This window comes from Mercenaria mercenaria, chromosome 14 (genome assembly GCF_021730395.1).
Source record: "Mercenaria mercenaria strain notata chromosome 14, MADL_Memer_1, whole genome shotgun sequence".
Classification (NCBI taxonomy): domain Eukaryota; kingdom Metazoa; phylum Mollusca; class Bivalvia; order Venerida; family Veneridae; genus Mercenaria; species Mercenaria mercenaria.
In genome coordinates, this window is record NC_069374.1 from 3,285,172 (window position 1) to 3,357,260 (window position 72,089).

The following is a 72,089-nucleotide window of genomic DNA, read 5'->3' on the forward strand; positions in this document are numbered from 1 at the left end:
TAAGTAGACTGGTAGTGACAATATGTTTATTTTATATAGCGCATGTACTACAGGAAGGCGGCAAAGCTAAATAACACGATTTTTAAAACTCTCGCCTTTTTACATTGTCAGTTTGTCGCTCGGGACAAAGCGAAATGGCGACAACCCGCAAAATGTAAAATCTCGTCTTGTTGCACCAATCTCCACATAAACAACTAATGTATTAGTCGTGAATATATATCTTACTATAGTATATAGCATGAATCATCTCTTGAAAATCTGATCCTTTCCTTTTGTTGTTATTCACGCTTTTCAAAACGCACACAAACGATTTTGTGCAGTTGCCAAAATACAATCTTTACTTTAAAATCTTAATGACATTGTGGGTAAACGAACACTGTGACTCTATAAATAGAAAATGATAACATCTGTCACATAAGGCCATACCAAATTTGTTAGTAGTTCTTCGGAAAATGTTAAAAAAAATGGGAGCGAGCGAGCGAATTTTTTTCTTCTCAATTTTGATTTTTTCAGAGGCGGGTAGCTTTTACATGGAGCGAGCGGGTATTTTTTTTTTGCAGTTATGATTATACATGAAGTTAACATTTCTTTAAGAATAACACAGAACTTAAACATTTACAGTGTGACTAAGACAGTAGATAGCTTTTCTGTATGTTTTAAAGACTACATGAATTGTTTTGCAAATAAATTCTTGCTAAAACTCACTGAATCACTTTGTTTTTATTTTGTATTTATAATTACTGAGGGATGAGTGTCTTATTTCTAGTTTTGATTGTTCTACATTAATCTGAAGGCGTGCCCATTTAACGGCAGAGGATGAGGAATATTTAAGACAAAACAGGCACCCAAGTGGAATAACATATCTTCTGAAACCCAGTTAGATGGCTTCGACACATGAGCAACTTTGTGCCCCTAGTGAAACTCCAAACGGTAGAGGTGAGGGGAAAGTAATAAATCACTTGACCAATGAGACCAAACGGAGTTGGGCACACAAATGCTTCGACATTGCTCGAATCCATTGGAATAATTTCTTAACAGATAAGCTTAGCTTAAGTTTTTGTGGTAGAGGTTCATTTCAGTCAAAAATGATAACAGACGGACAAAAAATGATCCCAATATGGCCACTCTTTAAAAGTGTTATTTGTTGTGCTTTGATTGACCAAGAAATTTTGAGTTGGGAAGGTCTGTTTTTTCAGATTCTTTCCTTCAATCAATTCACAACCAATCAATATACAAACAGGGAAAATTTGGGTTACAGTACGACAGAAATTATTTTCTATATCTACACAACTTATTTGAAAAGCTAAACATTTTTTAAAAATGAATATATGAATTTTGATAGAATATCTGACTGCCGTACTAAAGAAGTTACGTTCAAAACGATTTTGGCCCGAGACAATTAATGTGATGGATCAGTCAGGATCTGTGAACAAACTTTTTTTTCAAGAAAGCACTGGCTTTGGCTCTAGATCTAAAATATTTAACTAAACACACTGATAACAAATGGTTTGAAAACTTTATCTGAACAATATTTCTATGTTCAATCCAAATATTTTCAATTTGAATCCCGTGGCCGTGCACGTCTTACAAGTCGGGCTTTGTTCTTTTCACTGTATAATTTGAACAATCGTAGAACGTGCCTACTTCATCACCTACCGGCACATCGAAGGCCATGTGTGGCACTAGCACAGACACTTTCAGATTTAAAACAAATGATGAACAACACCATAATTCCTTCCTGACTTTTTGAGTTTGTGTCATCAGCTACATGTATTACGAACGCATGGATTCCGATCAATACCACTTTGACGCATTAAAACAGCGATAAAACCTGTTTACCGTTATCATTCCGGAACGCGTAATCTGAAAAAAATAAAAAAATATTTTATGTACGTGCGGGCGGGTGAATTTTTTTTCTTTTTCCCGGGAATGAAATCATGATGCGGTAGTTCCGACGAACGACAAATCAATTTGGTATGGCCTAACAAAACGAACGGGTAACGTAAGCATATCATATTACGCGAACTGTATAAATTATTCATATTGAATACGAGAGCGAAGATTGTTCGTCCTTCGGTTATGAAAAAAAAAGAGTTATGTTTGAACGGTAATTTAATTACATTATGTTCCTTATTGCGCACATAACGGATATGTTATCAATAATCCACCGTATTCAGAATAAACAACTTGAATTTAAAGTGCTAGACGTTGCGAGTGGTGATATACAAATGTGAATGAACTGTGTTTCTATAGTTCCTTTTAGACGTTTCTGTTCAAATTCACTTGCAGAGGGACTTTGATCATGTCTCCGCCGCTAAAAGAAGGTAACTTCTTCTTTTCTAACAATATGACACAAACTATTATTTATGTAGCCAATTTGTATGTTTTTCTTCGTTTATAATCATAACATATTCGTCAAAAACATTTGTATTTAATTTTTAATGTAAAAAAGTTTTCATCGTTGCTCTTTTTCGTAATTAGCCGCACCTAGCTGTAAAATTGCAATGTTATATGTATCTATAATCTCGAATATTGTAAGCCATTCTTACAAAAACTGCACAATTGTTTGAATTGTTATTTCTTATTAAAACCATGTTCAAAAATTATCAGAAGTTATCTCCGGTAACAGTTTAAGCGGTAACTCGGCTGAGCCTCGTTACCACCAAAAACAGTTACCCTCGAACCGGATATTCCCACTGCACCTACCATCAGTGAAAGAATCTTTTATTCAAATACAAATATGATACCACAGACAACGTAAGCGAACTTTGTTAGATGTCGAGATATTGTTGAATAGTGGCTAATGTAATAAAACAATGGAAGGTCTAAAATCCACTTGTAGCAATTAGAGGCACTAAATATCGTAACCAGAATCTGTCCTGAGCTGTAGCCTTTTGGCTCACTCCAAGACATGGGCGATGACCCCCGTCTAGCACTCCTCATGCCAGATAACTTCCGTGCTGGTAATGACAACCAAACGATTCGTGCGTTAAAAATGTCCTGTTTATGTACAGCTCAATAAAAATCGAAAGCCTTAATAGTTTGTCTCTTTTCCTTACAGTATATTTCTTGATTTATTAAGTTATCTAACGAAAAACGCAAAATGTTACACGTCAAAATATGGAACTTAACCGGAACTTCATTGTTGTTCTTCATTCAAGAATGGGTGTACAGAAGAAAGGTGTTTCAACGTTACTAATTCACGGAAAGAGGTTGTACGTCTGCGGAATAATTTCGGAATGATATTGAGTGTATCAATTTAGGTAAAACACGATTTTGCTATAAATTATTTCTATACTAACATGTCCTCAATCTAAAACAGTAGATAAAATATAGTAGCGCTCTTTCTTGGTTGCAATAAAATCATTGACGTCATCGCACGTTAACGTGACGTCATTTTAGCGTAAGCGTGTTTTAACAGAAACAAGCATATTAGAATGAAACGCCATGACGTCATTTCTATTTACAGCCCTAACTTCCTTGCGCTTTGTTTAATTACACTACTGCAAGAACGAGTACTCCAAAGAAAGCACTTGAAGGCTTTGTTTATTCTATGAATTATAAATGTCGTATACAAGAAAAATAATCTACCACTGGTTGTAGTATTTCCAGCTCTCGGATAACTGTTTTGGAAGTAACTCTACAGAGCCTAATTACCACCAAACCAGTTACACTCAAACTGGATATACCCATCAGTGACAGCTTATTTAAGAAAATAATAAGTTTCCAGGTGTGGTTTATCGTAGATTCTAACACGATCCGATTCATTTTCCTATTAAACTAAGAAGGCTGAAAACAGTGAATTATTATACAACAATTCACTGTTCTGACGTCACAATTATTACGTCATAGCGTCAAACGGCATGGCGGCGCGCTGGAAAAGAAACCGATTGAAAACAGGCAAATATTTTATGAATGCCGTCAAGGATGTACTTTAAAGTCCTTGGTAACATGTTAGAATCGAAATAATATATCTCATTTAGTGATTTGCTCTTGAGTAAAATCATTGTTTGTTGTTCAGATGCGTATTATTATATCACTCGGGCTGCGCCCTCGTGATATAATTCCTTCACATCTGAACTCCAAACAATGAGTTATTCAGCGACAAGTCACTAAATGAGATATATTATTTCTTAGATAACCCGTGGTTTGAGTTCTTATGCGTAAGAATATATCACGAAGGTCGTAGGTCTGAGTTATATATTGTTTCGCATAAGAACGAAAAACTAAGGTTAGGTTATTCTACGATAAATCACTCTTTGGAACTAACTTTTTATTTCGATTCTAACACGACATAATAGTATAAACAGTATTAGAAAAATAGTAACTACTTTTTACGACCGTGGTACGCACCTTGATTGGATGACGTCATTGCACGCGAGTTGTTTATTGCAGAATAACCCGAGATAGATTTTGCTCTACAAGTATGTAGGTGTTTTTGCTGGTCGTGTTAGAATTTAATTTAGTTTCCCTCCAGAGCTCCTTGATGGATATAGTCTCTAGATGATCAGTATTGTTCAAGTTATTCCGATTTGTTAAAAACATTAACGCCAGGAACGTGTGGTCCCTTACCTTATGTATATACACTGCGGGGAATCACATGATCAAAATAATCTCTAAACCACAATAAATTTATGAATAATGTCGGAATATATTGAAGAATCTTTTGCTGTAAATCTAAGATACAGCCTATCATACACCAACATACATGTATCATAAAACTACATAGATTTCAATCACAATCACCTTCACCTTCACCCAATCCTGAGGTCGGGGTTCGATCCCTGGCAGCTACTCGGGAATTTTCAGAAACGCTTTTCAGTGTTTCCCACCCAACTAGAGGTGTACTGGTCAGGAACCCAGGCAATCCTTGCGTGTATCAGTGCTATACACTGGGCACGTTAAAGAACCAGGTTGTCTATTCGAAACGAGCTAGGCTAAGTTAGCCGGATAAGCCTGTATCTGATTTCTGATCTCTCTGTCGTGGGGGCTTTGTCTCACTCTGTCCCTCTGGTCAGATCGCTCCGTGTCTGTACTAGTAGAGGATGAATTATGCGCCCTGTGTGGCTGCATTTGAACTATGTAAAGCGCCTTTGGCGCTATATAAATCTGGTATAATTTAATGTACAACGCCGGTGAATATACTATGTGTAAAATTAGGCGTTTAATCAAATAAAGCAGTTTCAGTTTCAGTTTCAGTTTCTGGTTATCTGGAACACTTCAAGAAACTGATGCTACTTATTTTCCTTAGTGTTTGTAATTACAGGATATCTATCATTATTGGCAACTCAACAACAATTTTCATTAGTTATATGATAGGCTATGTTTAAATTTCATATCTTATCATGACAGGAAATTTATTCATGTTCTTCAAAATATAACTTTGGTTTAAAATTATTTTGATCATGTGATTCCCCACAGTGATATAGTGGAGTATTTAAACACCTTCCTGTCAGAAATGGGTGGGCGGATTTTTAGATTATTTCATAGAAATGTTCTTTGGGACGAAACTTTTTCAAGTTATTCAGATTCGTTGAAAACGTGGTCATCACATATATGTATTTTTAGAAAAGTTAACAATTTTCTTGAAAGAAACATATTTGGCGATTTTAAAAGTAATTCTACAAAAATGTTCTTTTGATTTACTTTTACGAACAACTATTTCTGATCTGTAGCAAAATAATAAATAAACAAATAAATATTAAAAGAGCACCACATCCAAAAATATAGAAACCTTCAAGCTAGATCTCCTAATCCGCTACTACTCCGTTTTCAAAATAATCTATGGGTGAAACTTTACCAAACTTTCTGAAATTATTCTGTTAGATAAAAGCCAGCCACCAGGGAGCGTAGTCACTTTTCTCAAAATGTATATAGTGGAAACTTGGGTAAAACTCTTATTGTCAGAAGCTTTTTGCGCAATTTTAACTTTCCAACTCTGATGGTGGTCACCAAAAGATGTGGTCGTTTTGTCCTATATGTATATTGCGGAAAGTTAAAAGATATTCTTGTCAAAAACTGCTGACAAGATTTTAAAATAATTCTTCAAATACGTCCCTTAGATGAACCTCTACTAGACTCTAATTCAGGATTTTACTAGATTCTTATTAGTAGAATCTTAAAAAATAATGGCCGCTAGCGGTAGAGTACACTTTCCCTATATGTATGAAAAGCCTTTTCGTCAGAAAGTGTTGGCCCAATTTCTAAATCTTTTGATAAGAATTTTTTTCGGTGACCCACCACCTGAATTGTTGAAACTATTCTGATTCGACAAAAATATGACCGCTAGTTCCGCTGTTGGTAAATAGCTTTGGATTTGAAAAAAAAGCATAATGTCAGAAACAAATGATCGATTTCAAAATAATTAACACAAATTTTCTTTTGGTGACTCTTTACAAATTAAAATGATTAGGATTAGACAAATGCCTAAAACATGGCCAACAAAAACATGCACATTTTCCCCATTAGTATATTGTGCAACATAAAATATGTCAATGAAAGTGTCTGTTTTTTTTTTAAATATTTTTACACGTACATTTCTTGCTTGATCTATTTAAGTACCAAAATTGTTCCAGTTATTCCAAATCCTCAAAACCATACAAGTTAAAGCTAAGATAGAAAAATCTTCGTACCCGTTCTTCTCCGTTACCATTGATCCTATTTTAAATAATTTCAAGAAATATTCTTTGAGTGACTCTCTACTACCTTTGTTTTGTCAACAAATTTGCTATCGGGATCGGATCTAGTTTTTCCCTTTGTGTCTCTATGTAAAACTTTAAAAAATCTTCTCCGCTAAAGCTAGATCTTTATGCTAGATATCAAAGTAATATTTGGCAGAAATATTTCTTGCTTCACTTGTTTGAGATGTGAAACTCTGGTGAACGGTTTAGCGCCGCCATTGTCTACATGTTTATTAAAGGACTTGTGCACTTCCTTTTACGGTTTGTTTCAAATTTACAATACTTACTCCTCTCCATCACATCACCCACATCATATGAGACTCTAGTTTCGAACAATTATGACAGTTGACACTTATCACATAGAATGTCAGGTTAAAGCTTTGAAGTACATTCTCTCTCTCTCTCTCTCTCTCTCTCTATGCTTTTACACAAACTTAAATCATCAAATGCATCATAAACATGTAGTTATAAGAACTTTAATTTACGACTAATTCTGATTTTCGTTTTAAATATGAACTATGTACATTACGCAAAACGAAATACGACAGTTACATGATCCGCCTTTGATTGTTATTCGCGTATTTGGAGTGCAGGAAAAGAATGCACAGATATCATAGAGTTTATTAGATAATCATTCGTTTTTTACCTTGGCTTTGTATTCATATTATATTTCGTAAACGGTCGAAAACATAAACATACTGGTGACATATGACAGTATGCATAACGATCTATATCAGTTATTCATTTCGAACCTCTGTATCACACAGTAGCTCACCCAGGGTATCATATTTATGCAAACAAATGGCAAATATCCATATTAGGGAAAAAATAAACCCGCAAGGCATAGTTAAATATAACTTCAAAGTTAGGATTTTATTCATTCGTTTGTCTACGTAGTGAATAAAACTTCAGGAACAAATATTATGTACATTTTGATGCAAAAAAGTGGAATCAATTACGCTGATTATAAGAAAGTTTTTTTCCCAAGTATTTTAGTGTAAATTGTCGATGGTAGCTCAACAGCTAATCTTTTAAGTAAAACGTATATAAAACCGTACATCGCGAGGGGTTACGATTATATTGGAGTCAGAGCCAATCTGACTAAAGTACATCTCCTATTACGCTACGCATAGGATCTGAGAACGACCTATTCATAGCCTCGTTCTGACGACCCTTTCGCTAGCCAATCAGAGCTTAACTTACAAAATTTTGCAAACCTACCTGTAGCCTTGACTTTTGATATTTACAATTCTTATGTCGTAATGTGTCAGATAGCCGGTTAGCTCAGTCGGTAGGCCACTTGCTTTGTAAGCGAGGGGTCCCGGGTTCGAGCCCTGGAATGACTGCACATTTTTCTTACTCTTTGACATTCGAACAAGTCGTCTGATTGGTTAAAATAAAAATAGCAATACTGGAAATCCAAAATATACAGAAGACGTATGTGAATGGGTCGTTCTCAGATCTTCGTTTAGAAGATCAAGTACTTAAGTCAGATTGGAGTCAGAGCACAACAGCTATAATTCTTGTCTTTTTGTACTTTCGTTCACTGAAGATAATAACTTTGCCACAATAACAGATAAAGAAAACAGCTCGTGAAGAGCACAAGAAGCATAACTCTTCGATAAGAAATTCAAAGCAATGAATTGCTAACAATTTGATTAGGCAAAATGAAGCAGTTAAAAGTGCAATTAACTCAACCGTATCTATAAGTTTTTAAACCGATCCCCTTTTTAGCTCACCTGTCACGTAGTGACAATGTGAGCTTTTGTGATCGCCCTTCGTCCGTCGTCCTTCCGTCCGTCCGTCGTCCGTCCACAATTTCTTGTGAACATGATAGAGACCACAGTTTGTGATCAATTTTAATCAAATTTGTACACAAGTCGTATTGGCATAATATCTCGGTTCCTTTTCAAAACTGGCCATATCCCATCCTAGGTCCAGAGATATGGCTCCTTAAAGGGCCAAAATTTATCATTTTTGGCTTGTGAACACCATAGAGACTACAATTTGCAATCAACTTTAATCAAACTTGCATACATGTTATATTGGCATAATATCTCGGTTTCTGCCGAAAACTGGCCAGACCCCGTCATTGGTTCCAAAGTTATGGCCCCTTGAAGGACCAAAAAAAATGCTATTTATAGCTTGTGAACACGATAGAGACCACATTTTGTAATCAACTTCAATCAAACTTGCACACAAGTTGTATTGGCATAATATCTCGTTCCTTTCGAAAACTGGCCAGATCTCATTATCGGTTCCAGAGTTATAGCCCCTTAAAGGGCCAAAATTTGCTATTTCGGCGTGCCGTATTAAACACGATTTTATGACCTCGTATGACCTTATGCCGTCTGAATAATGTACCAATCGGATTGCTTGGTAAGGTATTCTCGGTATTTTCAGCCATAATGAGAGATTTTGTAAGAGTGGCGCTGATTGGAGGAAAGGCTGAAAATGCTTCGCTCTGAGTCATGTGTGACACTGAGTGAAATGACAACGCGTTCGTCATCTATAACCTCTATAAGTACAGCACCATCGGGTTGTATGCGCACCACTTGAACAGGTGTGCGTAACCAAATATTTCATCTTCTCATCCGGACATATTTCTGTTTTGTTAAGTTTCCTTTCCTTAAGTTTTGTTTTTACAAAAAGGTTATTTGTTTTATACAGTCATTAACTCTTACCCTGCATTACAGCAACAATTTCTAACCAGTGCAAATCATTACTAACCTGCAACAACGTGTCCGATACTGTTAAATGTTAGACTCTAAGTTTTAAATTAATCTTTCCGGTGAAAAACAGTACTGTACATATTCTGAATGATAGACAAATGTGATAATAAACTGAAGTAGGGTAAGGGTTCATGTTGCTTCCAACAATTCCAGAAAAAAAGTATAGAACGTATTTCAATATTGTTTGCTTACTGTTACCATCTTTTAAGCACCAAAGGCTCAAAGTGATCTTTTGTGATTGTTTGGTGTCCATCGTGTGTCCCTCTACAATTTCTAAACACAGTCTTCTTCAGGACTACTGTCCTTATTTATACAAAACTTCACAGAGGCCCCTTTCAACATTGCCAAAAGATTTAAAATACAGGTTTCTGCCCATATAATACTTGTGCTTCAGTTACATCACGCCGACCATCTTTTTATAAAGATATTTCTTGTTTTGGTTTTAGAACACGATAGAGGCCACATTTTGCAATCAACTTCAATCAAACTTGCACACAACTTGTAATGTCATAATATCTTGATTCCTTTTGAAAACTGGCCAGATCCTTTCATGGGTTCCAGATTTATGGCTCCTTAAAGGTCCAAATTTGCTATTTTGGCTTTTACAGCCAAATAGAGACTTCATTTATGGTTTGATTTGATACAAACTTGCAAAATATCTTCAACAACCATAAATATTGGATTCCATGACGAATCTGTCAGATCCAATCATAGGTTACGGAGTTATTTTATATCTGATTACCTTCCCTGATTTTAATCAAATTGATTTATATCTGTAAGTACTTATAAGATTCATCCGAAATTTCATTATTGTCATTAGATGGACTGAGACAATTAGAGTAGATAACTGTGGACTGATTTTATGTCAAAATACCTCCCTTTATTTCAAATTAAAATGGGTATGTATCTGTAACTAATGAAGATACTGATTTGAAATTTTATTTATGCCATAAGATGGACTTGGGCAATCAGTGAAGATACATATTTACTGAATTCATGAACAATTACCTCCCTTTAGTTTTATGTAAATGAATATAGTATACCTTACCAGCTTCTAATGAGATTGGTTTGAAAGGTTATTTATGTCTTCCATGGTAAGAAATAGTCATGTTAGATAACTCTTGATTGAATGTTTATAGATATACTTTTCTAATATATTGTTGTTAAAGCTTGTACTCTGTATTGTCTACATGCATATACCAATACATGATTATCTCACTTAATTTTAATAAAAATGGATTTATCTCTGTAAGTATTTATAGAACTCATTTGAAATTTCATTATTGTCACAAGTTGGACTGAGACAATCAGGGTAGATAACTATGGACTGTTTTTGTGTCAGATTACCTCCCTTTGTCTCAAATTAAAATGGGTGTATCTCAGTAACTAATGAAGATACTGATTTGAAATGCCATTTATGCCATCAGATGGACTCGGACAATTAAAGTAGATAACGTTTTACTGAATTTATGACACATTACGTCCCTTTATGTTATGTAAATGAATATACCTCACCAGCATCTAATGAGATTGGTTTTAAATGCTATTTAAGTCTTTCGAGGTAAGGAATAGTCATGCAAGTTCAAAAATGCAGCATTTGAGCCTAAGACCCTCGAACTTGGTATCGAGATTGGTCCTGAATAGTATGTGACCCATAGGTCAAAAGAGACTGTTAAAAGAAAATATCCTGATGATATTTAATGTGTATGCCTATGTGATCTATGTCAAAACTTTATGTTATCATTAAGGGCAATGGTAATCAGGTGAGCGATATAGGGCCATCATGGCCCTGTTGTTTATACTAAACTGTGTACATTTTGCATAGGTAATACTTTTTATGCAATGTTAATGAAGCAAAAGAGACTGAACATTGTGCAACGTTGGTGACTATATCTAGAATAATTACAGATGTATCACTCCGTTGCATTTGTTCATTTTTTTTTTATCCAAATAACAACTTTGCACATTCCTTAAAATTGCACTCTATGCAGCAATTTTCAGATGTGATGAGTTAAAAATTGAACAGATGCCTGATATACCTGATATACTGACCTTTACCGAGTGCCCTTAGGTATTATTTTTTACCAGTACAAACTTTCTACACAAGCATTTTAGTGGGTTATGAATACTCAAGCGTGCTGCCTTTTCAGTCTGCTGTAAATTTTTAATAACAATATGTTTATCCCATAAATGCAAGTTAATTTTGCAGTGGATTTGATAACGTAATATACTGTTGGATGACATACATTTGAACATGTTATCAACTCCAAACCACATTTGACTTTTTTCCCACGCACGCGCGCACACACTTTTCCTTTAAACACCAATACACTCAGGCAAAAGAAATTACATTTTGTTTTAAAACTCTTTTTTTAATATTGTGTTTAGGCTCCCCGAAAAATCCGCTTTCCTTCTCCGTCTGTCTGTTTGTATGTAAATCATTCAGCAACTCTTAAGGGTTTTTTTTCCGAAACGTATCGATAAAGTGTGAACTTGTGCATATTCCAAGAACATAGGAGTATACGAATACCGTTCACTGTTAAAACGTTATGGCCCTTGACAGTTTACTCAATACTGAAGTTTGTTATTCTAGTGAATTCTGTAAAAGTTTTCATGTGCCCTCGCTGAAACTAGCAGAAAAGCATTATTATTAAATCAATTTGTTCATATTGTCAGGATATAGATATAATATGTTAGAAAATAAGGTAGTCCCATTTTCAAATTATATTTGCCGCCAAATATATGGTGTGCCCACACAATGAAAGCATTATTTAAGTAGCTTCTTCAACACTCTTCAAAATGAAATAGCCTATTGTTAAATATATATCTTAGCAATATTTATTCACAATGTCAACATAATTTAGTCTATTCATTTAAATATAATTCGTTTTCTCCTTTTATCGTAACTGTTTTCTCTCTTTGACAGTTTGAAGAAATGCAGTTTGGAAGGAATGTAACTCTGGCTTGACTATGTATCCGACTCCCCTTTATACTGATACTTTGCATAGTTTTGTTTGTTCTAGTATTGGGAAATATAGGTTCACCTAATATTTGTCCGTCAAAGAAATCAATGTCACGCATATCTACACTTCTTGAACCTCGTAATGTATGAAACAGCTGGTTTACATGTGAAGCTGGGTTTGCTTCGTTGATGGAACATTATTAACAAGTAATAAATAAAGTGGAAATGGTTCAAACTTTTAACAAAGTTGTGGACGCCGACCCTGGGGTGAATAGGATAACTATTCATATACTTCGGACTATGGGACTTTCATAATTTCATTTGCATCAATTGCAAAAGTCGCCAGATGACCTAAATTATTTCGGTGTTAATCTTTACCGTACAAACACACAAAGCAGGAAAGAAATCTTTTACATACTAATACTGTGTCAGCCTGTGGTAAGTAGTTATTCTTAAAAAATATGAAATTGCGATTTAATGATTCAGTTATGCGCAACAGTTTTATAAGTTTGACAAGGAGAAGTTTGTTTATATTTGTTTGAGTGAATCATTAGCAACGGCAAATAGTGGTTGATTAACCCGACTGAATGGAAGTTTGTTAAATAGGTACGAAATGGAAACTCGATAATTTGATTTTTTTTAAAAACTTATCACAAAGGCAATCGATTGTCAAAAAACATTTGATATTATAAATACGCACTTATGTCATGATCATTGTAGTGCGACGGAAAACAAGATTTTTTTGGCAGATTTGCATTGAAAACTTTATTTTGGTTAATTATAATAATTTTACCTTTTACAATACAATTTATATATATATATGATAGCACTTAAATACACTTTAGATATAACCAGACTTATTATTTTGTTTAAGAATGACTAATTGTTGTTTTGTTTTTTCATGATTGTATTTTTTCTTTTAAATTTTCTCTAATATATGTTAGGTTAAGAGTCACATTGACTAGGTAAAGGTCATTTGGCGACTTTTTCAAACTTTTGATGGTAGCGAAATATCCCAGATGCCCCTTCTGGCATTGTTCAAGGCTTGTGCGGTCACCTTGGTATAACCACCGACCTTCCGTAAATTCGCTAGACGGCTTCCTAATTTAAAGAACACAACAGGTAAGGTTTCGAACCCAACCGGTTCCACCGGTAAGGGCAAGTGATTTAAAGTCAGCGACATTAACCACCTGGCCACGAAGGCCCTGGTAAAACTTTACAGTATTGTAAATGTGTGTAGCTAGTGATATGTAACATAATTCATACATTTTCTACAATCATCATTAAGCAAATAGTCTAAGCTTGAAGAGTATGGTGTTTTTTTTCAACAAAGCAAGAATAGTTCGTATGTAAAGGAAAAGTGTACTTGTTTGAATATCGTTTATAGTTTCAGATGTACACTTTAGCTCTTATATCTGAAATAACTGTTTAATGCAGGAGCATATGTCTCTTTTATAGCGCACTGAAAACATGAGAAGGCAAAGATTGTCGAAACAAAAGTTTGACAATTGTCTGAAGCTTGGACTTGCACTACAAATAACTAAAGATGGACTGGAAGACTATGTAAATGAAGGAACAGCTCAGTTCCACGACCACATCGTACAGAAGTTACAAACAAATTCGCCATGTAACGAATGTCGAACTGAAAATGTATTAGAATGTCCAACGTCTGGTGTCTGTAACCGAAAACATTGCTCATTCCATAACTCTGTTGGGAAACAACCGCGTAAATGTCCGAACAGTACATGCACCAAAGTGAGAGATCATATACAGGAATCACATCGATTCGGGCATCCCTCATGGCAGAATACCGATGCAACACAATGGGTATCCGATTCATTTCAAATTGCAAAGTGTTTCGTATCACCCGAAGAGTGTTGTTATTCAGGCATTAAATCGATAAAGGAACTGGGTTTTGACGGTATCCTAAGTATCATAATAAACAACAACTACTTCCAGAATAAAGTTACTGCAAACCTTTCGGAAGAGATTAATGCTTTTTCCAAGGTAAATGTCAGTTTTATTCTTTGTAACTTTTGAATAAAGTCTTATGTGCATATGATAAAACATTAATCATGTGACTACACAAACCATTAAATCCGTCCATATATCAGTTACTGCCCGTCCGCATAGCTCAGGCGGGGCGTATGTTCTATGTGACGATTTGATAAGAGACATTGTGTCTGAAATCAATCGTCATCCACCTCTGATAATTCATGTGGGGAAGTTGGCAATTACTTTTGGAGAACAGATTTGTACTGGTACAGAATACAGGAACACTGGTAAGTTAACTGTCCGCTGTTATATGACAGAAATACGGTTGAAAAACTGCGTTAAACCGAAAACAAACAACAAAGAAACAAGCAAACAAATATATCAGTAACTACATTTACGTTTAGGTCAATTAAAGTAAAATACACTGACTTACTTTATAATTAAATCACTTATTAAAATTATGCCTTTAATATGGAACGCAAATACTTATAAAAATAAATAGTAATTTAATTGTTTACCTATTACGAATAACAGTACTAGTTTTTAAATCAACTCTTCAAAACAAGACAAACGATCAAACGATTTGTCAGGTTTCTTACGTTCGAGGACACGAATACACAATAAATAAATGACGATGCCATATCGTCTTATACACGTCTTCACGAAAATTTTCTAAAAGTCTTTGCCACGATACACGTTGATAAGAAGACACGACAAATCATCAGTTTTTCGTACCTTCGTGCCCTCGTCGTGTCGTCGCGAACACAAGATTACACGAGATTGCATGTATCAGCTATCAAATAGAATATTGTATGTTGTAATATGACAACAAATTTGAACTTTCAGGTTCTTGTTTCTTTAAAAGATACATTTTATAATCTTTGTTGGAAAGGCTCATACGTATCTTAAAGAATGTTCCATTTAAGGCCAGGGACGTCGGAAGGATGTATCACCAACATGGAAGTCTTTTTATAGCGGATACAGATCTTGCTGTTGACTTACATGTGTTACAAGCTGTGCTGACAGATTCAAAATGTTTGTTATATGACAGAAAAGCTCAAAATGCAGTACTTGAGCTAAAACAGGTATTTTGTTTTGTCATAATATGGTATTTTAGAGTACATTTCCGCTTTTCAAAAAGGAGGAAGACCCTATGTTCCCTTCCGGGTATTATTTTATCACAAGACTAGACAAATTGTGTAAAAATGCACTCCCTCTGTCCGTCCATTTTTGTAAGGTTTTAGAGAAAAGCACCACGAAATCTCACACTTGAGTAGTCGTCGCACCATCAAATAAAAACCGTTACGACTAATTATACATGGTAAAGCATCAACCATGCACAGTACTTTACGTCTTTTGTAGTGTATTCTCTCTTAATTAATTTATTAACGTTAAAGATTTTTCTCTGTTGCAAGTTGTTAACTCAAAACACTACTTAACTCTCAAAGGCCGATATCATAACATACCTGCTGCGGCGGGATAAGAATTACCACCTGACGCCAAAGAACATTATCTAACCTTATCATAATCACACTCGCATACAGTCAGTTGAAATCATGCAGGGAAACATTATTAACTTGGGTGTAAAATAAAATATACTTACAAAATATTCGAAGTTTGAACAAATATTTTTATACATTTTGTCCGTAGCTTATATCCGAATAGAACAAAATTTTCACTTCAAAATATTCCCAGTTTTAACACACCTACTGCGTTTAATAGATATTTGAACAATAAATTCCAATAAATAGAAATGCATCATTAACACTGAATATTCACATCAGCATTACGCAAATATACACCCGTTCTGTGTGAATATCAGTGGTTTAATTTGATGTATTATCTATTTCTAAACATGTACAAAAATGTTGTGAGACAGTTAAGTTGTAATATTTACCTCCATCTTTGAATAATTGTTAAATTTACAAACATGCGTTTATTTACATATATTTTTTGGTATTTTATGAAACATGCTTAGTTGTGTTATTTTTTATCCATTTGTACCGTATGTAAGTGTACCAATATTTCAGCCTTTTAAAACTTAATATTTTCCGCCAATTCATTTGTCTGATAATGGAATCAAAGTCATCATCCGACGGAACTGATATTTCAGAATCAGAATGATAATAAATAAATATAATTTGCTTTTGTCAGGATTATCAAAAATCAACAAGTACTTATCGCAATCATCATGATCTCGGTGCCGCGACTATACTCGTCAATCGCCGTCGTGGGGAGTCCAGATAACGCGCGTATAGTCGCAAATCGACGCTACAGTGGTAGAAAAATATAACGCCTATAGTCGCAGTTTGGTCCCAGGGAGTTAAATACACGTCTGTACTTAAATGATGCGAAATGTAAGAGAATGACTTCAGGTTTCAGAATTGACATACCCGATTTTGAATCCTTTCGCTTTATAAAGTACATTAAACGAAATGTTTTACAAATTCATCTGACGTGCTAATTATGAAAGTTTTAGTTAAGCTCTATGAAATATACCATACACAATATTTCATAAATTCAAGTACTTTTTGATTATCAACAGTTCTGTTATTTTGTTGACCAATTATCTTTTTTTCAGTTGGAAGCAGGTACATTGACGATAAGTACTGGTAGGCTTATTGCAGTCATAAATGATGCTCTTGCAGTCGATGAAAGAAAAGCTCCAAAACGCCAGTGCAGCAAAGGTATGGGAACACAAGAACAAAATGTACACAAAGTAAAGTTAAGACTGCTATTGGAGATACCTGACCTTTTTACGTTTCAAGCAAAGAAGCTAAAATGTTCCCAGATTGGAACATTGTTGTCGGAAAAACGAAGCTTGATTGATGACCTTAAAGAAGCAGTTAAACAGTTTCAGATGTCTTTAGATAAAGAAAGGTGTACAACATCAACACATTTGCCGGAAAAATCACTGTCTCTCGGAAAGCGGGATCGAAACACTCATGAAGATGCGCACAGAAGTGAGTCTTCCAAAAGGCCGAGACGGTCATCGGAGATGAATAGACAAATGTTTGAGGAAGATAAAACAGGTTTGTAAAGATATTAACAGTTTTTATTTCAGCTGTCTTATATTGCAGATGCATTAAAATCTTGATAAATATACTCTTGCAACACCTTTATTTGTTCCTAGTGATATTCGTTTGTTAACATGTGATTTGCCGTGGGTCTACTTTAATTCAAGAAGGTTAATTGAACGTCGAAACAGCATAGCTCTTTCAGATAATGCTACGTCGATTCCAATTAGCCACATAAGCAAAACCCAATCTATATACAAGTGGCTTATCAGTTTAACAAGAACAAAACGAAGAAACAATAATAACAATTGGAAGAATTGATATGAAATGTTTTCGATTGCCAAACTTGCATAGATACATCTCAAAATGAAACTGATCGATTTCAGATTTCAAAAGAAATTTGATTGATTTCTATCAAGAACGGCACAGTACACTTCCACTATCACCGCTTATACGAAAAAACAAGGCGCCATTGTTGGATTTTTATGTACCGCCTAAGATCTACAAATTAGATTTAGAAAAAGAGCTGTATGGTGGAAAAGAGTATTCCGTTTCCAGGGAGATAGAAAATATAGAAGATATTTTTGATTCCAAATCACTACATCCAAAAAAGAATATTTGTCTAGTGTCTCCCCCGGGTACTGGAAAAACGTCTTTCGTGAAAAAATTAGCATTGACTTGGTGTCAAGCTCACCATCCTGTCAAAGATAAGGCGGCATACTTCAATACACAAGATCTAGAAACCATGAAGCGTTTTCAGTTTTTGTTTGTAATATTCCTCAGAGATGTACAACTTGAATGTGAAGAAGACGCGATGATACAAATATGTTTGATAAGTCAGCTTGAATTGGAGTACAAATATGACAATGAGTTCCTTCAAAATGTTTTGCACGAGGAAACATGTCTTATTATTATGGATGGCTTAGATGAATGGAAACATCCAAAATTGTCTAATAGCTTTTGCCGACAAACTCGATCCAACATCCCACACAGAAAGGTCCGGTCTAAGTGTACGCATCTGTCAACGTCAAGACCATGGACCCTAAATAAGGTGCTGTGTGAAAATATAGTTATTGATCAACACTTAGAAATGTCAGGACTTGGGAAAAGCTCTTCCAATAAACTAATTCAAAATGTCATAGCATACTTAAGCAGACATGCAGTCTACAAAGAAATGACCACGAAGAACTTTCTTAAAATGCTGGATTCGAAAGGACTTCAGAAATTTGAGTCAAACCCAATTATCCTGATGCAGTTATTATGTCTTTGGTTTGAGGGGACCGACCCAGGAGAATCACAGAGCGAGATATACAGCAATATACTTGAACTGCTGTTCAAACGAGCAGAACAAAATGAGACAAACCAAGGACAGAAAGGCAAGCATAAAAAGAAACTCCCAACCTGCTTTTTGAACGCCCCGACATGCAAACGAAATGCCAAAACGTTACACTTGCTTGGAAAACTTGCATTTACCACTTTATTTCCTAGAAGTAAAGAACCCTCCTTTGTCTTCGGACGTTCCCTTGTGAAAGAACACTTAGAAGAAAAAGAAGTACAACAGTGCCTACGAGTGGGGATACTTTGTCAAAACGACGAACTTGGTAAACTTGCAGACGAAAGAGTGAACGTCTCCTTTCTACATAAAACCTTCCAAGAGTTTTTTGCTGCATTGTACCTCACATCAAAGAGAATCCTTCATAAAGACATCGAAACAAGAATCTTCGAAAACCACGCCTCCTTGGAAACCATCCTTCAACTCGAGACAGTTTTGATCTTTATCAGCGGATTTTCTCCCAGCTGTATGGAAACGCTTGTTGAAAGAACAAAGAACATACTCGCGAGAAACACCATTATTCACCAGTACAGAACAAATGTCTATGGACTCTTTCTTGAGAAACGCAATTATATTTACGACTTTTGTCACATGATAGTGAAATCTGCGAAGGAGAGTATCTGTAACAAGCAAGATGGCCTTGACAACTTCTATTTGGAAGATGTCATCATCGATAAAGAGTGTGAGGATGAAATGTACACGACTGCTCTTAGTCAGGTTATAGAAACGAATAAAAACAACATCAAATCTGTCACCATTCAAAAAGAGATGACGATTGATGATAAAAAGGCAGACTCAATAATGGCAATTTTAAATCTTCAGACTCTACATTCCATTGAGAAATTATACATATGGGGAAAAATAGCAGACGAATTGCTGCAAAGTCTTCTGCTTAATTCGAAAGTGAATCTGAAATGTTTAGAGTTATGGGGCATGTCTGTGAGCAGCAATGATATCAATCTCATTTCGAAATTAGACAATTTAGAAGGTGTGTCATTGCTTGGAATCTCCGCTTCACATGATGTACTCAAGGAATTGATGTCTACTTTTGAGAAGCATTACAAACTGCAACAAGTAATAATTAACAACATGAAGTGCATTGACCATTCAGAGTTCTGTCCCGGTTGTGATCTCAGGATTTCAGAAAAGTCGTTGCCTACACTGTTTATGGTAGATAAAGTCCATCTCACAAGCATACATGTAAATGCTAAAAAACTACAACATTGTGTTATTGAATGGTTAGACCCTCCAAGTGCACTACAATCTTTTCTGCAGTGTCTGAAAAATGCACATTTTCTCGAACGATTTGATTATGAGGGTCATACAAGTGCCACTGACACACGTTTTCTCCTGGAAACAGTTTCAAACCTCACACATCTAAAGTATCTTAGGCTTCGACTCGTAGATCTTAATGAAAGCTATGACATAAATATCACAAGTCTGAAGAACCTCAAGCGGGTACATTTGTGCAATGTTACGATGAAAATTGAAATACTCCAACACTTCATTACCCAGGTTGCCTCAATTGGCACATCAATAATGGTTCTGATAGACTACTGGAATGCTTCATCACCATCAGACTATCATGAAATTAAAGAATGGATGCGATCATCTGAAGCAATACAAATCATCGGCGGGGAAGGCGAACAAAACGGCCAGCTACACTTTGAAACATTGGTTACACCAAGCGGTGCTGCGTCTTCAAAAGCATATTCAAGAAAAGGTAAGTTATGCCTTTAAGTATATATAGTTCCCACCTTGCAAAATGTTGGATTCATAAAATGCAAACAAGGTAATTTTTTGTTGGTTTTTGTTGAATTTTGATGTCCTCATGTGGCATTGTAAACTCCACTGATCGATGTAATGTAAAGTAACAATGTATCAAATGTTGTTGCTTTTTGGTATATGTATGTAACTTAGACATAACATATATTTCTCTTATCGGTTCAGTTCATGTTGAAACTATTATTGTTATTCTTATAACTTTAAAAGAATTTATTCAACTAAACCTGATTAAGTATCTTATGTACTGAGGTCACTTAGTTTGAGACGAAATCCTTAAAAGTTCATATTATTTTTTTTTAATTTCAGATGATAACGCATGGAGCCAATGTCTTTGCAAAACATCACAAGAGGCACTAAATATTGCAGACATCTTGTTGAAGAACAATTCAGTACCAAAGAAAGGGACACTAAATAGGTTATGTGAACACTTTGGAAAGAAAGATATATTCTTCCTGCACCTGTGCCATTGCATTTGTGCCTACATTAAAAGTAAGAGTAGAAAAATAGTGCACGTTTATTCTTCGTACCAGATGCTACACCAGAACGAAATAGTCTTTGTCGTGTTTGTCGAGGAGAGTTTGTCTAAGAGCGAGGAATTCAAAATTAGACACAATTGTAAAGTCGAAATAAGAATGTTAGATAAATACAGCCCGGAAGGCCAGTTAGTAATGCATAGTACAGAAAACTGTGACTCGGAATTGCCTGCTTCAGAAATAGAGACTGTAAAACGCTGTCTTGACAAATTTGCAGCCGATTTAATGGAAAAGCATAAATATCTTTCACTGATAAGAGCAAGCCCTGTGCGTTCAAAAGATTATGAAAAAGGTGAAGGTAAGATCTGGAAAGAAACATGTGTTGCACTGTATGTCCCAGCAAAGAACTACATACCAACTGACGAAGAACCATTTCAGTCAAATTATGATGGTATACCCGTCGACGTAAGGGAAGGTGGTTTCGTTTTATATACGTCTCCTAGAGCTGATGAGCGACATGAACATATCAAAATGGGATGCAAGATCTCACGGGACAAACTCAAGGGTACTGACATTTGTCATATGTCTGGAACATTGGGTGGATTCGTTCAACATCCGAAATATGGCTTGTGTGGGTTTACTTGTGCCCATGCTTTGCTGCATCACTCAGAACTAGAAGAATTAAAGGATATGGGAGGAATTCTGCATTGGCCGTATTTTGGAGAGTTAGAAGCCATAAGTCAGCCAGAAAAAGCCCTTAACGAAATTGGACGACTTGTGCAAGCTGTGTATAAAGAAGGTGTCAACGGTGGTACTGGAGTAGAAGTAGCTCTCTTTCAAGTAGAAAAAAGATACCCAATTGACGGTGATTTTCCATCTTCACAAACACAAGGTATCAAGTTATAGTTATATAAACATACAGTTATAATTCTTGCTTTGGGCACACATAAAACGATTAGATTACGGCTTTGTTGCCAAAAAACAAATGCATGGACATAAATCTTATAAAAGACTACACATTGTGAAATATAGTACTAAACATTACGAGAGCCGTGCAATATTCCCTTGAAATCAACACATGTACAGATAAACGAATGATTGTCTTTGTATTTTCTTAGACTAACATAGGTGGTCGTTTTGTCCTAATTCTGTGTTTATCATTTTTCCGTAATCGGTCGGAAATTCTTCCGGATCACGTGATTTTAAAATTAATAAAATGAATATCCGTTTAAAGACGCGCGACAAAATAACTGTATTTTCGTGATGGTAATTATAAGCAATTTGCATAAAAAATATTAGATGTATAAAATTTTAGTTTCAAATTGACAGTGACATGTATAAAACCAAGACAATGTGTTTAATGTCTAAACTTTTATTGAATTAATGAATTTCAATCACATTTAAGATAGTTATTTGGGAAGGGCCTAAATTGTCCTCCCGAAAGCTTGTAGTATAGCTGTATATTACCTTTATTATAAGAATGATTTTAATGAAGTTTTTTGACTTACAAAAATGTTGAATTCCCTATGCTAAGTTCGTAAATCACGTTATCGTTTGGGCATATAATATAGTTTGCATCTGTATATAAACTATAGCCTCGTTTCGGAAGATTCTTCCGAAAATATCCGAAGATGCGCAACGGGTTCGTAAGCAGTCGTAAAACATACTTTCGGTTTGAAATAGGCAAATTCTTTTGTTTACTTGTTGGTTATTCTTGAACATATTCATGACTATTTGGTGAGACCCGATGTTATTGGTCATATTTTCAGTAAATAGGAAGTCTCAGCTACAAACTCTGGTTTTCATATGATACTCGTTCGAGTGTTGGTAGTGGACCTTTAAACTTTTCACAGTCATATATTTTTCTGTAAAATCTTACCTAGTCACAACCACAGAAATTATTGTGGTCATATGCATTGTACAATTATTATGAAGTATATTCCTTTATTTTATTAACCCATAATACTTTTGAATTTGTTCATATCACCACATCTTTTGTTAAAATTTCACGTAATGAAAGGATATAGAATAAAAGTGCAGTGTGAAGACACTTTATTTACACCTCTGTCTTGCTTATGTTTTAAAAATTTTGTCTCATTATTTGATTCATTCGCATATCCGTAATATAATAAACTTTTAGATGCATTATTTTTCAGTTTTTAAATAATGTCAAAAGACATTACTAAATACCGTGTAAATACAATACTGTAAGTTATTTATTCAAACAACATACAAAATAGAAGGCATTCGAGGGAAAGTAAAATGTACTGGAACTATAACTGTATTTTGCTTACTTTTTTAATTTAATTACATCTATGCCTTAAAAAAGCTCCCCAGTGGTGGTTTTGCCACTGACCATTCCAAGGCGTTGCCCTACTGTGTTCTTTCATTTGCTTGTTTTGTCCTTGTGTGTTTGCCTTGTGTGTGTGGTGTGCGTGATTTGATCGTGTGCGCGTTTGGGGAGGCTGCGTTTTTAGAACAAGGCTTTCCCTGTTGGATATTTTTACTTGTCTTTTTATAATTAACACGATGGCTGCAGCATTAATAAAAAAGTATATATTTTTTACCATTACACAAGGCTTATAATCATAATCCATTTAGTTACAAACGTAATGGAAGAATATTCATTTTTTGCCACATAGACAACATATCATAAATTGTTGTGAGAATTTCCACATCTGAAGGTAGCTCTGCGCGTTTGATCAACCTGAAGTGACGGAGTAAGTTAATTATCAGGAAAAAGCCTTAGATTAACGCCTGTTATCCGTTAAACGGTTAGCATGAGTATTGCAGGGAATATATTATACCCCGTTTATTAAATATTAAACAGTAAACTCTGCACTTTCTTAAGGTTAGGTTTAATAGATTTTGATGTAAAATGAATAAAATGAGAACATACCTAAATTGCTACATTTTATTAGGCCATATGACTGAAATATTCAAAAACACGAAACGTTTTAATTAAGTCTCATTCAGGAACTTTTTTTCAAATCTGCGATTCCCCCATAACTGAATTTCCTTCTGATATTAAGTAACTTTTTAGAAATTTAATTTGAAAAAATTAAAAATTATTGAACATAATTTGTTTCACGGGTGCAGAACTTTAAACAGCTGATACATATAAATCTAAATACTGGTCTCAATATGTCTTTTATAAATAGGTATGTTTGGAATTGCTCATTTTTTAACTTTGTTCAATTGTCTGACATATATGTCTCCTATTCATTTGCACATTCTAGCTAGTCAAGACTTACGCTTTGACTCTGGGACAACGTACGGATGCTCACGTCTAAACGCAGATGCTATTGTTAAATTTGGATATAAAACAAACAAAACGTTTGGAAAGTTTTTAATGAAACAAGGGACAACATGTGTAAGAACTCAAAAGCATAAACTCAAAGTACAAACTGATTTCGAAGTAATTCTATACAATCAGCTAGAGGTAAGGTCAATTCCAGATTCCAGTGGGAGAACAACAGACTTTGCGTACTTTGGGGATTCTGGATCTCTAGTTTTTATGAAAGGCGAAGACGATGAGTATGTTTGCGTAGGCATGCTAGAAGGAGGAACTTCAGATGGAACTGCAGTTGTCACACCCATTACACCTATCTTGGAACTGTTAGATGTATCCAAACTCAAAAGCTTCAAGAAAGAAAAACAAGCCCGTGAGTTGCAAGGCATTCAGCGTGATGTGCGGACCATTTTACAAGATATACAGGATCTAAAGTTGAACATGCCTCAGGCAAGCCAAACAATTTACCAACGAGAACAAAAGAAATAATAGGTACTAATCGATTTGACCATTTTTTACGGAAAACATCACTTGCATACTCTGAAGCAGGACAGAACACCTCGAACCAGAACCAAGAAAACAATAACTGTATTTTAAAAATCGGTCTGGTCATTCCTTTACGGAAAAATCATTTGTATATTCTGAAGCTATCTGTAGAACGTGCTTATCACTCGTTTACAATATGATATTACAATAAAGTAATTTCTTTGGCAATAGACGAACCGAAACACACATAAAAGGAGCAATATGTCGTCGAGAAAGTGAAATTAATCGCATTTCTTAGATTTGATATTGTGCAATCTTAAGTGAGTCTCCGTAGAGCTAAATTGTTACAAGGGGCAATCGAACAAACTATGTGCGGAAGTGTTACAAAAACGAGAAGACCGGTTTCCATCTACAGGAAAGGCAAATGCAATGAAAACACAAATGTCAGTTTACAATCAAGTATTATTATTATTATTATTATTATACCAGATTTATATAGCGCCCTTTTCAGGATCAATTTTACGTTCAAAGGCGCTTTACATAGTTCAAATGCAGCCACACAGGGCGCATAAATTCATCCTCTACTAGTACAGACACACAGCGATCTGACCAGAGGGACAGAGTGAGACAAACCCCCAACGACAAAGAGATCAAGTATAGTTGAAAAGTATAGAAAGTATAGAAATTGCAATATATTGTTCTGTATATTCATGCATATCATAATGTATTTATGCTGTTGCTATATGTGAAGGAAACCATATTTATTCATTTAGGAAAAATAACTGCCCATTAAAAATATGACGAAATTGTACAATTTGTATTTCATTTAAGTATATCAGAGATTTTTTCTCAGAAATGAAAGTAAGAAATCATACGAATTATTGAATTGATATAACTATGTACTGGTGGGAAAAGTTAAGAAAGTTTTTTCTTTAAATTTAAGTCTTCTAATAATAATTCAGTTTCTCTTTCTCATATTTGAATACGTGATATATTCGACTTTCGTTTTTGCATTTATGTCTTTTGAATCGAATAATTATACGAAACAAGTTTTACAGCTGCCCTCTTAAATTCATATTGTATATATTTCATTTTGATACTGTGCTGTGATTTAATCATCTTACTTCTAATATGCAATGTGCTGTATGTCATTTCATGTTCAAATACTGGATCTCGACGGCTTAGTCATAATTTTATAGATTTTATACCTTAGATTTTCAAATTAGAAAAAATTAACAATGTGAAATAGATATTTAATTCATCCAAGTCAACAAAAGTTGTCTTACAAACGTGCATCTTATGATTGTTTTTATTATAAAAATAAATGAGTTTTTCAAAGGAAGTGAAGTGTCACAATTTGTACTGAAATACATATAAAACATCATGTAGTTTGAATAAAATGTCAACTTTATGAACAGGCGTTACGTTGCATCACATGATAAATTAGTTAAAAGTTTGTAAGTATTGTAATATCTAATTATACCCTGTCATACAAGGAATATTTTGCAAGAACTTCCACTAAATTGATAGTCAAATCTTAACAAAATTTCCATGGAAGCGTATAACGATACTGAGAAAAAATAATAGTGCAGACTGTTGATGAGAAGAAATGAAAAGTGCAACACTCCTTCCGCCCATAAGCAGGTTGAGACATGACATTGCTAACTGTCCAATGGGGCGTTCAAACCCCACCGGAACAAGTACATGTATATGTTTTCTCCTGTGTCTTTTCCCAAAATTTAAATATCACTTTGGTTTGTTGTACAAAATAGACGAACTATGGCCTTTTGAAAAACCTATAAGGACAATAAACATGTTAAATAAAGACATTGACTTAAATATGTCGTAATGGTCTTTTTAAAATATGATGTTTGAAGATCAACATAAGAAACTTCTGATTTGTTTACCTCAACATGTCACATGTAGCCAATACATGTTTTGCAATGCATCTTTAAAAAAGGCTTTCATGAAATTGTTTTTGCGATAGTACCTCTGTTAGACGTTGATTTCTTTTTTACAACAATATTCAGTTTAGAAATTTTCAAACAAATAATAGATGAACAACAAATTTTACAATGTTAGTAGAAGGCATCTATAAATTTCATATTGTGATTAATATCATATTTCTGCCTCGAGTTGCTGATTTTCGAAACTTGGTGGTCTAGATAATAGATGGACTATATATGATGGTTGACCTAATGAACATAACTTTTATTTATCATTCAGTCATACATATGCACTCCATACACATATATCTTAAGTATTCAAATGCCGTAAACCTAAAGTGAACTTGTTTTTACTGAAATATTGAATGTTTTGTGATACTGAATTATTGTTTATTTAGCTAAATGAATGCTACGTGATTACATTAGTCTTTCATGAATATATTTTATGTATTCAAACACAAATATATGCACATTATATATCATAGCTCAAAATGTTTGTCAACTTACAATTTTATCATATTTGTCAAGTTACAGTTTAATTATATTTGTGTTTGTGATTTCTACTTTTTACTGACATTACATGTTATATTTTTTATTGTAGAACATTTGTGCCAGCTTTATGCTGTTTATCAACTCAAAATTTCTAGATACTTAGCTATCAAGTCAAAATTTTGAGTAACTTATTAGAAATTTTATGATGCTAACTAGAAATTTCAAGTTATTAAGTCGAAATTTCGAGGCAATTACACGAACGTTCAACTTACGTTTTTTTGAAATTGCTACGCTACTTAGCTACATGAAACTTCGAGTAGTATACTTGCAGGTTATTAGCTTTGTATCAGGAAATATGCACGAGTTCTGTCGCGGACATTGCACGACTTTGCATCTGCGGATGTCTCTAAATGGCTTTTTGTACTTAAGCATAAGTAAATGTTAAGTTCTGCTCAACCCGGGGCTAGAGGTTTTGGACGGTAGCATGCATTTCACTACCATCCATGATAAGGCTAAATCAAACCGAGCCTGCAACATTTTCGTTTTTGTCGTGTTGAGCGACCTGTGGAGTTTCCACTTTTTCTATTTTAGGAGAGCTAAAGAACGATTGCATATTTCCCGATGCAAAGATAATAACCTTTTAATTACATATATACGCGTATAAATGTAATGTAAATATTATGAATTTGATCAATAGCCTGAATAAGATTGACAATACTGAACTAAATAAAAGCATTAATGTAGCGAAACACATTGAATTACGTCACGCACCGGATATGAAATTCAGGCGTCAGTGTATGGAAAAAGGTAGATTTTCCGGTACCATCGTAACTTAACGGGAAATAGAAACGGATATGTTATAAGTACATGTATAGGTCCTGATCGGAGTAGGTACCTTGTGTAGCACACAGATTGCTTTGCAGTGTTTTATAAGAGGACCGGAAAGTGTTTGCTCCTGAAAAATGTCAGTTAAAGTCGCTAGATAAGGGGTACAATACAAGTATGTGTAGTTATCACATGAATATCTCTGGCTTTTGACAGGCGGACAGATATTTAAATTTAGCGGCAAAGAAGGCAACAAAATATGTAAAATTTTCGAGTATAACTTATTAAATGAATGGCAGGTGGCACAAATGCTATTCTGTAAGTTTTTAAATTACGAAATGTATAGAATAGTAAATTGCAAATAAATAAAAGATTCTAAAAACGTTTATATTCAGCATTGTTATCCTTTTAGTTTATACTAATTTGTTTTAGCTCGATTGTGATGAAAGCTTCAAGCTTATTGAAACCACTCTCGAGTCCGCTTCCTGGAAAAACCTATCCTCTAGACCACCGTTCCTCTTCGACACTAGTTATCCTTTTGTGAAGAGTCTTTCGTAAAGCAGTATCATGATCAGAGCAAACACGTACATACTGGTTGTTTATTCGAAAACAACTGTTTTCAAGATACGTTTAATATATTTATTAGAAAGTAAGTCGTTAATGTCACTGAAGAAGTATAATGTATATTTTGATCATTAAAGAATACAGCAAAACACTAACTTCTCAGCTAATAGCTATTGTCTTGAAGATGATTGGATTATTTATATGGAAAGACTGCAACAACTACTAGTGTCGAAGACACTACAACCTTTAAGTAATTAACACTCTCAATATTTCGGCAATTTATTTTACGTTTCTGATGGCACATTTATGAAATTTCTTTCACATGCAGAAAACTATGTCCTTAATACTAAATTTAACCTTTAACATCGAGCTATGCACACTAGTTGATATGGAAAGACCTCAACGCAAATTTTGATTAAAAAATAGGAGATCACGAGTTGTTAACATACTGTAGGTTAAATACTTTTCACACAAGGAATGTATTTTAAATACAATCTGTGAGAAGGGAACATATAACGCAACTAAGCAACATACTATCAGACTCGGTTTGCCTCACATAATTGTTGTGATTGTGAGGCCAGCACTCTGCAAGGTGATGATATATAACTCGTGCATTTCAATTTGAGGTAATAAAAGTCAAAGAGTGGGACTACTAGAAAATGTTGCTACTCTGCTATTGTGAGGTAATGTTAAGAATAAGGGATATCACAAGTACATATAAGATTAGTACGTTTGAAAAACAAAAGCGGATGTGATATGAGCACGGTTTTTATTTTTAAAGTGGCATTATGTGCACTTTATTGCACATGTTGTGTTTTTAATGAATGCTTTATAAAGGAAAATTCCAGTTGCTGGGCATTTAATGTGTTAAATTAGAGAAAATGTCGCATAAGTATTTGATACTTTAGAAATAAAGAAATCGGACAAACAAATAATAGGTCTTTTCTTCAATCTTCTACGCAGCAATCTCCTTCGACTATAGATAGAGTTTTCTTAAGTTGAAGGGAAGCAACTCCTGCATGCAGTTTTCTTAAAAAGTCATACATTTTTGTATTTGGAAACTTATCATTTCGTACTGGTAACAGGAAGAGTTTGGTATATTGGGTTAAAAGCTATTCTTTTCTTCACCCTTTTTACAAACACATCTATTTCCGCTGAATTTTTACTTGAAAAATGCGCATAATTCCACTTTAAATTAATGTTCAGTGCAAGAACTATTCTGATAAAACTTGTTATTGTTATATTCTCCGGACCTGATATGTTTATACAGTAACATAAAAAATAAGAAATTTTGCTAAAGATATAAAGGCTTTCGTGGCTATTAATGATAATAATGATAATAATGATAATAATAATAATAACAATTTTATTTAAAGAGGATAACATATTTGTGGCTATAGTCAGTCTAACATATGGTCCTCTGACATAATAATGTAAAAAAATCCCCCTAATCTATACAGTGAATTGAAAGAAATGAATAAAAATAATGTATTATGAACAAATTAATTATTTGTGGCATAAACAGTTTGTAGTACAATGAACAGAGATTACGATATAAAATCATGTACAAGTGGTTTTATAATAAACGTTATTTGTAATCCGCGCACTAAACCATAAAAACTCATTTGTGAGAAAAGTACCGTAAAGGTTGGATTACATTGAAGGAAATGATATTGTTTTTATGTCGCATATGTAATAACAGATATAGAGTGGTGGAACCTATGCTCGCGGTATTCCTATGCTCGCGGTATTTCGATAAATATGCTCTCTGCAGAAGCACTGATAAAAATATTTCATCATGCTATGTTCAACACCGACCAGTGGTGAAATGCCTTTACAACAAACGTAGCGATAGCCGCGCGTGCCGCTCACGTGACGTATACAGCAGCCGATACATTTTACGCAATCTGTATCCGTCGCACAAATCTCACACAAATATGTCAAAATCACTAAACTAAAGTTAGTTTTTTAAGAAATCATGCATTACATTCAGATATAAGATACATTTAAGAGCAAGATGTGATGAATGTGACGCCTGGCTACACTACGAGTGCCTTTCGAACCATGAAAAGATCGATTTTGATCTTAGTATTTTGACAAAGTCCAAATGGTTCTTTCTGAGATGTAGGGAGGAGTAAATTTCCTACACACAAAAGAAGTGTAGAAAACATTAGCGAGTTAATCACTGTCGTTGTTTGAATCTTTAATTCTGTTTTTAAACAACATTATTAAACGTTTTTAAGCTTTGTTCTAATAGTGACTCCATTTCGGAAAGGGAAATATACACATAGAGGCACATACTAAATTTTATCCCCATTTAATTTGTTTTTCACATAATAAATGAGTAATGTTCTAAATATTATATTCGCATATGCTTGTTTGTTCATTTTTAGCCTGCTGATTTTTTTTTCGTCCTTAGTTTAATCGATATTACATACCGCCAGCATAGGTTCCCTTCAGGGCGAATTTTCACCTTTTCACGTATGCCGTGTCGATAGCTCACGAGACGACTAAGTCACGTGATGACGCACATCAACAATATGTTTCGATAAAAGGAGGATAACTTTATGTTTTTGCATAGGCAAATCGAAATAATATTTTTTCTTGCTTCTTAAAAAGATTATATATGTACAAAATACCGCGAGCATAGGTTCCACCACTCTAGACTAAAGTAAAAATAATAACACATGTAAGCGGGCGGGCTTCTATGAGTTTACCTAGCGCAGTTTGACAGTAATGGTTTTGTCTGAAGCCTGACTGCGATGTCTGTATCAGGTTATATTTGTTGAGATAAGCAAATAAGTGTTTAGTGACATGTCTTTCAAATAACTTTGAAATAGTGGACCGTATAGGAATAGGTCTGTAATTATTTGGATCAGATATATTACCAGCCTTATGAACAGGAAATACTTTAGCTGTCTTTAGGCATTTCGGGAATTCATTGTTGAGTATTGCTACATTAATTAGATCTGTTATGGTCGGAGCTATAACGTTTGATGCTAATTTAAGTATTTTTGGGATGAGACCATCAATACCCAATGCTTTCTTTGAATCTAGATCATTGATATGTTTTAAAACGTCAATTTCCTTAACAAGTGGTATCTGAAATTTCACATTCGGAGGAACTTTATCATCTACAAATTGAGAGAGTATTTCAAAAATTCGGTTATCAGAAGGAGTTTTTCCTCTTAGGTTTGAACTTATATTAGTAAAGAAATTGTTGAAAGAGTTGATAATACTTCCTAGATCTTCAATCTTGCATCCATCAATATCAATACTTTGTGGAATAGAATTTTGACTGTTTTTTTTTCGCTGATATCATTAATATGTTTCCAAAGGTACGAGTTGTCCTTGTTGTTATTTATAGCATTAGAAAAAGAAATTTTGCTTACTTTTCCTTATTAGTGTTTTAGTTTGATTCCTCTAATATTTATATTCTGACCAATTTTTAATTTTACGAAAGTAATCTCTTTTTTTTGTGCAGAGGTAATGTCCTCGTTTAGCCAATCTGGTTTAGTTTTCTTTTTAACTCTTTAATGTTTAATGGGTGCATGGCTATCAAGTACACTTATGAAAGTTTTGTTCCATATTTCAAAATCCTGATTTGGGTTATCTAGTGGCAATTGTATCTCTGATAGTTCTTTGGATAACTCTTCAAGAAAATCGGATTCACAAAAATGTTTGTATGACCTATATTTATTTACATTATGTTGATTTCTTTTCACTTCGTTTTTGCCTGTGCGTTTGTAAAACAAGTAGGATAGCAATCACTAATGGAGAAGTTAACGACAAAAGACTCAGTTATATGATTTGTGTTGTAAGTATAGATATGATCAATCAACGAAAATGTATGAGCTGTTACCCTTGTTGGATTCTCTATAACCTGGAGTAAGTCATATAGTTGAAGAATATGAGCCCATTTTTATCATTTAAATCTTGCGTAATTCGTTTCAAGATTGATGTTCATGTCACCCATTATGTGCAACTCTTAGCCTGTATGCATAGCTTTATCGATCTGTATGTTAAAAAGTTCTGTCCCGTTTGTTTTAGCTGATAGTGGCCTATACACTGAACACAGTAAGATAGGTTTTGAGTATTTCAGTCTTATTTCGATCCAGATAAATTCAATTTTTTTTGGTTTTGAGATCAGACCTCCGTCTCACTGAATATGATTAGCAGTGTAAAAAACTATGCCTTCACCGGAAATTTTTGTACTGTTGTCAGTATTTCTGTCTTTCCTTTCTAAGTTGTAACCATTTAAAAAAAGACTGTCTTATTGTCTATATTTTCATCTAAAAATGTTTCACAGAACTCTAAAATGACAACCGGGGTTGAATTGTTAAGTATGATATTTATATCATCAAGTGTTGGCTTAAATGCCTTATATTTAAATTGGCTATATGTAGACCACGAGGATTAAAATCTAATTTCGAGCTTGGAAGCTGATCATTTATTTGAGAAGTTCTGCTCATAATTGTTAATGTCTATTACGTGTTTTTGCGTTTCACTGTCAATATCCAAGCTAAGAGTTGAACAGTCAAAACTGTTACATTCGGAGCAGACATGCCCAAGGATATCGTAAGGTGTTGGTGCGATATGCCCCGGAGCTCTCAGACATTTATCTCAAAGCCAGATCGGTCGCATTTTACTACCAGAAACTGTGTTGTTGCTATATGTTTTGTTGTAATTATAACAGGAAGTTTGCTTTTTATCTGTTGACATAACTGAACATTTTGCATCAATATTTCGAATGAGTACGCCTGTACCTGCAGGTCTGAGGTTGTTCTGCCCGCATGATAAATGGTTTTGGGCAACTCTCCTTCAACTTTTTACAGAGGTATTTGAGTTTGTCATTGAAAGGCGCCATGTTTTTATCGTATCTTGGAAGCAGACCTGATACAGTTATTTGTAACTTGTCATTTTGAGCTAGTTCAGAATAGAGAGCAATGAATTTTTGTCCAAAGTCGACAGATGTTATGTCGGCATCAACATCGTTACCGCCTGCGTGTATTATAATCTCCTTATAAGGAGACATGTTCATTTTTGAAATCTGTCTTTAAGATCGTCAATTGTAGCCTCAGGGAAGCTTTTCACTCGGATATTTTTGTGTAGGCGTCTTGTATCGATACCTTTGAGAATACGTGATCCCGTAATGAATGTCAATTTTGGGGAATGAGCTGTGTTATCTTTTTGCTGTGTAGGAATTCTATTATGAGCAGTGGTGTTACAGTTTCTGTTGTTTGTTATAGCGTCATGTTTGTTCGTTTTGTTAATGTTTGTGAAGTTTGGTGATTTATTTCCAGAATCAATCTGGGTTTGCGTATGTTTATGTCATTTCTGTTTATTAACAAATTTACTGTTAATCATTTCAGTGTGCTTATTAGGTGGTAGCTGCAAACAAGGTGAAATTTCGACAGTAGATTGATCAGTTTTGTCAGTACTGCGGCAGTCTCTTTCTGTTTGGGTTTTGTTTGTACCGTAGTAATTTGGTGTTGTTTCTTGTTCTTTGAGCACTGAAAAGTTTTGCTCATGCAGCATTAAAGGTGATTTTAACATATCAAAAATAGACTGTGTCTTGGCTATAACAGCATTTGATTTTTTATCAAATTCATTTTTTAACAAGCCAATATTTGATTAATATCTAAAAGTTCTGTTACTGTTTTTTTCGTTATTGCACTTTTGCCGATTTTGAATTGCTGTTAATCGATCATTTAAATTTTCAAACTTTGAATCTATAGAGTCTGATACCTTTTTATTTTTTCAGTCAAAATTGTTGTTGCTTGGTTAAGTCCTGAGATAATTTCTGACATAGAAAGCACTGTCGAAGGCATATTTCTACATTGTTCCCTCGACCACCACCCTGCTGGTTCACAATTATCAATGTTCACACACGAGTCGTGGAACCAGCGGAAATACAAATTGCACCGAGTCATCGGTGATTTAGGTGCGGTGCAATTTTCGGTACAGGGATTTGTATTTTTATCCGAATATTTTGTAGTATGATCAGTTTTCTTGTCTTTTTGTGATCTCTTATTTATTGTTTGTTTTTATAACAGTAGAAGTAAATGTTTTCCTTCTGGTAGATTGTTTTGCTGCTTTTTTTTAACTTCTGTGATGCTATCGTCTTGGGTTTGCTGTGTGGTGAATGTATCATCTAGATGTGATAGGATATCGTTGAGTTTAGCGAGTCATTGAGCACAGAATGGTTTACTTCAATGCCAGTAGGTATTTCTTGACAGATAGTAGAAGATGCATATGTTGATGATGATTTTCCATTATTTGAATGTTTACTCTTTCTCTCTTCATTGCGTTTTTTGCCTTTAATTGAACTAACTTCATTGTTCAGAGTGTTTGAGATGTACTGTGCTCTATTTGCAATGATTTTTAAATCTACTGGAACTTTTTCATGTCCTCGATGACAAGGTGTTTATATACACTTTTATTGAAGGAAATTAACTCCTGGTAACTGAGTGAATTGATTATTTCTTTATATTTTCTTCTCATTGATTCATCAGCTTGTTTAATTTCAATACCGCTAGCGGCAGTCTTCACTGTTGTTGAGTAGAGATGTTATAATCCGTGTAACTAACTAGTCTAGTCAATAATCCAGTAATCCAGGTATGCACTTTTGATCACGTGATCTCGTTTGAAAATTAAAAATCTTTTGTTTTAGAAAATTATAGTTAGCTGATGAATTATACTAAATTAATTTAAATCCAAACTCTAACCAATTTTACCTTTAAGAATATTATAATCCGATGTGAAATGGTATAGACACTAATGCAATAATACAGGTATGAATTTATGATCACGTGACTCCGTTTGAAAAAATCCTTTGTCTTTTAGAAAATCATAGATCACTTAAAAAAATTATATGTTTTAGATCGTATCTTTAGTAAATCCAAACTCTTTGAAGTTTTACCTGAAAGTAGATATAACATACACAGGGAAGTTACTAGTACTAGCCAAAAAAAAAATCGAAAGAACTGCATAGTTCATAAAAAGAAGGCTTGCATTTAGAAGTTTTGGTCGCTTACTTTTTCCGTCGCCTATAATTGTGATGGACATAGAACCATAAAGGGGCATCTACATTGTACTTGCGAGAACATTTTTTTTAAACTTTAGCTTCTTAGCAAAACTACAATTAGCAATATGTCTTACTCTTCATTCGAGGCTTTGATAATTTGTAGTAAACTGAGAAAAAAAAACAGCACATTTTTAATATTAAAACAGTTCTAAGCCATTTTATTGCTTTTATTTAAAACTTATTTGGAATAAAAATGACTTTTCCTGCAAAATGTGTACGTGTATTCGTATTAAAAACAAGACTGAGCGGTAGTGAAAACCGTACATATGACTGTAGGTTACACGGATAAAGTTCACTAAAGAAATGCCTTTATTTTTTATTTCATCTTTCTTGTATGTCAAAACCGGATACTTCCGTTTTTCCGGTGCTAAAATTTCGTCTTACATCCAGGACTGTAGGATGACTCTCGTGCTGTAATTAATGAATAAATGTGTAAAATGTGTAAGTTCATACGCTACGGCTACTGTAATAAAATAGTGCTCAAAAATCGTTTTATATTATTTCTTCCATTACATGAAGAATGCGGTATGCGAGAAAAATAATTTATCACTTACGGAATTGGGACAACGCGTTGAGAATATTTATGTGCTAAAATAGACAAATGAAAAGATGCAGACAGTATTTTTGATAGAATTAGTAAAATGATTTAATATTTTTGTTATATATATATATATTTTATTTATTCCAGTCTCATCCATATACATTATAAACAAATATACATGATACAGCCATTCTATAAGAATTATTTGAGACTATACAGCACATAAAACAACATCATTATTTGTATGTATATTAAAACATACAGCAGCATTTGTACAAATATTAAAAATAGCATTTAAGGAAACCTTTCCAGTGTACAAAATATATTAAAATTAGTTATTGGAAGGAGTATTCCTATTTATTTAATTTTACTTTATTTATTTATTCATATTAATATGAGTTATGTCTACTCTTGAGGTGTATCTAATATACTTGACTAAAGATAAATAAAAGTACTAATTACAATCACTTATACTTCAAAAAGAATACAGAAAGCAACACATTTAAGTATTAGATGTACGCTGGGAATGTTTCACTGCTAACTTTAAAATATGTACCATTCAATTAAAAATTATTTCAATATTTAAAAATAATACCTGTTTACACTGTTTCCATTTAAAAATATATACCGTTTCAATTAAAAATCATTTCCGTTTCTAAAAGTAATTAGAGTGGTCCATGAGACGGAAAGCTAGACTTTTCAGTGCTCGACTATGAACTGAAGCATTGCCAGCAAAAGGGACATAAACCTGTCAAAATTCTAATCAGAGCTTTGAGGATTATTTCTTATAGTGTGGACATTGGTAACCATTTCTAGTTTTAGTTTAACAGCTTTAATTGTAACAGGGATAAAACTTCAACAAAAAGACTAGGTTAAAACAAAGGGACATAAATCTGTCAAACTAAGAATCAAGAGTATGAAGATTGTTTCACCTGTATTGGACTATTATCGTAAATAACTATTTTAAGTAACTTGATAGTAACAGAGACAAAATTCTTAACCATCGGCTATGCCTAAGTCTACAATGGGGTGAGTGCAATAGCTCTACATTTTCTTCGAAAAGCCGAGCTAATAAGTATTTATAGAATAATATTTTTACTATACAGCGTGTTATTTCTCAGTTTTAAGATTTCACTACAGGTTTTAGCTAGGATTCTGACCATGTCTGGGTGAGTAAATATGAATACCAATCTATCATCATCACACATATCATTAAAACCCTCATCTATAGACTGAGCCTTCCTATAAAGGTTATCACGCAGTGATGCATATATATGACATTTAAATAGTACATGCAATTCTGACTCGACACAGTTTGTACAAAAAGGATATATCCTTTCAGAAAGAGGTAAATTAACGTATCTTCCGGTTTCAATTTTTAAGGGTGCAACCCACATCTAAATTTGGATAGCACTGACCTATGACAAAATGGTAATTGTAATTTACAATAAAGCTCAGTTTCATAAGTATTCTTAAACAACCTGTAAGTTCTAAGCTTGTTGTGGCCAGTGCCATTAACACTCGTAGCTCTATTTAGATCAATTTGCCACTGAGCAATATGAATATTCATCAGTTTGGTACATACATCATTCAAAATCTTGTCTTTTTGGAAAGGTAAAACAGAATACATATCTAAATTCATAGAACATAATTTGTCTTTTACAATAAATGGCCAGTTTTTACATTTAGTACTGCCTTTATGGACTGACCAGTTAAATATTTTTCTATTTACTCTATCATCAGTGTATTTTAAACATCGTTCCAGTGGTTAAAAACTGATTTCCACTGATCAATAGTGATTGGTCTCCAACCCATATCACCTTGAATTGACACAACAGGTGTATATTACCCAGTGCCGAGGTAAAACCTCATAGCTCTATGATGAACAGCATTTATGCATGAAAACGATCGAACACCCCACACAGAAGATATATATATTATGACTGGTACAACACAAGAATAATACAACTTTATATAGACGTCATAGGGTAGACCACCGAAAGATTTGTACTTTGCAATAAGAAGACCTAGGCCACGACCCGCACATTGAGCTACCAATTTAGCTGTCAAGTTATGTTTTGTTAAGGTTAAACCAAGATATATATATTTGCTTGCATATTCAATAATACAATCATCACATTTAAACGTAAAATCAGACCTAGATGTAGAATTAGGTCTAAAATGGACTACATTACTTTTATTGGCATTAATAAACATTCCATTTGCTTGGAACCATGTGTTTAACACAGACAGCATATCTTGTAAATCACTTTCATTTTTTGCAATCAATACAATGTCATCAGCATATAACAGTATGCAAACCTTTTCATCATTGATATCTATACCTTTATGCAATTTTTTAACATTATAGCTAGGTCATTGATGAATAAATTGAATAAAATGGTAGACAATGAACAACCTTGTCGTACACCGGAATCGATTTTGAACCATTCTTTTTTTTTCCTTTTTGGTTGGGTTTAACGTCGCACCGACACAATTTTAGGTCATATGGCAACTTTCCAGCTTTGATGGTGGAGGAAGACCCCAGGTGCCCCTCCGTGCATTATTTCATCACGAGCGGGCACCTGGGTAGAACCACCGACCTTCCGTTAGCCAGCTGGATGGCTTCCTCACATGAAGAATTCAAGCCCAGAGTGAGGCTCGAACCCACATCGATGAGGGGCAAGTGATTTGAAGTCAGCGACCTTAACCACTCGGCCACGGAGGCCCCTTGAACCATTCAGTGCACAAACCATTGACTCGCACACAAGCTGATATATCTTTATAAAGGGACCGAATTGCTGAGAGCATCTTAATTGACATGCCACATTTGGTGAGTTTGCGCCAAAGTATAGGTCTATTGATTGAGTCAAACGCTTTTTGGAAATCAATAAATGCGCAGAAAATGGATTGTTTATTGTTTTTCCTTGTATCTATAATATTTGTAAATAAAATCTGAAAAATAGATCCCTCGGAAGCACCGAAAACAAGGCAAACAGTGAAGATTGCAGACTCGGTTTGATTGAGTCTGTTCATGAGCAGTAATGGAAAATGCAACACTGCCCACGCCCCCCTAGCACCGGCTTAAGCAGTATTCAATCTTCAAATCTAAAGGAGTTGAAATCAATGATCCCGAAGGACCAGAAAATATAACAACAAGACTTGCTATATGGTCTACTGTACTCGTTTTTTGCGGAAACCATTCTGCTCGTCAACGATTAAGCCATTATTTTCAGTCCACTTTACAATACCTTCATTTAAAATATTACTATACATCTTGTACATAGTCGGGGCTAGAGATATCCCCCTATAAGACATTGGATCCTTTGGGTCTAGAGAACCAGATTTTGGAATCGGATTAATTATACTCTTTGATCATACATTTGGCAATTGTCCGAACTGAAAACAGACGTTAAAAATACCATGTAAAACTAATAAAGAAGAATCATTTTTTTAAAACTTCTGATGGGATACCGTCAATTCCTGGTGCCTTACCCATCTTAGCTTTTTCTACAGCTTTGACAATTTCAATAATACTTATATTAGCATCTAATTCTGCGTTACTAGTACATGGTGTGTTTGAATTTGTACTATCAACTTGGCTATTAAAATCAGTAGCATTACTGTTATTTAGTAGTGAACTAAAGTCATTTTTCCACTTATTTAACACATGTTTAACCTCACTATATATACTACCATCCTCCATAACTATTTGCATAGGGATACATTTATTACGATAAGAAGCAATACAATTTTTACCAATAGTTCTCCAAATTTGAGTGTCATTATTCTCTAGGTCAGATAAGATATCATTTTGCACTTTATATGCATGAGCACGTTTAAAACGTTGGACCTTTCTATCGAAAGATTTACGTAGTTCAATGTATTCCTGTTTAAGAGATATCTTTGTAGTTCTATTTTTACACCTTAACCACCTATGCTCTGTTGCATGTAAGTTTTTCCAAATATCAGTTAACTCTTGGTTCCACAAAGGTTTACGTCTTTTGTTTGACAGTTTAACATGATCATTAGGATATATGGTTTTGAAGCTTAACTTATCATACATTTCAGTTTTAACAATTTTACACCAACCATCATATGCAGTATCGAGATCAGATTGCAACCTTAGTCCTGGCTCAAGCTTCTCAATGACAGAATTTATTTGCACTCTAATATTCAAGTCTGATGGAAAGCTATCTGGGATGTTACTCAAATTAAATTTATCTAATCCTGGAACTGACAATGGTGGATCAATGGTACTATGAGCAGGGTGCGACCTGATGTCAATATACATATTCCAGTTTAACACTGAATGGTCTGGAATATTTATAGGTAAAACATTTCTAACATCTATACTATTCATGAGATCTAAAATAGGAATTACATTAAAATCTGTAAATTGATGCAAGTATTCATGATTAACTAAACAGTAATCGACAATTGAGCACCCCTCTACAGATATAGATGTAAAATCGTTTACAGAGTAATTACGTCCATTCAAAATGCACATATTGCTGTCAATAAGAAACTGTATTAAATGATCACCATATGAGTTTGTATTAAAATCAACTACATTTCTTGGAACAATATTATCAATTCCTGCAATAAAATCATCACTGTCCCCACATCGGCTGTTAAAGTCAACGCATATAAACATTATACCTTTATTCTGATATTCATAAACATTTTGTAACAATTCATTATAAAAAGTAACACAATCTGAACATGGAGAAGAGTTTTCTGGCGGGAGGTAACAAACACAAGAGTTTATATAAAACTTGTCTCCCTTATTTTGCAATTCTAGCCATAAAATTCCATCAGCAGAATTGTTTACTACTGTGGCATTAAAATCAAATAAAAAAACTATTTTTAACGAAAAATCCGAGCCCACCTGAACCATGCTTTGCATTTTTATGAATATACTTTCTATCATGACCAAAAAACGTGTAACCCTGAACATCAATACAATTATTTCCTAATAAATGAGTTTCAGCAATTCCTGTTATGTCAGAGTCAAATGAACACTATACCATTTTGCTGGCCCACCATTCGTATCGCGTTGAACTCCACAATGACTTTAAACATTTGCACTTAATCAAATGCAATGATTAGAATTCCTACCTTTTTTCTAACACTTCTTTCCCGATAGAGATGTTTTATTATGATAGATGCCTTTCAAAAGTTAGAATAATACGTTTCCATAGGATCTCAAAACTTTATTGAACAATAATGGAGTTTTAAAACATTAAACTTTCCATACTGTGGATGTTAACCTTTATGTCGGTCATTTTAGCCCAGTCTGTAGCAAACAAGTTTTGAGAAGGAAATTTTTCATAATGGGTATCCTGAAAGGTGATGTAACATTTGCCATCGTCTGGAATTCTGAGAACTCCTGAAAGTTTTGTGATAATTTATCAAATGTCAAGGACTGGCTCAACATTTAATAACATTTTTGGATCATTTTCATAACAGTTCTACGACAAAATTGTTGCTATCAAAAATGTCTTTCTTAAAATCACAATTGTCAACGGCAAAGAACATACGGCGGCTATTCTCAAGGTTTCTTGGAAAATAGACAACTTAATTAGAGAACGGTTGCCGTATAATATTATTAGTTTTCTGATACTAATGGGCTGAAAGTAGTCTACTTAAATACAAAATATTATATTTCCTGATGTTTAATGTATAATACACCGGCTGCAACCTGTAGATGTTATAAGTTATAACCACGAATAGTTGCAGTAGGTTTGTGGATGTATGCGTACATGTAAGGGTCGAGCACATAAGATTCTGTGACGAGTTGGGAACGTGACTGTCCTTGACATGTTCAAATTGGCATTCTTGCTTTCCGTGGAGGACCCAGAATCAACAAAGATAGTTAACGTGCACTGAAATAGGTATGGACTCCCTAAAAAGAACTTGATTATCAACTGTTACTGGTCCTGTAAGTACCAACCTGAGGGATGAGTATCATTTCTCCCTAAATAATTTAGCTTCCGTCCAAAAAACTGAATTGCTATGTATTCGTTTCATCGACACTAGCTTGGCATATTTTGTATTTATTGCCGAATTTAGACATATGTGAAATTTTGTAAGACTTTTTAATTGCCGTTTGTATTTTTTCACCCACAGAGCACAGCCTCTTTAAACAACTGATATTTGCAATTGCCAGTCTTGACAGAAAGCAGACAGAAGTGGGGGTATTATGTTATCGCCAATAATTCGTCTGTCTGCCCGACTGTAAGCAATTTCGTGTCCGCTCTATGACTTTTGAACCCTTTTAAAGGATTTCAAAGAAACTTGACACAAATGTTCACCATATCGAGACAGAACGCATGTTTTGGATGACACGATTCAATGTCTAGGTCACACTTAGGGGTCAAATATCATATGAATCTCTTGAACTGATTTTAAATACACTTGGCACAAATGTCCACCGCATCGAGCCGACATGCAGAGCGCATATTTCGGATGGCTGGCTTTAAGGTCTAAGTCACACTTAAGGTCAAATGTCATACCTTCGGGCGTATATTGCATTGCATTGCGGTGTTCATGTTTCCTAAAAGAATCGTTAATACTAAGGGTGTTTGTTTATTTTCAGTAACATTCGACTCTATTGCTTTAGCAACAATAATTGTTTCCTATATAATTTTAGCGCGATCCATCGTGTCCCTGCTTAAGCGGCTCTATCATGATCTCTTTACCAAGATGCAAAGTCAGTCTATGTCAGAGAAATCACGATCATCATATTAAATGCGTTTTCGAATGGCAGCAAAGATAGTTGCATAAGCGCTAGGGCACATTTCACCACCTTACATTTAAAGGTGCAAAATAAAGACAAATGAATAGAAATAAATCTTAAAACAAGACTACACATTTTGAAATATACCACTAAACATTACGATAGCCGTGCAATATTCCCTTGAAATCATCACATGTATAGAGAAACAAATGATTGTTTCTGTAAATTCTTAGACTGACATGGGTGGTCATTTTGTCCTACTTTCATGTTTATCGCTTTTCCGTAATCGATCGGAAATTCTTCGGGATCACGTGATTTAAAAATATCCGATTAAGACGCGCGACAAAATAACTGTATTTCCATGATGGTAGTTATACACGATTTGCATGAAAAATATGAGATGTACAAATTTTTAGTTTCAAATTGACAGTGACATATATTAGGCCAAGACAATGTGTTTAATGTCTAAAATTTTATTGAATTAATGTAGCCACATGTACATAAATCAGTGTATTTAGGTAAATTTCACATTTTGTTCCCATCTACAGTGTAAGATAGTTATTCATTTATATTCTTAAAACTATGCTGAAAAGAGATTAACTGAAAAAGTTTGCAGACGAAGTTGTGAAAATACTTTTATTCGGGAAGGGCCTAAATTGTCCTCCCGAAAACTTGTAGTATAGCTGTATATTACATGTATCATAAGAATGATTTTCATGAAGTTTTTGAGAGTTACAAAAATGTTGAATTTCCGATGCAAAGTTTGCAAAAATCACGTTATCGTTTGGGCATATAATATATGTTGCATCTATTTATAAATTATAGTCTCGTTTCGGAGGATTCTTCCGAAAGAATCCGAAGATGCGCGACGGGTTCGTAAGCAGTCGGAAAACATACTTTCGGTTTGAAATTGGCAATTTTGTTTTGTTTATTTGTTGGTTATTCTTGAACTAATTCATGACTGCTTGGTCAGATCCGATGCAGTGGGTCAAATAATCAATAAATAGGAAGTCTCAGGTACAAACTCTCGTTTTAATATTATACTCGTTCGGGTGTTATTCGTGGACCTTTAACATATCATCCCCGTACATAGTCTATATCCTGTAAAGTTGTGCTACTAGAAATCAGACATTTTGATACATATTTACAGGTATAAAACAATAATATTTAAAGCAATACAGAGAAGATATTAACGAAAAATTGTTGAAACATTGACAAGAAAATGTTAGAAACAATTTTTTGATGTTTTCATACAGCGGCTGAAACATTTCTGAAATGATTGTAACTGCTCCACAGACATCATGTCAGTTTTGACGGAATGTTGTGTATATTTTACGGATAAGCGATATTTCACGGTTAAATGGTTTCGCGACGACAAATCAATTTGAATGGGTCAATAGCGAAGATATATGAACAACAGCAAAACAACACTCATTCAGAAAGATACGTTAAAAAGTCCAAATGCAGAATTATATTACAGAATATATAAATATACAATATTTGAAGGGTCGTGAGTACAAGGCCCTGTGAGGTGATGGTGCTTTTGGTTATAAGTTTGTCTAATAAAATTACTGTTTTTAATTATGTTAGATTGTTACTTAAGAAATAATATATCTCATCCAGTGATTTGTCGTTGAATAAATCATTGTTTGGAGTTCAGATGCGAAGGAATTATATCACGAAGGCGCAGCCCGAGTGATATAATAATACGCATCTGAATGAAAAACAATGATTTATTCAAGAGCAAATCTCTAAATGAGATATATTATTTCGATTCTAACACGTTACTAAGGATTTTTAAGTACATCCATTAAATATTTGCCCGTTTTCAATCGGTTTCTTTTCCAGCGCGCCGCTATGCCGTTTGACGCCATGACGTAATTATTGTGACGTCAGAACAGTGATTTGTTGTATAATAATTCACTGTTTTCTGCCTTCTTTGTTTAATAGGAAAATGAATCGGATCGTGTTAGAATATTAGATAATTATTAGCAGGTCTCTATTTTTTGATATACGTTTAATTACGATGCAGCATAGAAATTACTTCATCAAATCAAGGTTTTCCTTTATTTTCACGTCCATTTAAAGATGTACTATGCCTACCTTTTACATAGATATTTCATCATTGCATATTGATCTAAATCTAGAAAATCCTCATTAAACATCTTTACCTTGACTAACTATATAAACTCACTGTGTAAACTGCAATCACAATTAAATGTCTGTAAAGTAACAACTATTTGTTTCAAACAAACTTCCAGAGTTTTAGTAGCGAAATATATCATACCGTGTTTACTTACACATTAATTAGTATGTAGTATTTAAACCTTACACACTACCTTTCATACTCGCAAAATGTTTATTTTATAATTCCATTTTATAATTCCATAAATGATACGAGATAATTGTTCATGTATTGAAATATGAAATTTGGACATAGTATATCTTTAATAATGAATAAATGACGTTAATTTAACAAAATAACATAATGCTAAATAATCATGCATGTGCACTATGTAAACTACAAAACATTTCACTTTCAGCATCAAAAACAAACAGCTCCTTCAGTCATTTGAAGACGATGATAGATTGAATTTTCGAAAAATGGTCGACATTTTGATGACGTCATAACTCGGTCCAGTTGCAGAATTCAGACTGGCGACATGGCTTTTAATAAACTTCAGACATTACGGAGCAATCTGGTATATATCGCCATTAATCTTTTTTCCAATCGCACGGGACCCCAAATTTGGCTCTAAGCGAATACACTACAGAATTTTTGTTGTTTCGACAGAAAAAGCTAACATGTGATAAAGAGAATATTACATTTGTGATTTTCCATATTGAATTTATTAAACACGTTGAATAAAATTGATAAAATGCTCGGCAGAGCTTCGCATTTTATTATTTTATTTGACTCGTTTGATAAATTCAATATGAAAAGACACTCCTCTATGTATATATGTCTTTTTTACTTGCTATTGTAGAGTCAATTTTCAGCACTTTCTAACGAATTGAAATTACCTGGGCATTTGTACTGCAGGTCAGCTTTTCAACTACAAAAACATATTTGAGCTCGGAATAAACACAAATCCCACAGGGGTTCGTGTTCCCATGGTTACGTGGATATTTTTTGGAACTTCATCAAATCGCTCGAAAGGTCGTTTTTGATGTTGTCTGAGAGTGTCAGTATATGCCTCTGATGTACTATATACCCGTATTTGAGAGTTGCAGACCTAGACATTTCAGAAATATTAAAATAAATTTCGTGTAATAAATTTTGATTCTACGGAAGCGTGAAAGGGCCATCAGACGCTAATACGTTTTAATACGTTAGGGCAGCGGACAGGATATAAAATTGTTCTCCAGAGGTAAACGGGTTGTCACTTAACTGCCTCCTCTACGTACTGTGTTCTTCATAATATAATACGGAAATGAAAATCGATTTATGAATTTATTTAAACCTTAAAAAAAAGTTTATAAAGAAAAATAACGACATGAAAACGTTTCATACGTTAACAAATTCAAAATAGTGTCTTAAAATCGGCGTGTAATGAGCAAATCTCTTAATCTCGGACACATACATTTTAATTAATCGTATCACAGACCATGTGTTTATTTACGACTATGAGAACATTTATTAAATCTGGATTGCAGAATTTGTTCCTAAAAAATATTATCAAAATTGTAATTTTCCCATAGACGCCCCTTCTGAAAACTTGCTTGAGGTCCAAATTATTCAAATCAGTCTAGCAAAAAATCTAGCACATGTCCCTATCTTTTTGTTGGCCGAACTGTTTATGTATAAACTAAAGTTTGAAAAATTAGGGTTAAATGAAATTCTAAAAAAGAATTTGATCCCATCGTGCATCAGTAATACCTTAAATGAAATAATATTAGACTTCCCTCTGACCAGTTACTCATCAATTCACGGATTTAACTATCAAACCATAAAATTCGTGTATTGACTACGACAGGAGCCTAAAAATAATGCAGTTTTGAAAAAAAAATCACATACCAAATAAAAGCCTAAGGAGGAAGTAGACTTTTTACAGAGAAAACAACGAAAAGTGCCCTAAATTTATAAATGTACTCGACATAAGTCAATAACTTTACTAGTATTCTGGAAATAGATAATGAGGGTGCATTGAATTATCTGTCAAGTGCCTTCAATTTTTACATATAGACCTGTTCAATAAGGTTGTTAGTTCCCTTGCGTGAGTTGTCGTTATTGATAAAAACTACTTCCGGTGAGCAAAAAAAGTCAGAAAATGGCGACGAACAAAGGAATCGATGAACTGTGTGACTTTGACAAACAATCAGTGCGTGAATTGAGGGTTTATCTAAGAGAAAGAGGGGAACATGTGTCAGGAAATAGGCCGGAATTGATAAAACGTTCTAAATGACTTGTTAAATTAGGTACAAGGCCCCTTCGTGAAATTCAAACCGAGGACGGTCAGCGCTACAAACAACGACAATCAGAACTTTTTTGTACTCCTCTTGGTGAGAAAATACCGGAGCCCAAGACTTTAAAAGGTGTGTGGGACAACGATTTGTCTCGTTTACCATTTTTCAGAACACAAGATTTGTTTTTGGTTTTGAATAATGCAAGAACTTTTGATTCTGAAAACATGAATGCTAAAAGGCAGTTGAAAGCGAAAGTATTCTACGAAGATGGTCATCTACACACAATCAGATATCACAAAAACACAGATAATTGTTCCCATTATTATGTCAAAGCAAATGATATGCCATCGCTGCCAAATTATTCAAAGCAGAAAATGTATTTTAGCAGCTTCTTCGTTTTAAAATGTAACTTACCTACATACTGATCAAGAAAAGCAATTGCGCCTCTTAAATTATTAAAATAATTAGCTGAACAAAATATGAAATATTATTTTCCGTATATATTTTTACAACTAACTGACTTTTTCGTGAATTTGAGAGAATTCTTGAAAAAAAAGAAAAAAAAAAGAAAAAACTTTAAAAACAAAACCCAACAGTTGTCAGACGGGAGTGATTTTAATATCATTGAGATGGCATAATGACTGAAGGTAATTAGCTCATGGTCAGTACTATATAAGCTTTCCCGCTTCTACTATCAAATAATGGCCTGTAAAGGAGTATAAATTCAGCGATCTTTTGTCACTTTGGGAAAAGGTCGGGTACCGACTGAATTGATCGCGGCATATCAAGAAGGAAAAAATCGCTGAAGGTAATGTTTCACTATGAAATACAACTTTGTTTCCCCTCCTGCTACCTACCAGTTTAAATGCTTCGGTCTAAACTGCTCTGGCCAGCAGGACTAAATCTACAGGTTCTAAATGGCAAATGTTTAACAGAGGTTCTATGTTCAAAAGTTTTGACTGGTTTGATATTCTTGATCGGATAAGTAACATAAGGACAGCACCTCTTCAGGTCAAAGTGATAAATGTGGTTGTATAAATGAGGTTCAAACTATCATGAAATTGAACACTGGTAAATGACTGTTTTAACCAGGTTCACTTTAGGGAACAAAGGTCATTATTCTGTTGTTGACGTAAAATTGGTAGCAACTATTCGAACAACTAGGCCATTAGTTCTAAACACCACTGAATAAAAATTGCAATTTTTTAAGATGATGGCTTGCTAAAAATGTAGCACTTCGCTAAGAAATTCCCCTTTTTTATGTAGCCTTTTTTATAAAAAGAAATGACCAAAATACAGAGTTTGGACACTTGATGACAACGAGTGTATCTGCAGTCTGAGAGTAAAGCAACCGTGACAAAGTTCTAGGTATCACCTCAATTGGTGACAGAGCCAATTGTTGCAATTTTCCCACAAAAGTGAAAGTGAACAAACTTAGATTTATAGCTAAATATCTTTTTATTCCTGAAAATATCAAATCGGCACAAAATAGAAAATCTCTAACCTTCCGCTTATCTGTACAAGTTCTGCAACCAAATTTAATTTCCTAAGGACCCACTGAATGCACAAGCCTATATTTAACTGAGAGCATAATTTAAAAAAATATCCCTTGATTCTAATTGAAACCCCAACTTAATGTTTTGTGAACACATGATTGAAAATCTGAAAATCATTAGTTGTTTGTTTTGTTAGGCTTAACGCCGCACCGACACATTTATCGGTCATAGACCCGACCCCATATTGCTGAGGGGCAAGTGATGTGCAGCAGCGAGTTTAACCCCTCGGCCACGCAGGCCTCGTTTCACGAATTGATCTTAACAGCAATGTTGAACTTCTCCTTTTTTTAAAGAATGGAAAACTCTGATATTACAGCTTACTATGCAAGAAGCTGCGGCAATATAGGACGTGTCTGGAAAAACTCTGGTCTTGATTACACAATAATCTTTAAGAAACCGTTTGTTCCTATTAACTTAACTCTCTATCTATCCAGAATTTAATGTCATTAATGCATTAGTGATCAAAAGAGATAGTTAGATAAAATTCGCAAATTTTTTTTTCTAGGTTAAGTCTTTATGTAGAAAAACCTGGTCAGCAACCTGGTATTCCAAGAATTGCTGACGAGGCAATAATCTTTCACATGCACTATGCAAGTTTTCTGGCTGACATCTAGAGTAGCTCCTCTATAATGTTTTGCGCAGTTGCAATACAACCATGAATACTTATGGAAGACTGTACAGGAATCCATTTAGAATTTTCCCGAATATTGATAAAAACATCATTCACCAAACTTATATGAACAAAAATGGAATAATTATGCTAAAGTCATATCAATATCTCCACCAAATATAGAGGGCACAGAACTCAGTCCGAATGCTATTAAAGTAAATACGTAGTACCTTCCCTTTACCTAGAACTCGAAAAATGTCCTTTGCTTAGATCAAATTCAAAACAGCAACAGTCCTTCTCAAAATACTCAAAACATATTTTTCACTCCCGTTGATAATACATGTAAGTGGATCAGTAACACAAACGCTCTGTCAAAGCGCAGAAACTTCTCTACCATGTGAATATACTCTGAGGCTTGCTGATTTATTATTGTTAGAAGACGTAGGTCAAGGAACTTGTAAAAATACAATTTTGTGTTCTAGAGTATCGTAAATTTCTTAATTTGCGCCTATCTGCTTCCAGTATGAAATATTCTACTAAGGTAGCAGTTGGTAATTTCCAGCCTTAGATGCGAACTGGCCAGGGTCAAAATCCTAAAATAAAGGTAAGTGTCAAAACTGAAGGCCCCGTTTTCATTCAAAATAATATTCAATGCATGTTTTGTGCTTTGGTGCTGTGAAATGAACATTTAAAAAACTTCTGACTTCTGATTCAGCCGACCTGAACGGAATTAATGTCCTGAAGTTGGTCAGATGCGAAACTGCGAATGTTGATTGCTGGCTCTATGTGCAAATGTCAAAACATCAGAGGCCTAATTCAAGAAGGAGTACTGAAAAAAGAAATCGGTTGGCAGATCAGATGATGGGCTATTCAAATCACTCTGCGTCCGTGGTCCGTCCGTCCGTCATTCCGTCCGTCCGTCCGTCCGTTAACAATTTCTCGTTGTCGCATCTCCTCAAAAACTACTGGGGGGATTTTGACCAAACTTTGTCAGAATGATGTATTGGTACCCTAGTTGTGTCCCCCTGAAAATCAGACTGGTTCAACAAGTTTTGAGTGAGTTATGGCCCTTTGTTTATTTTTTATAATTTACATAGATTTATATAGGGAAAATTTTTGAAAATCTTGTCCAAAACCACAGGACCTAGGGCTTTGATATTTGGTATGAAGCATCATCTAGTGGTCCTCTACCAAGATGATTCAAATTATATCCCTGGGGTCAAATATGGCCCCGCCCCGGGGTCACATGGTTTATATAGACTTATATAGGGAAAAACTTTGAAAAAAAACTCTTGTCCAAAACCACAGGGCCTAGGGCTTTGATATTTTGCATGTGACATCATCTAGTGGTCTTCTACTAAGATTGTTCAAATACTTCCCCTAGGGTCAAATATGGCCCCGCCCTGGGGGTAACATGGTTTACATAGACTTATATAGGGAAAAATTTGTTGTGTGTACCGAAAAACTTTGATCTTGACATTGATCTAGTGACCTACTTTCACATTTCTCAAGCTACAGCCTTCAAATTTGAACCACATGCATAGTTTTGTGTACCGAAAAGAACTTTGACCTTGGCATTGACCTAGTGACCTACTTTCACATTTTTAAAGGTACAGGCTTCAAATTTGGACCACATGCATAGTTTTGTGTTCCGAAATGAAATTTGACCTTGATTTTGACCTAATGACCTACTTTCACTTTTCTAAAGCTACAGTCTTCAAATTTGGACCACATGCATAGTTTTGTGTTCCGAAATGAAATTTGACCTTGATTGTGACCTAGTGACCTACTTTCACATTTCTCAAGCTACAGTCTTCAAATTTGGACCACATGCATAGTTTTGTGTACAGAAAAAAACGTTGGCCTTGACATTGACCTAGTGACCTGCTTTCACATTTCTAAAGCTACAGCTTTCAAATTTGGACCACATGCATATTATTGTGTACCGAAAAAAACTTTGACCTTGACATTGACCTAGTGACCTACTTTCACATTTTTGAAGGTACAGGCTTCAAATTTGGACCACATGCATAGTTTTATGTTCCGAAATGAAATTTGACCTTGATTGTGACCTAGTGACCTACTTTCACATTTCTCAAGCTACAGTCTTCAAATTTGGACCACATGCATAGTTTTGTGTACAGAAAAAAACTTTGGCCTTGACATTGACCTAGTGACCTACTGTCACATTTCTCAAGCTACAGCTTTCAAATTTGGACCACATGCATAGTATTGTGTACCGAAAAAACTTTGACCTTGACATTGATCTAGTGACCTACTTTCACATTTTTGAAGGTACAGGCTTCAAATTTGGACCACATGCATAGTTTTGTGTTCCGAAATGAAATTTGACCTTGATTTTGACCTAGTGACCTACTTTCACATTTCTCAATATACAGCCTTCAAATTCGGACCATATGTATAGTTTTGTAAACCGAAATGAACTTTGACCTTGAAATTGATCTAGTGACCTACTTTCACATTTCTCAAGCTACAGCTTTCAAATTTGGACCACATGCATGGACCACATGCACAGTGATGTGTACTGAAATGAAATTTGACCTTGATTTTGACCTTGAGCTAGTCTTGAAATTTGGAACAGTCAAAAATGGCTCAATGGGGGCCGCCAAGATCACTCTGTGATCTCTTGTTGTTATGCAGAATAGGTACAGGAGAGGCTTGTGTTCAAGACACTGTGCATTGTTTGACTCCTGCTTTTCCCCTAACTTTTTGCCACAAGGCCAAATACGGCAATATTTTGGAAAATTTGTACATATTTTCGCGTACCTATGTTTCACTATTAGCTACCTATGGACTACAGTGTCTTATAAATGGCAAATATTTCTATCGGATTTTAAGAAAGCATACAAATACATGATAGCTATACGCTTTATTTCTTTCAAATCACATTGTTTAGTTGATTTTTGCTTAATCGAAGGAAGACGGTCTCCGGCCGGCTTGCGAAAACCGCAAAACTGGCATCTAATACCTTAAGGTGACCCTTGGCATTTGTGGAAAATTCTGAGACTTACATATTGATATTCAAAACCGCAAAAACAGACTGTGGCATCTCTTGAAAATCCGGTGTTGCGTTAGAGTTGCACTCATTTTTTACTCTCTTTGAGCGGCGCTGATAGAACTCTCTATGAAGTGAGTCGAACTATTATTAGTGCTGTAGGGATGGAAACTCCGTGGAGCAGAAGTAGTTTTCTTTGATTTAATTTTCTAAAGGGCCTATTATAAACATCACCATCACTGTATGAGCTCGATTGAGGCTTTTCGTACGCCAAAACTGTCGTCCAGCCTCCGGATGGAGTTCCAGCTATTGTCACTAATCTATTCCTGTGCTTCAACTAACCGTCCAACACTTTTACTATCTCTTGTGGCAACATAAACTATTGTCTACCGACCACTTCTAGGTCTTTCAGGATAGAATATCATTGTTCAATTCAAAGTGAATCCTGTGGCTAAAACAACACGCGCTATGTAATTCATCAGTATGATGACTCTGGACATACGTTTTATAAATTCTTCAAATCGCTCACACCGGATGAAGACAATATATATAGCCGAATTGTTCAGAACAAGTAAGACCACTTTATACAGATACAATTCAATTTCGAAATATATATATACAGTATGGTTTGGTCAAGCGAAGCAAAAATACATGAAGTGAATTACACATTATTTTGAGATTTTTTACCTTTGATTGAAAATTGACCTACACTATTTTTTCATATTCAGTTCAAAATATAATAACATACATTGATTTCTTGGGCTAGTCCATGTCATATAATTTAGTATAAGTTTGGGTAGCGGAAATTTTTGATATTTATCTCAACTTCAATATATTGGGCCGATTGGTCAGACAAGCTGCTATTGTCTATACCTGAGCTGAAATTGGGCTAGCAGTATCGTGGCACAGCTTGTTATCTCTTGAATCGATTTAAGGTGGTTCTACAGTGGCTATTTTCAGAATGTTCCAGCGATGTAAATATAATCAACAACATGGAACGCATGCAATAACATCAGTGCATTTTTGGTGTAGGTCCTGACCTGCAGTCCCTACTCCAATGCCTCACATTGTATCTAATATTCACAGTGCAAAATGGGTACTTAACGGTGAATCCCTCTGCTATCCACCTTGAGCACTGGGTGCGAAACAGTGACTTCCACTAACATTTACCTTGAGCAATGGGTACAAAACATAATAAATAGTGACTCCTTCTAACATAAAATGAACAAAATGTACTTAACAGTGACTCCCTCTAATATTTACTTTGAGCAATGGGTACTAAACAGCGATTCCCTCTAATATCTATATGTCTAAAGAAGATTTAGATACTCTATAAAAGTTGCTGTTGCTGCAATGTTCAATATGAGAGTACAAATCAGTTATGAATAAATCTTCAATTTTATATCTAACTGCCATTTTAACCCATTCATTACTAATTACAGTTTCTGCTCCCATACATTGTTTAAACCATATTTAGTTAAAATTGATTTCACTGCAAAAAGCCATGGACAATTTCTCATAAATGATTCTTACTCGCAATTTCTATAGACAGTATACATATTTTATATACAATAGAAGGCAGATTATTTGTTGAGTTATCATTTTCCCGTCGGCATATTCTTGACAAAAAGATCTTACCTTTTCTCCAATATCTATAGGTTTTGGTATACAACCTGTCTCACCATAGACCGTGTAACTTGGGGTTGATCGTTAAAGTTTTAAAATGTACTTAAGAACTTTTAATTGGATTCTTTCAATAACGTTATTGTTTCCTATGCCCCATATCTCGGCATCGTATAATAATATTGGCTTAATAGTAGAAGGTCAAACACAAGACCTATTGGTAGGTTTAGACGATTCACTTTTTCGATTAAACTAAACTCAGCTCTTGTCGTCTGGGATGTAATATAGGATTTACATTTAAAAAAGGAACCACTTCTGCAAAATAGGATACCTAAATTATTTACTGTCTCCATTTTCTCATTTTAAAGGTAAAATCATAATTAGTCTGACGTCCTTTAAAAATATAACCTTTGACTTCGAAGTACTTACTGTTAATTTCCACTAATCACAGTATTGAGAATAAATATCTAAAGCATTTTTGTAAGCCTGATTTTGACTCAGAAAAGATAACAGTATCGTCAGAATACAACACGATTAAAATCTTCCAAGAGGCACGTATTTCATTACCAGTTTGAAGTTTGGAATAACAACGCCATTTTCAAAGTTACTTTGTAAAAATGTCATTAAGATCATTTAGATATAGAGAAAATAAAAGAGGTGACAACTCTCTCCCTGCTGAATTCTAACATTGCATGTGAAAAATTGAGAACATTCCGAGTTTGCTCTAGCGCAAGACTTTTTAATCGGTGTCAGATATTTCCTGTTAATATTTAGATTTATACGAGTTTCCCAAAAGACCATTACGCCACACCGTATCAAATGCTTGTTTCACATCGATGAAGGCACAACGTATTTTTCCAGTTATTATTAAGATACTGAATCAAATTATGCAAAATAAACATATTATCGGAAGTGGATATATTTTCTAAATCCTGCTTGACAGTTATAAAGGTCATTTTTTTAAATATAATTACTTATGCTACTATTTATAATGCATGGAAATATTTTCCCCATGCAACTCAGCAAAGCTGTGGGTCTGTAAATTCTGTAGCTTTGAAATATCGCCATTATTTTTGTAAATCAAACCTAGCCTGCATCATTTTCGTTTTTGTCGTCCTGTGGAGTTTCCACATTTCTATTTTATAATTCTGGGATAATTCCACTGTAAATGAGTTTAAATAGTCCAAACGACAGACACTGTTATACCGCTGATAAATATTGTTTAAATAAAATTGAATTTCCATAAAAGGATCTTCATGCGACTGAATACTGAAATGACACAACACATAGCATCGTTATCCGACTGTACAATTCGATTCGAAACAAACCATAAAAAAGTTTACCATCAGTTCTTAAGTTTCAACTATTTTGATATACTTCTGTCTACAGGCAATGCAAGTCCACCTGACTTGCGTCCTTTTATAACAATGTCTTTTATACATTTTCTATAAATTCTAACTTTTTTAACATCAACATGGTCTAAAGAATCAATATTGTTTTTTTTAACAATTTATTTTCAACAAAGAAATTCCTTTTTGGCCTAACGGAATTCTGACTTGTATGCGACGTTCCAGTATTTGACCATTACACGATCCATAACTGATTCTCTCATTTGTTTGACATTACTATTTTCAGCATTTATTTGATATTTTTTTTGAAAAGTAAAACAACAACAACAACAACCGGAACAACAAAAACAGATAATCTATGCAGACTTTTAACATTATCTGAAGGAGGCACTATGTTTTGAAATCTTAAGTCATGTTGATCGTCAAGCGAATTTAAATTAGATTCAACAGGATAAAGATTATCGGATAAAGAAAACTTCTTCATACAGTAATCATATAACACGAAATGAACATGTGTTCTAGCATAAAACGCGCAACAAACTAATAAATGAATTCATTGTCCCTCAACGTCATTAAATTTCCATGAAATGCGCGGGAATATCTGAGTTTTTCTTCTCGTTGACGTCATTTCCTTTTGAATTATCCGTTTTGGAGCCGGTATACGTTGTCGCTTTAAATGAAAAGCTGTTTTAATAGCACGTGAACCATGTAATCTCCCTGGTAACACACGTTTTCTCTCATATTAAGATACAAAACACCCCCAGACTAAGTGACAAGAACAGCAGTTTTATGCAAGAATACAAGAAAATATATCATTTCTTCATGATAAAGTATTCCTACATATGCTATGAATAAATATCACTGCAATAATGATAGTGCGAAAATTGATCACTGTTATGGATCATAAGGTTATGGTGGCATATTTCTGCCAACCACATATCCACTTAATATTTATCTCGAAACTTTTCGTAAATATGTCACTTATTCAGTTATTATCTGACAAGAGGCAAAACAGCATGTTATCCACATAAGTATCTTAACAGGATAAAGCTGCCTGTTGTTGCTCATTACTGCCATCCACATATTCACTTACGTTAACTAGTTATCTTGATTTTTGTCACTTAGTTATGATTAGCAATATCCCGTAATGTACGGAATGAACAAAAATATTAAAGGGAGGTAAAAATACGTTTATTTAGAAACCTTTCTGAATGTCATAATTCAATAGATATTAGTTTAAAACACTCTTAGAGATGGTGGTTGGGGATCAAGGTGGATATACCATACTTCATTCCGAGGAGGGGACTTCCCGGATAATGCCAATCGATCCCTTCCATTATGCAATGTATAAAATTACATACACTTCCGTATACCGTATAGGGGACGAAAAGTCTAACCGTTAATCGCAATTAGATACGAATATTAACTAGATATCAAGACATACTTCATCAATAAAAAAACACTTAATTTTGTGTAATAATATGTTGGGATGGCAGGAATTTGAGGCCACTTATACATGGATGTTTTGACCTGTTAACATTATTTACTTGGATAACACGACATATTTTGCTACTTGGCAAGATAAAACAAAGGATCTGATGACATTTTTTAGAGAAAACTGTATCTACTACTTCATAACTATGAGTGGAATATAATTGTTGGCAGAATTATGCACCATATAAATCATGTTCAATGTTGAGGACGCACTTTTATCGCAGTGGTATTTCTTAAATAATGTATTCTCCATATTCAACATGTACATTATAGGACCGGTTTTTTTAAATCGTATAATCGAGACAAGATAAAAACAAAGACATTCTTGTTATCTTGATGACTTAAAGTGTGTTCTATGAGATATTAAAAAATCCCGTTATAAACATACGGTCATCCCCTTTAAAAAAATTTAATTAGCAATGACCTACACAGGGCGATTCTCTATAACACTGAGATATGAGGTGCTAACACGGATAATTTATGATTGTATTATATTGACATTTCATGTTGTAGCCCACAGGGTAGCGAGCCGTGATGTGAAAGGTGGTACAAAATGAATTTCACACTGTACCACAACCTCCAGAGCCTGAACAGCATTTTTCAGGCATATCAGTACGTCAAGGCGATCCTAAACTCCTTCATTTAGAATTAAAGTTTTATCCTGACGCCAGAGTACTTTCAACTAACCATTTCGTCCATCACCGAGTATTCTTTTAAATGTTTTATATTTTTTAATAGAAGCGGATACAAGGTTGTCTTTATTTGTTCAATTAATATGTTTATAGTGAAGTGAGGAGAAATTGATTCACCTGAAAGTAAAAAATTAAATTCCTTGTACGTCTAAGGCTAAACATACTTTTTATTAACAATTTTATTAACGTTGTCTTGACGATTGAGATATATAAAAATACTTGGCTTTATATTTCGAAAATATACCCATTTTATTATGATACGCCCTTTTTCATATAAACCGTGACCAATAGGCGTGTTTAACTATGAATAGCTTAACGCAGCCACACAGGGAGCGAATAAAATCATCCATTTTGTACAGACACAGAGCAACCAGAGACATTATGAGATGGCCGTCAGGACAGTTAGAGCCAGAAAGTTTAGAAACGAGAAGTGGTCCGGACTTGACATTAGCCTAGATCTCTGAACAGAATTGGTTCCTTTAACGTGCACCGGTGTTTATAGCACCAATACGCGCACAGCCTTCTATTTTCAGTGGCATAACAGTACAGGGCCTTATTTGAAGTCGTGAGAACAACCAAGAGCATTTCAAACATTTCCAGTTAGAAACGGATTCGAATCTCTGGACCTCGGTCTTGACAGTGCAAACAAGCGTGTTACCAATTTACACGGCCCTACTGAATGACGATAGTAACATCACCACCGATTTCATACAAAGTAGCAAGCGGTTAGTTTTACAATTTACTCAGAATTTTACATGTATCGGCTGTTTAGATTTTCTTAAAGAATTAACAATCATTTTCACTCACCTTAATTACAGACATCCAAAATCACGAAGTTCTAATTACAACAAATATTGACGGGGCCAAAATTCAAGTGTATCCTTCTACTAATACGAATTTTCAGATTAAGTTGCCAAAAGAGGGGTTGTAACTGTCGAACTTGTTATTCTATTTTTGCACAATTAACCAATAAATTTTTTCTATATTGCTTGAAAATTAAGTCGTATGTGACGTCTATATCTTGAATCCACGACAAATTAAAGCCAAATTTACAAATTGTCGTTACGAGACAAAGAACAAGTACATACATACGTTTTTATCCAATCATTTCTGGCATGATTTACAGTATTGTCATTAGGAATGTATAAAGGCAATTTTCGTCTTATTTGCGAAATATACAAATGCCCATCCACTCATTTTCCTATATTCTGGTGGAAAAAAAAAATACCCCACGTCCAACATCCTCTATGATTGACGAAATGAATAGCTGGTGGATCCATATGCGCATTTAGGGTTATAGATTGATAAATAAATATGTTTTAAAACTGCAACAGATCCTGTTAATGGTGCTAGATAAATCAATAAAAATTAAAATCGTTCCATATGGTTTTACTTTTATGCTTTTATGTGGTCCACACCGTAACATTTTCTGAGCTCTGTGCCGTTCAGGTAGCAGCATTATAAGTCCCAGAACAGTTAGACCTATCGAAGAAAGTCTAGGATGAATGAAACTACCAATATTAAGAGTTTTCTTTTGAAATTTAATTTTGGCAAATGATTTCCCATTAAGTATTCAGGGTACACTTATGGCTCGACAATTTTGGGCATGACTGGCCTTGACAGTATTGGATGTCACAACTGCACTTCATAATAAGCATTATTCCCCAGGGTATTGGCCACTTTATAAATGCGGCTGTTTTGTGACTTTTAATTAATGGCAAGATCATACCTCAACAAAGAATACAAAAGATATCTACAACACGGAAGTTTTACATATTCCATTTAAAAATCTGAGCAATGCCGAAATCATCATGACTCCTTTTGAAAACATCTGCAAATGATCCCTGCTTCAGGAACAATGTCCACTTTATTGCATTTTCTCATTACATAGTCCTACTGAACTACAGGATATAAACTGGAAGGGACTGAAATTGGGCCATCACTCAGATATTTTTTCGCAAAATATGCGAAAAAGTTCCTGAGTATCCAAGCATGACGGAAACCCATTCCAGTTTAAAAATTCCCGCGCCATAATTTCTAATGTATCGCCTTCTTTAAATTTGATTCTAAGAATTAACAATGCTTTTCTCCGTTTCACCTAATTTAAAACATACATCCAAAAACAACGAAGTTTAATTATAACAAATATGAGGTGTCCAAACATATCGAAGTGACCCAGCTAAATTAACGAATTTCAGTTTAAGTTGTCCGATATACCAATCGTTGCGCTAATCGCACATTGGTTATTGCGCTATGTGATTTGGTAGCAGATGCCGTTTTTTTCTAGTACTTCGGACTTCCGAGCAATGTGGCCAAGTCAGACGGCTTCTGATATCTTACGAGATGCAGACCTGAAAATAAAAAGATACCTGTTTACATCTTACTTGAAGAAGAAATAAAATACATAGTAAATTTCATACAAAGCATAGATTTTAAAATCCACAAGCCACCTGAAAGATAATTTCAGCCTGCGAAAATACATGACATTTCAGCCCAAATTAGCCATTTTTCCAAGTGGCCTTAAAATGTTAGGGGAAATGATAGCGCCAAATGGCCACATGCATTCTGTACTCAGTTTCAAGTATTACTTGCAGAGCTGGACAAAAATACCTGTCAACCGATTACTTTTTTCACTATTTTCAACTGTGTGAGGCCTATATGATATTTGTCAGTTCACGAGAAGCTGAATGCTGATAGCGGTATATACGCATTTCAAGCAGTTATACGAAAATAATGCCATCAAGCTTACATTCGCATCTGCCAGAAATTCTGCAACATATCATTCTTAAACTTGTTAATCAAAACTTCACATCAACAAATGTTTCAAACATCAAAACAGCCTTCACATCAAGGTTTTATCTCTAATGACAGATTTTGACCCTGGCGGCCAATTCGAATCTGTGGCTGGAAACTACCAACTGCTACCTTAAGGACCAAGCCATGTATCTCCATGGACAGTCTGGCACCTGATTCTAAGAAAATGATCTATGACAAATAAAATCTTACCAATATCTAAACAATGCTTTGTTCTTCTTGCAAATTGCACATGTCAAAACAATGTCTATAATATTGTGGATTTGGCCACATTTTACACACATATTTCTTGCTGTATCTATCTTTCTGACATTTAAAAAAGACTTACCTACTATTACATGATGGCCATAAATGTACTGTATTGGAATTGTGCACAGCCCTGCATACTTGAGGAATAGAATTAAAAGCAGCACAGCTTACTTACCCAAGACTAACAGTACTTTAAGTCCGCAAGCTCAGAAAAAGCCGCCCCTGTTTACAAGTACTTTTTCATGTTACCTTACACACAATAAGTATAAAATAGCTTTAAATAAATATTTTACAATGCACTTTTGTTGTTCTTGTTGTTGTTGCAGCCACTACTTACCTATTTTAACGAATTTGAGCAATCTCCCAGTACATCTCCGAGAAACCATATCTTCTCTTAATTAAAAACAAATATCTGCAAAAGTTACCTGGACCTTAAATGCACCCAAGATGTATCCACTCTCTACACTTTTCTTCTGCCATCATGTCCTGGCACTGATAAAGCCACAATAGAAATTTGTAAGAACTAAAATCATACCTGTCACTCAAGAAATATCTTCGAAAGAAATATCACCATAAAATCCAGTTCCGAGCCTTGTGAAACAGCCATACATTTACAAAATGCCAAAAAGTTGCATTTATATTTCCGTTAAATAGTCCTTCTTCCTTTAAATTTGATATAAACTACAAAAGAAATGCGTTTCCCGTTTGAAATTTTAAGAAAACCCTACACTACAAACAAAAATAAGATTTACTTACTTGGTAAAATCAGAGTTACCTCCCCTTAACTTCCACCATATCAAACAACATCTGTCTATGTTATGAATCCATTCAGCTCGGATTTTTAAATAACACATGCTGAAGAGCTTGAACAACACAAAAGAAAGCATGAAATAGTACTTACAAAAATTGACAGATGTCTTAAGGTAGCAGATGCCGGTTTTTTCTAGTACTTCGGACTTCCGAGCAATGTGGCCAAGTCAGGCGGCTTCTGATATCTTACGAGATGCAGACCTGAAAATAAAAAGATACCTGTTTACATCTTACTTGAAGAAGAAATAAAATACATAGTAAACTTCAGACAAAGCATAGATTTTTAAATCCACAAGCCACCTGAAAGATAATTTCAGCCTGCGAAAATACATGACATTTCAGCCCAAATTAGCCATTTTTCCAAGTGGCCTTAAAATGTTAGGGGAAATGAAAGAGCCAAATGGCCACATGCATTCTGTACTCAGTTTTAAGTATTACTTGCAGAGCTGGACAAAAATACCTGTCAACCGATTACTTTTTTCACTATTTTCAATTGTGTAAGGCCTATATGATATTCGACAGTTGACGAGAAGCTGAATGCTGATAGCGGTATATACGCATTTCAAGCAGTTAAACGAAACTAATGCCATCAAGATTACATTCGCATCTGCCAGAATTTCTGCAACATACCATTCTTAAACTTGTTAATCAAAACTTCACATCAACAAATGTTTCAAACATCAAAACAGCTTTCACTCAAGGTTTTATCTCTAATGACAGATTTTGACCCTGGCGGCCAATTCGAATCTGTGGCTGGAAACTACCAACTGCTACCTTAAGGACCAAGCCAAATTGTATCTTCCATGGACAGTCTGGCAGCTGATTACTTAAGAAAATATGCTATGACACATACTAAATCTTACAATTTAAATAATCTTTGGTTCTTCTGCAAATGCACATGTCAAACATGTCTTTAATTTATGGAATTTGGCCACATTTACACACATCATCAATATGGCTGATATCTTTCCATCTGATTTCCGCAAAAATTGACTTACTACTTCTTTACATGATGGCCGATAAATTTCTGTATTGATTGTTCAACTCTGCATTACTTTGGGAGTAGAATAAATTAAAAACGCAATTGCACAAAGTTACATTTACATGCACTTCAACGTACATTTACAAAGTCCTCATTCAGATCTATGGAAAAAGCACGTAACCCGTTTAGCAGTAACTATTGTTCATAGTTACCTCTCTAAGAATTATACATGAGAAAAGCATGTAAAAAATATTCTTACAATGCACTTCCTCCGACTTGTTCTTGTTGTTGTTGCCCACTACGGGTTTACTATTTAACCGATTTGAGCATCTCCAGATAATCACGAAGCCGAAGCCTATGATTTCTCTTCCATAAGAACAAAACTTCTGCATATTTACCTGACCTAAATCACCACAGATGTATCACTCTTACATTCTAACGCCATCATGTCATCACTGTTAGAAGCACAAATGGTAATATTTGTAAGACCGTATCAACCTGCACTCGAAGACATCATTCCGCGAAGGTTTATCACCATAATCCATTCCAGCCTGTAAACAGCCATACATTTACAAAATGCAATCCGGAAAGTTCTGCACACTTCTCATAGTTCCGTCGTAAAATAGTCCTTTTCTTCTAACACTGTTGCATACGTTTAGAACACATAAAAGTCCCAATTGCTTTCCCGTTAGAATAACTGTTTAATCGTTCTATCCACTACATAATCTATAATAAGACTCGACTACTTGGTTAATTCACGAGTACCCCACTTGGAACTTCATCCTTAATAACCGAGATAACTCTGTCTATGTATGTATCCATTCAGCTCGGATTTTTAAATAACACATGCTGAAGAGCTTGAACAACACAAAAGAAAGCATGAAATAGTACTTACAAAAATTGACAGATGTCTTAAGGTACAGATGCCGGTTTTTTCTAGTACTTCGGACTCCGAGCATTTTGGCCAAGTCAGGCGGCTTCTGATATCTTACGAGATGCAGACCTGAAAATAAAAGATACCTGTTTACATCTTACTTGAAGAAGAAATAAAATACATAGTAACTTCAGACAAAGCATAGATTTTTAAATCCACAAGCCACCTGAAAAGATAATTTCAGCCTGCGAAAATACATGACATTTCAGCCCAAATTAGCCATTTTTCCAAGTGGCCTTAAAATGTTAGGGGAAATGAAAGAGCCAAATGGCCACATGCATTCTGTACTCAGTTTTAAGTATTACTTGCAGAGCTGGACAAAAATACCTGTCAACCGATTACTTTTTTCACTATTTTCAATTGTGTAAGGCCTATATGATATTCGACAGTTGACGAGAAGCTGAATGCTGATAGCGGTATATACGCATTTCAAGCAGTTAAACGAAACTAATGCCATCAAGATTACATTCGCATCTGCCAGAATTTCTGCAACATACCATTCTTAAACTTGTTAATCAAAAACTCACATCAACAAATATTTCAAACATCAAAACAGCTTTCACTTCAAGGTTTTATCTCTAATGACAGATTTTGACCCTGGCGGCCAATTCGAATCTGTGTCTGGAAACTACCAACTGCTACCTTTACAAATCGCGCAAATTAGTTATTTGCGTATAACAGTTGCGCAGCTATTAACAGTATTATTACGCAAACGTTTATTACTGCAATACGCTGGACTACATATCTGGATATGCTTACATTTAAAATAATATTGGTAAGCTTGAGAAATGCACATTCACATGTTTTAGAGTTTATGGAAAAACACGGTCATCAAACTTATTCTTTTCTTGAGCATTCATCAAAATGAAAAGGAAAGGAATTTTCCACTTGATGTCCGGCAAAAATTGCTTACTTCTTTGCTCCTTGATTCATGCTTCTTTTCTTGTTATGGAACTTATTTTTCTCGTTTGTGTTTTTAAATCTTATGTCATTATTTTGGGCCAGTCCAGACATTAAAATTAAAAACTTGAAGTTTTGCAAATCGAAAGGGTTAAATTTTCATTTACATTGCACTTACAAAAACCTGTCACAAATAGAACAAGAGAATCCTTCACTGGTCGGAGATGCATATGGAAAATATCTGGCACAAGGGTAACTGTTTAGGCAGTAATGAGTAAAGAATTCTGACTAGTTACCTCTCGTGTAATGGAATTATTACATGCAGAAAACATGTAAAAACAATACTACGTACACCTTCCTCCCCGAGACTTTTTTATTTAAGAAATAAAAAGTTCCCAAACGTGGTTTATCGTAGAATAACCCGAGTTTTGAGTTCTGATGCGTAAGAATAAATCACGAAGGCCGTAGGCCTGAGTGATATATCGTTTCGCATAAGAACGAAAAACTCTGGTTATTCTACGATAAATCACACTTGAGAACTTATTATTTAGATTCTAACGCGACATACTAGTATCAACAGTGTTAGAAAAAAATGGTAACTACTTTTTACGACCGTACTACGCACCTGGATCGGAAGACGTCATTGCACGCGAGTGGTTTATTACATATTCTAACACGACCAGCGAATAAACTACATACATGTAGAGCAAAATCTATCTCGGATTATTCTGCAATAAACCACTCGCGTGCAATGACGTAATCCGATCGTAAAAAGTAGTTACCATTTTTTTCTAACACTGTTGATTCTAGTATGTCGTGTTAGAATCGAAATAACAAGTTCCCAAGTGTGATTTATCGTAGAATAACCCTAGTTTTTCGTTCTTATGCGGCCTTCGTGATATATTCTTATGCATAAGAACTCAGAGCACGGGTTATTCTACGATAAACCACACTTGGGAACTTATTATTTCTTAAATAACCCGAGATAGATTTTGCTGTACATGTATGTAGGTTATTTGCTGGTCGTGTTAGAATAAACGTTAAAGGGATGTATTACGTTCAGCACCTAGAGTTGAGTTGAGCAAACTCTGTCAGATATATGCCACCCGCGTTGATAAAATTCTTTTTCGATTTAAATCTTATCCCTGTGGATTAGTTTCTTAATGTTTTCAAGATTTGAACCGCGTTTTCGACCTAGATATTGTCGATTTCTGTGCTAATGTTCCGAAAAATACCACAGTTCCCACTGTCATGATAATCGATCGCAACAAAAAAAAAGAAGATAGCACTTAAAAAATGTTTTCCGTTAAGTCCTGGATTCCAGCCGTGCATTGGTATTATCGACCCCTTTTGATTTACATCAATCTTAAAGCTTAACATTGGAGCCTTTAAATCCGGACTTGTTTTTCGTCAATGAAAATGTTAATGCTACCAGCAAAGACTAATAAGAGGAAAGAAAAAAATCGTGGGAACTAATTGAACCTACATTATGATTATGTGATTTTTCATTTTTGTTTTTGCGCCATTTCCGTATTTAGTGGCTACATACCTTTATTGCAAAGGCTTACATAAAAGAATGCAGATTTTCGGCTAATGATAAACAAATGTGACTCGTAAAGTTTTGGTGAGACTCTTTAATGATTTTTTGTATGACACTAAGAGACCCTCCTCTCATAACTCTAAAAGGTATCCATCGATTATTACGAGTTTCAGGACAGTGTTGTTTTGTAATTGTCTTGCTATTGTTTTTACAAACATGAGTTTTTATAAGACGCTCTCAAGCCATCTACGTGATGCTACACATGAAATATCAAAGCTCTAGGCCCTTTGGTTTTGTACACGAAAAATTCATATTTTTCCCTTTACAACTCTGTATAAACCATGTGACCCCGGGGGGCATATTTGACCTTAATGATATAATTTGAACAATCTTGGTAGTGGCCCACTAGATGATGCTACATACCAAATATCAAAGTCTTATACCCTGTGCTTTTGGACCATACGATCATCTATATAAGTATATGTAAACCATGTAACTCCCAGGGCGGGGCCATATTTGATCCTGGGGATATAATTTGAATAATTTAGGTAGAGCACCACTAGATGATCCTATATTTAAAAAATATAAAGCCCAGACCCCTTTGTTTTGGACAAGAAGAGTTTCAAAGTTTTTCATTATATAAGTATATATTAACCATGTGACCTCAGGGGACCATATTTAACCATGGGAGGATAATTTGAACAAGCGTGGTAGAACCACTAGATAATGCTACGTAATAGACATCAATGGTTTTGTATAAGAGGATTTTCAAAGTTTTTCTGTGTATAAGTCAATAAAAAAAGTGACCCCCTGGGTAAGACCAAAAAATATTTGACAGTAGGGGATTTTAACAGTCTTGGTAGGGGACCACTAGATGATGCTACATACCAAATATCAAAGCCTTAGGACCTGTGGATTTGACCGAGAAGACTTTTAAAAAGTCTCCTTTCGGCCGCCATGGCAATAAGAGTTCTGTATGGAATTAAATGTTTTAAATAATTGAAAAGAAGACTATCCAAGCTCTGGTTTCAGAAAAGATTTTTACAGGCTTTTCCTACATGAGCCAATGTAAAAAAATTGTTTACTCCGGAACGCAGTCAATTGTGACCCCAGGGTCATGATTTGAACAAACTTGATAGTAGACAATACCAAACACCAAATTGAAGGTCTGGGCTTAATGGTTCTGGACAAGAAGATTTTTAAGGATTTTGCCATATAAGTCAAAGTGATAAGCAATCGAAGATATTGTTGATAGTAACTATAACATAAATGACTTGGAATCTAACCAGGAAGAGGCACAAAAACTTTCCACATAACAGAGATCAGTTTTACCAGCACTTGCTACGATGTTGCAATCAGTTAAAGGTATGGCGGAATGCACTTCAGAGCCAGAGCGCTTCCACCAGCAAGAGACTTCGGTTATGAGTACAACGGAGAAAATAAATACTTAAAAGATAATTTATGATATAAACAGCAGCTGCTCCGGAACTTTCGAACAACACGGTCTGTAATTGTGAAAGCATTTGTACAGATCAGTACACCTTTTTCATCAGCGGTCAACCATGGCCGGTAGCATGTGCTTGCGATGGCAATACAGAAGACTTTGACCGTGGTATTCGTACTGATGACTGATATTATGCTTGATTGAAGCAGTTCACGTTCATTCAGGTGTATGTTACTTCTTTGAAAGAATCAACTGCTCTCATTTTTTTTTTATATATTTGAATATGCGGAAGTGTGTGTTATTTAAACAGAAGTAACTACGTCTTACAAGTAAACTAAATACGACTAATACAAAATCATCTATGTGTGTTCTTGGCATGAATTTTGTTCAAATCTTCCATCAGAAGATTTTCAGCATTACCCCATTTATATGTTTTCCGGCGGCAGTAACTTAGGAAATCCACAAATTTTATCAAAAACATTTTTCAATCATAGGAAATGCTTACCCTACATTTCTGCCTCTTATAATTATTTCATTTTACAAGCTATCAGCAACAATTTCCACTTAACTATAGAATAAATATTTGGAGACTAATGTAGCATTTGCGCCAGCAGTGCAGGAAATACAGACAAAGACATTACATTGTGTAAAAAATATGCGTAACATTTTAGCCTTGCATCGTGTATGACAGTGATTCCAGTGAGTAAGATATGGAACAAAAATGGCAAAGATGTTCCCGTTTGTGAAGAAAGCACCAAATTTTGCATGAAATTGCTTTAAGGTACCCCAAATCCTACAAGAGGAGGAGACACGCTTTATCTGCCCTGGAACCTCCTTTTATATCAATTTAAAAAAGGGAGGTAAGACATCTTGAAAAATATTTTTCCATTAAATTGAAATTTATCCATATAGTAATGTTCCATATGATTTGAACATGGATACCAGATCACTAGCATAGACAGACAATCATTTGGTATTGACAAATATACAAAGGTTACTCCAAAATTATTTCTCAAGATACATACAAAAAAGGGAGGTAATCAGATTTTAATGTATGTTTAATTTCAAAACTGCGTGTGAAAGGATTTTTCTTATGAAGAAAGCATGGAAGTTTGTATTTAACTATTATTAAGTATGAAGTATACTCAATCAGAAATGGACTAAATATACGATTTGTTGGCTTGGATGGACTAAAATAATGAAGCTCCAAAGGGGAACTACCTTTTATTTCTTTCAATTAAATGTATCTAGAACAATTTCAAAAATGTAAATTCATGACCTTGATCAATTATAACCCTTGACACATAATGTTTTCAATTACATTTTATACACATTCAATATACATGATTCAGAAATTAATATGAGGTCCTTAAAAGGGAAATTGTTAAAAATCACATTTTAAGGTCAAATTAATTTATTTCAATCGTTAAAATATCATATTACTGAACATAACATAAGTAAAGAAACTGAATTAATGGATCTTATGTATAAGATATCAAAAAAATAAAATATATTCACATGTTGATGTCAACCAGGTAACGAGGTAACCTATATATCTGTATTGTTTAGGGCAGTAGATTAATATCAAAAAGAAAGGCCCCTCAGTGGATCATTTTTGTATGTTTTTGCAGGGATCATCAAAATTAACCCCCTTAATCTGTTGTCTGTTACATAACGGTATATGACATATTTATGACTCATCCAAAGACCCATAAAATAAAAGAAACTGATATTTACACCCTTTCAATAGAAATCTAAGAATTATAATAGGTTTCCCAGTACTTCTCTTATACATTTGTTTGACAAATTTACATTTCTTATACATGACTGTGTTATGTCACTGGCATTTAATTTGTTCTATGAAGTTTACATAGAAATGAAAGTCAAGTGTCATTACTGGTCAATCCAGATTCAACAGAGTTAAGCAATGCAAGGGTCACAATTAAGGTATACAGACACTAAAAAAGAAACTTGCGCGGAAAAATCATGGTATTCGCAAAATGGAGGATTCAAAGGCCTTCTTTGCTCTGTAGAGCTTTTTCCCATCATTTTTTTTTTGCATTTTTTTTTGCTGAAATCACATTACAGATCTATCCTTGACATTTAGCATGACAGATTTATTATGGAAATGTAGATCATACACCACCAATACAATTCGGGTATCATTTTGGCTGATTTTGAAATGGGTTTGACTGAAATTCATGAATCCATTTTTCTTTTGATGTTTTTTTTTCAGCACTGTCAATATTCTTTAAGATGATGTAAGCTATAGAAATTCAAAACGGGTCCTGCTCTGTGCTGTTACCATTTGAAATTTTATGTAGAATAATGAAGGTCAGCTATTTAGTATGTTCATACCTTAATGTCTCCTCTAACATAGCTTTATATATAATTTGTTCTGTGGACATACTAGAAATGTGAACATCAAGTAGTTTTCATGCTGTCTATTTCCTTTAGGAACTAAAATTTGATCTGGTACCATTTACTGACTTACAGCTTGATACCTTTGTTTATAACATGACCATGTATTGTTCCAAAAGTAAGAAGTCACAACATGTGGTGCACTAACTGGTATGCGATGAAGCAGTATCATAAACAAAGTTTCTCTGTTACGAGCAACCAACACTGATACACACTATTATTTTCGATATCAAAATAGTTTGCTAGTTGTTAGCTGTAGCTTCATCTGGCCGTTCCAAACAGTTCTGGTACATGCTGACTAATTCCGTAGTAAGCCGTCTTTTTAGCATAAAAGCAACGGTCAAAATCCAACAGGAAAAGACACATCAAAGAACGCAGACTTAAGGTATCATTCTTTATAATGCATTATCTGGTTGTGATAATGTCTCAATACGTTTGCAAGGCATAGGATATCTTTACTTATGATTATGCCGCGTTAAAAGACTTGAGAAGCGCAATGACAACTAGAAGGATAGGTTGTTCTATCATGCAAAGAAATATCAGAACTGGAACTTGGTGTTAATTATGTTATACACTTCATAATTAGTTGCTATAAGTTGATGGAAACTCATCAATGTAATTTACAAGAATACATACAAAGGTAGATATAAATGTATCAAGCCAATCCTGTGTACTTAGACATTTTGAAGACATGTGTACTAGAGAGTGAAATACTGGCAAACCTATTACAGTTTTAGTTAAATATTGAAAGGGTTGTTACGCCTAAAATTAAAAGTTGTTTGTTTAGGGTAATCTGAATGTAACTTGTCTTTCAACTTTTGTAAGTTCACGAAAAATTCTTGGGGCATTATCCTAAACAAGCAATTATTCTATGACTTATAATTGTGCTACTGAGAGGTATTCCTAATACTGTATTGGACAAAGAACACATCTCAACTGTGATCATAACTAGGGCGGCCTGCAATAGTTAATTTACCCGTGTTGAATGAGCTCCATCGGCTATACCGAAATGCAGAGTATACTCAATTCTGACCCACAAGTACAATGTTCTGAATGATCATTTCTTTATTAGATACATGATATCATAATATAGGCCGATTTAGAACCTAAGGCAGAAAATACACTATTCCGTAATTTGTCAAAAGGCTTAATATACAAGATAACTGTAGCTCTTTATATTTTAAGGAGACATTGTTCATAAACTAATCGATTAATCTTTACCTTCAAGGATTTACATCTAACTCTATTTGGCATGACTTTCTTTATTATCTGTATTATATTTTCATCTGTAACAAATGTTTATATGCAACTATTTACGTTCTTTGGATGTCTGCAGTATACCACTGCTCTTTAGAAATGTTTATAGTTATAAGCTCTGTGGAGAATTTCATTGGGAGAGACCATCTAGTGGTAAAAGTGTTGTTAGATCAATAGAAAATTCGTTGGTTCAAACTGTACAAAGGTTAATCTATCATACAACACCAGTGCTCCTTTCAAGAAAGCGGAAATTAGACTGATTCTAACACATGAAATCTAATTCAAATTTAAATAAATTTGAATCATTGAATATAGTATGAATTAGCAATAATAAATACAATAACACATTAAGTTCACATTCCATTTTCTTTCGTTATAAAGAAAGCATTAGGATGATGGTATGCTTTAGCTTGAAGTCATTAATTGTCTTGAAAAACATATAAAATTATGTTTTACTGGAATTTGAATTAGATATTGAATTACAAGAAAAACACAAAGTAACCCCTTCGTTAGCTTCTCTTTTGAATGCCTAATAATAATATTCATAGGGAAATCGAACTACCGGTACCCCATGTACAGTTTATGTACTGTCAAATCGATTATATGAATTACAGTATGTACGTATATGTGAACTTGCTTTACAAAATACCCTTAATGGACCTCAAAATGTAAAGAATGTTTAAATAATGTTTTGATATAAATACTAAAATAAGTTTTGTTTACCTGAGTAATATAATATTCACACTTAAAGTCATCCTGTGAATTAGATTTTTAAACAATTTTCTCCCTTCTCATCTTTGTCATTTGTCTGTGTCCTATATATTAAATGTGCATAAAATGTAACTTAATTAATATTTTGTCAATAATAATTACTTATTTAGGTTATAAATTAACCTTTTGGACATTGCTTTCAAAAATATACGATTAAAGTAAAAAAAATATAGGTCCATTTTTGGGGCCTCATTTTAAGCTATCTGAGGTAAGCGAACTGCGTGTCTCCTCCTTTTTTTGGATTCAGCATACTTTAAAATAGTTACAT

At 34.4% G+C, this 72,089-nt stretch overlaps 1 protein-coding gene across 2 annotated transcripts; it reads left to right on the forward strand.

The window, feature by feature from the left end:
* The first annotated feature begins 1,910 nt into the window (after positions 1-1,910).
* On the forward strand, positions 1,911-25,653 carry LOC128548329 (uncharacterized). Of its 2 annotated transcripts, XM_053522844.1 has the most exons (8): positions 1,911-2,324; positions 3,162-3,263; positions 13,833-14,381; positions 15,296-15,454; positions 16,951-17,401; positions 17,773-20,442; positions 20,811-21,869; positions 24,217-25,653. In XM_053522844.1, the coding sequence occupies exons 3-8, from the start codon at positions 13,845-13,847 to the stop codon at positions 24,756-24,758; spliced, it is 5,418 nt and encodes a 1,805-aa protein (XP_053378819.1). In that variant the 5' UTR covers positions 1,911-2,324; positions 3,162-3,263; positions 13,833-13,844; the 3' UTR covers positions 24,759-25,653. The 2 variants fall into 2 exon arrangements, with proteins under 2 accessions (XP_053378819.1, XP_053378818.1); XM_053522843.1 differs by lacking the exon at positions 3,162-3,263 and having other exon boundaries at positions 1,912-2,324.
* The last annotated feature ends 46,436 nt before the right edge of the window (positions 25,654-72,089 follow it).

What these genes read in the sequence shown, in the direction of transcription:
- LOC128548329 (XM_053522844.1), top strand. Translation starts at nt 13,845, where the DNA reads ATGAGAAGGCAAAGATTGTCGAAACAAAAGTTTGACAATTGTCTGAAG. An exon ending in CAGTACTTGAGCTAAAACAG is followed by an intron (nt 15,455 to 16,950) that starts GTATTTTGTTTT and finishes TCTTTTTTTCAG; the next exon opens with TTGGAAGCAGGTACATTGAC. An exon ending in AAAAGCATATTCAAGAAAAG is followed by an intron (nt 20,443 to 20,810) that starts GTAAGTTATGCC and finishes TTTTAATTTCAG; the next exon opens with ATGATAACGCATGGAGCCAA.